This window comes from Neopelma chrysocephalum, unplaced genomic scaffold, assembly GCF_003984885.1.
Source record: "Neopelma chrysocephalum unplaced genomic scaffold, ASM398488v2 Primary Assembly neopelma1_23, whole genome shotgun sequence".
Taxonomy (NCBI): domain Eukaryota; kingdom Metazoa; phylum Chordata; class Aves; order Passeriformes; family Pipridae; genus Neopelma; species Neopelma chrysocephalum.
The window spans coordinates 10,759,622-10,831,710 of NW_020897691.1; the positions used below are offsets into that span (position 1 = coordinate 10,759,622).

The 72,089-nt window shown below is 40.8% G+C and overlaps 2 long non-coding RNA genes across 2 annotated transcripts; both read left to right on the forward strand.

Annotated features, from left to right (window-relative positions):
- The first annotated feature begins 8,585 nt into the window (after window positions 1–8,585).
- LOC113967403 lies at window positions 8,586–54,348 on the forward strand. Its single transcript, XR_003534160.1, has 3 exons — window positions 8,586–8,678; window positions 48,362–48,479; window positions 54,220–54,348. It is a non-coding gene; the product is annotated as an uncharacterized LOC113967403 (long non-coding RNA).
- On the forward strand, window positions 23,035–41,462 carry LOC113967398. Its single transcript, XR_003534159.1, has 3 exons — window positions 23,035–23,184; window positions 38,643–38,645; window positions 41,450–41,462. It is a non-coding gene; the product is annotated as an uncharacterized LOC113967398 (long non-coding RNA).
- Window positions 54,349–72,089: the final 17,741 nt, after the last annotated feature.

A 72,089-nucleotide genomic window follows, 5' to 3' on the forward strand; every position in this document is an offset into this window, starting at 1 on the left:
GTCTCCTCTTCCCAGAGCCACTGACAGGGTCTCACTCTTTCTGCACAGCCTCTCAAAGTCTGTTCTGAAGATAGCCAAGAAATATGCAGAACCTCCATTATTTCTGAGGACTCTGTATCTTTGTCAAATTTGGCTGAACTCTGGTAAGAGATATGAATTAGAAGAAGGAAGGCACAAACCTTGTGCTGTCCTATGCAGCCAACACTCATGATTCTATAGATCATAAGTTTTCATGAGTAAAAATGAAATTTTTTTTTGTTTGAAATGGCACTTGGTGTTTCAATTTTGCTTCAGATTTGTTGTGAAATTGAGCCAAAATATAGTGGAATGCCATGCAATAATAAGTTCTTTCCTTTTTTTTTTCCTGATAGGAACATTTTCTTCTGTCATAAAGCTCTGTCTGTTCTTCAAGAAACAGAGTCAAAGAAATGTTTCTCTCTCCTCTGAGCCCAAAGCAGATCTTTTGTTTGGCCTCTCCTGACCTGACCGGACCTGGCATAGGCTAGTGAGGAGCCCCAGCTCAGAGGCTTTTTGTTGGCACCAATGAAAAGTTTTTTATGGCTTATGCTGCAGAGACCAGGATGGCTCTCAGACCTAGTCTGTGAATTCAGATGGGATTGAAGTCTTTACTACCAGATGGCAAATAACATTGACTGAGATATACCAATTATCATTTGCTTTTTCCTGTCACTGAGAAAAACTTTCATCAGTAATTCAACCATACTTTGTAAGACATCTTTTCAGGAATGGCTTTCCTCCGTGGTGTAGACAAAACAAATATTCCCTCTCAGATGAATCCCTGTACCTGCTTCTCTACAAGTACATGCTCTCCTTACTCCCTCCCAGCATCAAAAGTTACTCCAACAAGATAGCAGAAAGTGATGGGCTTCACATGACAAACATTCAATGAGAAAACCAAAGCAAAGAGCAACTTGACTTCCTGATGCTATCACCCCTTGTAAGTAGTAAATTGTTACAGATACAAGATGATAAGGAAGTCCATCTAAGACATAACAGGCAGTCAAGTTTAAAGGTTTTCTGTCTTGCCAAAGATCCAAGAAGACTGGGCATCTGCTTCAGTGTGCATAGCAAAGACCTTTGTATGGACACAGATGTCAAGCAGGGGATCTTTGATACTAGCTGGAGGCAATACATCTGTCTGCTGACTTTTTCTAATTTTCTCTTTCGGTCAAACTCAGAAGTAGAGCAGCCTGGCTTGCCTGAAACACTTGGTACAGAAGCTTTTCCTGTTGAGGTTTCTGCCAAGAATGGACAGGAGACCAACCTGCCCCAGAGGGAGATTGCAAGTAGACTGGTGAGGAGAAGAGTGATGCCTCTGCCAAGTTGGCATGAGCTGCTGTGGGGAGGCTTTCTAAGGCAGCAGAGATGGTGATGGTAGGCAGCTATGTGTTCTTTGCTTTGGTAGATGTGGCTTGTCCTCATTCCTGGCACTTCACTCTCCTCAGTTTGAAAAAGGCTGCTAATTTTTTTTCCCTATTACACCAACAAATAACATCATAACTTAGGAAAGCAAATAAGCTAGTTTGGTCCTTCTCTATAATATCTTTTCCCTCAATATCAAAGATGGGCTAAATCATCTAAACACAATGAGGATTTTATATCAATATGTCTATATAGGTGTGGATAAATAAAGAAATGAACTTGTAGTACATGTACAGGAAAATCACTTCAGGGTAAGTCTCTTTCACTTAGACCATCAGTTTTTGGCACATGAAAGGAACAAGCAAGTATTACATGGGTACCATAAAACACAAGCAACCCTCTTAGCACAAGCACTTCCTTGCAAAGAGGAGATCGCTGTGGTGACCTCCCTTTGGTATGCTCTCTTGGGCTGAAGGGTGGCACTGGCCTGCTGTACCCCATGGATAAGAAGATCCCTTCCAGCCCACTGAGATGGGCACATCTGTGCTTCTGCCTTCCAAGGTTTGGAAAGCAGGCCATGACATCCCGGATGGATAGTTGCATGCAAAGGGTTGCAGTCAACACCTCACTGTCCACGTGGAGACCAGTGACAAGTGCTGCCCCTCAGGGGTTGGTACTGGGGCTGATAATCTTCAACATCATTGTCAGTGACACAGACAGTGGGATCGAGTGCGCCCTCAGCAAGTTTGCAGACAACACCAAGCTGTGTGGTGCAGTCTACATGCTGTAGGGAAGGGATGTGATCCAGAGGACCTTGACATGCTTGAGTCGTGGGCTAAAGCAAACCTCATGAAGTTTAACAAAGAGAAGTGTAAGGTCCTATACCTGGATCATGGCAATAACAGACACACCTACAGACTGGGGGAAGAAGTGATTGAAAGCAGCCCTGCAGAGAAGGAATTGGGGGTAATGTTTGATGAAAAATTCAACAAGAGTCAGCAGTGTGTGCTTGCAGCCAAGAAAGCCGAGCGAATCCTAGACTGCACCAAAAGGAGCCTCGCCAGCACGTCAAAGGAGGTTATTCTCCCTCTCTGCTCTTATGAGACCCCACCTGGAGTACTGCATACAGTTCTGGTGTCCCCAACAGAAAAAGGACATGAAGTAAGTCCAGAAGAGGGCAATGAAGTTGATAAGAGGACTGGAGCACCTCCCCTACAAAGACAGGCTGAGAAAGCATTACAGAATATTTTGAGGAGAAGGGACCCAAAAAGATCATTGAGTCCCACTCTTAAGTAAATGGTCTGTACATGGATCAAACCCACAAACTTGTCATCATGCTCTAACCAACTGAGTTAATCTCAGGGTTGGGGCTGTTCAGCCTGGAGAAGGTTGTGTGGAAACCTCATAGCAGATTTCCAGCATCTGAATGGGGCCTACAGGGAATTCTGCGCCAGGAACCGTAGTGATAGGACAAGGAGTAATGGGTGCAAATCGAAAGAGGGGAAATTTAAGTTAGTTATTAGGAAGAAATTCTTTACTGTGAGGATGGTTAGAGACTGGAACAGGTTACCCAGGGAGGCTGTGGATGCCCGAACCCTGGCAGTGTTCAAGGCCAGGTTGGATGGTGCCTTGAGCAACCTGGTCTAGTGCAACATGTCCCTGCCTGTGGCAAGGAGGGTTGAGACTAGATGATCTTTAAGGCCCCTTCCAACCCCTTAACGTTCTATGATTTTATGATCCAACACAGCCAGAAAACAGACAAATCAAGCCTGAGGATAACACAGAAAACACAAAAGCTCCAGATCCACAAAGTGAGTAGCCTTTGATGCTCTGGGTATGTAAGGCTAACCTGTGAGTTTTAAAAAAGACACTGAGTGATATTTGAAAAAAACACAACATCCAAGGGTATTATGATATACCAAATAAATGCATCACAGTATTGCCTGTAGCTATTGGTACCAGTAGATGAATACCAACTCTCCATTAAAAATGTTGTTTCACGTAAATCAGAATGTTTTGCAATTCAATTTTTTACTTTTTACAGGGAAAATTCAAAATGTAATGCTGGAGCATTTAATTTTGATAGGTTGTTTAAAGTATTGTAAATGACTGCTGTATATTATCTGTGTATATTATTAGGTATATTAAAGATGTACTATTACAACACTGAATGTCATATTAAACAAAAATGAAATGATTCAGAGGAAAACATTTTAAAATGACCCTTTACTAACTTTTTTTAAAGAATTGGCAATTGTAGAAAATGGTTATTTTAGGAATAGCTTTTATTCTAACTGGGAACTAGAATTATTGAAAAGTAGAATAGTCCGCAAGAAAAATTTAAGTTCCCAACTCTCTCTTTCCGCTGGTTTAAATTACTTATTTTGGACCCTGCTGAAACAATGCATGGCAAAGTCATTAGATAGCTCTAGGAATTTGTACAGGCTATAGAGTGATGCCTGCTCAGCTGGTGTTAAGAAAAAATTCAGGAGCCGTAAGCTGGGGTGAGATAAGAAAGGGTTTAATTATGCCAAGGCAAGAGATGTTACACGGCGCACGCCGGGCTGTGCCCGAGATGTTACATTTATAACAATATCCGGCCAATCCCAAGTGTGTCCACCCTCTAACTTTTGGCCTGGTCCACCCCCTGGCCCACTTCTCGGAATTGGGTCTGGGGTGCTTTTTGGGACCCCCTCTTCATCATCTTCATCATCTTCAGCGTACAGAGAGCAGGGTGACCCAGTTCCTTGACTCTGTCCTGCGGTTCAGGCCAAGATACAAGCGTTCTCCAAACAAGACAGGGTTGCCTTGACAAGAGACAAAACATTTTCTACTGGATATGGGGGTAGGGTGATAGGGGGGTATGGAATGTATAAACTAAAGGGTACTACGGGAGGAGGGAGAAAGGGGTTTGTTTCTAAAATCTACTTCTATTACCTATAAAACTTATAAGGTAGAAAAATAAGAAAATCATTATGGGCTTAAGGCATCAGAGTCAGTCACGGGTTGCTGGTTTAAATCCAGAGGGAACAAGGAATAGTTGATACATGACCTCAGGTGTTTGGTATGAGTTTACCTCCCTGGGTGTAGGTGACAGTAACAGAAATAGCATTAATTAGTCCACTTCAGCATCTTATCCAAAGTCTGACATGGCAAAGCAGGGAAGCCTACTGTGCTGCAGGCTGAGCTGAGTTTGCTCCATGGATAAAAATTTAGCTCCCTTATTCCAGGTCCAATCCAGGTTTTATTAGCACCATTGCTGTTACGCCAAAGGAAAAGCTAAGAGAGCTGCTTAATAACTAGCAAGAATAACAAAAAAGCATCAGACTAGATAATTGGTTAGAGATGGTACCCTGGGAAGACAGGGACAAAAGGCAGTGAGCTGTAGCCAGCACACAATCCAAGGTAACAAGCAATCAGCACTGGATTAGCAATCAAGGCAAGTTTAATAATGTAACTACAGTGTTCACAATGATTTAACCATGCTATCCAGAACACAAAGCTAATGGTGATATAGTGAATGAAGTCAGAAGAAGGTAATATACAACGAAAAAGTTTGTAAGTGCCAGCACACAAAAGAATCTCCATTGGAAAAGGCCAATGTTCAAAATTTTTGTTCTACTTGCTTGTTTCCCAAAGAACACAGAAGACAGGCATTTAGGTTTTAGTAGTTGTCATTTGCTAGCCATGAAGGGAAGCTGGGCTGTTTCAGAAGTTCCTAGTGACAGATGACTTACAGAGTGTGATAGATCAACATATTTTGCTGTCTTTGAAAACCAAACAACGAAGGGGTTTGCTATTTACAAGCCAGAAGTGAAGGAAAGGATCTGGACTACAGAGTACCCTCTCAAAATATACAAACCCCTCTCTGCATGCCCTGCCTGCAAAATCAGCATTTATCTATGTTAACATTATGTTATAACTCAACCTAATTCATGGAGGCTGCAAAAAGAAGTATAAAGTGAGAACATAGGAATGTTGTAGCTAAGAACAGGCTCTCAAAATTTATTTTATCACTTGCCTACACACCGAGTCGTACCACTCTACTGCTGTGATTAAAACGGTAGAACCTCTCTCTAAGGACTACACCCACTACTTTATCACTGAAGATGCTTGCCTGAATAAAATCCCTGATTGTCCTGTGTTGCATTCTCTCCCTCTGTGAAGTCAAATTCTTTTCTGGAAGTGACAATGTAAAATGGCTGCTGCTTTTACAACTGCTGTGCTTTGTGTACATATTCATAGGCAGAGCTTTTGCTGTAGTGACAAACAAATGGATTTTTACAATCCTTTACTCGCACTAGCATTGAGGAGTCCATAGAGTCAGGAAAAAATGAATAAGATTCAATTGTGCCTCACACGTCCTGACTGAACCACTACTGCAAACTCCAATTGCAGCAACAAATTCTGCTAATTGCGTTGTGCAAACTAGATACAGAGCCTGAGCTGAAGGAAAATTTAAACTCCCAAGGGAAACACATATTTATAATACATATTATGGACTGCCCTCAAATTCAAGTCACAGTGGCTCACCGAATCAATTCTGGCAGACTTTTGGAGCCCTGTGAATTCCTTCTGACCTGGAAACTATGGAGATCCTAAGTGCTCACCAGCTGCTGGGGATATTTTGGTTAGCTCTGGGCTAGCTCTAAGTGCACACTACGGAAATGGTTTCTGCTCCCGTTGACAGCATCTCTTTGAAAGAACTATATTTAAGAAGCCCAGTGGGGGCATTAAGGTAGTGGTGGGGGCGGAATTGTAATATTTAGGGTTTGTTCAGTTTATGTGCAAAATCTATGTCAAGCTGGATTTCCTTCCATGGATTTCCTGGATTTCCTTCCTTTCTGTTACAGTTCCTATATAAGTGGAACCTCTAAGCATTTCCTGCCTTGTGCCCTTACCTTTGAGCAGGCCAAGCCAAGCTTTAGGAAAAGCTGAATAATCATATTCTCAGCAAGAATAAATGCCTGGCTGAGCCCAATAGCTCAAGGTATGAAATTTGGTCACTGAGCATGCAGAGAGCTTCGTGCAACACATATGCAAGGAGCATCCTTGCCAGGCAGTATCTGTGCTCCCTTCCATGACTAGCAGGGTGGTCTAGGCCCCCAGCAGACAGACAGGGGTTCCTCCCTCCCGCTCACTGCTCAGCCTCTATTAGAGAGCTAAATTGTTGAAAAGTGAATTTATTTGGGTTTCTTTAACTGAAAAGAAAAGATAGCTATAGAAAAAGTGGGTTTGATTGCTTTATATCCTGTCTCCTTAAACTCCTATGTGCCCATACCATGTCTGCAGCAGCAACGCGCTAACAAACACTGCTCGGTCAGACTCTATTCCTCATGTCCTTTTCTTTGCACTTTCTGCTCATTAAGTGCAAGCTTCCCATGGATCCGCTTAGATGATTTTTGCTATTCCTGTTTGTCACATCCACTTCTTTCAGTACTTATCTTTGAAGAGAAGAAACTAGTCTTTGCTTGCTACTGAGAAAAAGAGATACAAAGAGGTACCTTCTATATCTCTCTCTGAGGACCTCATATTAGAGCCACCAGAGGAATTGGGGCTAAATTGCCATAAGCAAATACCTCGAGACATGAACTACATCCAGCCTCAATAAGTATTGATAGGCAAAGACAATAGAAGTCACTGAGGAAAACTGCAGAGCTAATGTTGGCAGGTGACTAGAAAGCCCTAGTCCCTTTGGATCAGGACACAGCCATGTACTGAAAAGATCAGTCTTTAGTTTATGGAGATCCCTTGATTGTTTCAGACAAATTAAACTACTCAGAAAGACTCGATACAGGTCATTTTTATTTTTGAAGATTATCTTCTGAAAGCAAGAGCCTTCTTTGCTGTCCTTTTGATACATTTGATTTTGTCATGCACATCCTTTCCTGACTGATTTTTCTAGAGTAGTGTTGCTCTAGAATATAAAACCTCCTCTGGATTGCAAGCACAGTACAGCAAGTCCACCTTGAGATGAATCTCCATGATAGAAGCAATGATGCCTTCAGTGATTGTATTGAAATTAATTTAAAATATATTTACTGATTTAGCAGGACTTTAATGAGCTTTGAAAAGTTTTCAAAACAATTTAGGATGCTTAGAAGAAACCTCCTATAAAAAGAAAATGTTACTTATATAAAACACAACAGGATACCATGGATGGAAGAGCCATTCAGACCATTTACTGTGGTGGTCAAAGTGGATTTCGGACTGAACAGTGTGTTGAGCAAGTTAAACTGCCTATTAGCCAGTGCAAGCTGTACCAGAGGCTGTTTTCAGATATGTTTAATGGGCAGGAATCCAGCATTACTTCATGTCTACTTCTATCCTTTGCCTGTCCCTGCAGTATGTAGTGGTATTTTCATATTGTATAAAGCCTATTTATTAGTGAAACTACTTTCTCTGGCAATGTTGCAGCTTCAAGACTTAGGCAAGGTAAAAGAAGAAACACCACCACCACCACCACCCCCCCAAAAAAAAAGATAGTTTTCCCCCATGTAAAGAAAAAGCAGTCTAGCAATTTAAAACATCTGTTTTAGAGGGAATGATACTACAGGTCTCCTTTTATTTCTTTTTCTCTTAGCTTCTAATTACTTTTCTCTTAACAGCTCCACATGACAAGATATGTCTCTTTCTAGCCCAGAGGGAATGACTGAAGCTCCTGTTTGACTATTCCAGTGCTTTTCTGACAGCTGTACTGCTAACTTTGCCTTCTCTTTTTGTTGTTGTTCTTATTTTTCCTTAGCTCTTGGGACTGGCTAATAGAAGATCTCTGCTCTGAAGCCTATCTATGACATGGCAGGACATTGTTTCTCTCTGGCAAATGAATTTTTGTTTATAACAGGTGAGGATGAGTTGGTGCAGACTACAGCAAGCTGTGGATAGTAGTAACTCCATCAGCTGTGAGGGTCTTTATCAGAGGGCTTTATTCAGTGATAAGTACAAAAACAGGACATGAACCTGATCTCTGGAAAGGAATTAAAGAAGACTTCTGAGCTTGTGACAGACTCCAGTGAAATCAAAGTGAATGTCCAAGTGTCCCATCATTGTCCTTTCCTGTTAGCTCATGAAGCATAGTGGGACAGCAGTCCTACTGAGAGCCTCTAGGGGCTACTGCAGTTCAATAAATCACAATAAATAAAGTGCAAAACCGCTTTTGAGTCTGAAATGGGCTGTGTTAATCTCTAGCGTACTATCTTAGACTTCAGAGGAGTTACATGCAATGGAATTTTGCCCACTGAGCCTTTGCAGACTGCTCTCGCATTACCATGAAGGATGAAGGATAAAGAATGGCAGTGAGTACAGACTATTCTCTTAGGACATAGTGTTTTGTCTTGTTTTCCTGGGGGAGAAATTAGTCTTTCAGTACTCTTTCTTGTTTTGTTCCCTGCTTTCTGATAATATTATAAAAGCAGCATCTTTATCTCATGCTGTGTTCTGCACAGAACACACCAAATTTGTGTACATAACAGTTATTTTGCTCTTTTCTAATGCCTTCATGAAATTTGCCTTTATTTGAGTTAATAAGAATCAATGTTTTACTAATTTGTTCTTAAAAGATACCATACACCCTTGATAATTCTCTCCCACCACATGGGGTTCAGTTCACTGTGAAGTGTTGCACGCATCGTACAAGGCACAGCAAGAAAGCGTGCATGAGAGAGAAGGGGCAAGCTTGAGAACAGCCTATTTGAGAAACTCGGAATTTAGGAGGAAATCTCAACAGGATATCAAAGCAAATTTCACTCCAAGAAGGTTTCACTGTGTCAATAGATGTAGCACAAAGGCTGCCTGTTGTTTCACAAACAATGAATCTTTTCCAGCCTATAAATAATGTAAAGACAAATCTCAGGATTTTTTAAAAATTCTGCTTGCTTGAGGCTACCTACCCAGCATGCCTCCTTGTTTACAACTTACACTACAAACATATATTGTGTTTGTTTTCAGACAAACATCAGCTTTCCCAACTCCTGCAATTAACCTCTAGTACACATTAGCAGCAGCCTTTTAAGCCGCTTTTACATCCAGTGGTGCTGGGCAGCATGGTGGTGGAGTGGTAGGCTCTTACACCACCAAGAACTGAGCTCCTCAGCAGAAGGTCTGTGGTGCAGCCCCTTTGCCATACAATGCTGATGAATTACTGCAATCAGCTGCCAGCCCTTTGGCAAGTACCTGCTCTTCAGGTAAACTCCCTTAAAGCCATTTATAAAGGTAAAATGAAACAGTGCATTGAGTAAAGGTGTTACCACACCTTACATAGATCTTAAATGGGGTCTACACAAAGGAATGGATTCATAACATTCAACTTTTTGTTCAAAGGTAGCAGGTCATCCTTAGTGTAAGAGGGCCTGGACTCCCAACATCTCCACAAGTGCAGGTGAATGCCCTTACTGCTCAAGCCCTCCCTGCATTTTGTTTGTCTCTCATATGCATCCTGTGCAGATGCAGTAAGCTCAGGGGAGAGACTTGGTACTTAGTCTAGCCAGTCTTACCAAGGTTAGGATGCCTTCCACAGCATGGAGACATATGCTTGGACTCTGGCAGGATGCAGAGGACACAGACCCCATGCCTGCCCCTTCCTAACCAGGAGGGTCTTGTAGGAAATCCAGGTGCTTGTTCCTTTTGTTTGGTGTCTGATCCTGTCCCTATGGTGTAATTTATGACAAGTGTCTGTTCACATGGTTTTTAGAATCTCATTAGACTGTAGATGCTTAGAAAGAGGTTTTTAGCGTAATCAGGAATCTGGAGTCCTGGGCATTTGCAGAGCTTACAGAAAGGAAAACAAAAGTCCACACTGATGGGGTGTGGGCAACAAGGGAGATTTGGATAGCAGCTCTGGAGTTAAGTATTTAAAATCCACTTTCTTTCAATTTCAGCCACTTTCACTCCTTATTGGAATGATCCTAAAACAAATTGTTTCAAAAAATGAAATTTGGGTCAGGGACAATTTAGTCTATGGCTCTGTCTACTACACTTTACATGAAACATTTATAATGATGAAAGGCTTCTGTATGGGACCTGAGTCTTGACTACTTCTAAATACCCTCAGAGTTTCCTCTTTGTTGTTAGCCCTTTGGTTTTCCTGGAGGCTATTTTCAAATGAACCAGAGATTTTTGAAACAAATGCAATTTATTTAAAAGCACATTTTGGGGTTCAAGAAGGGACAAATAGTTTATTCTAATACAATGTAACAGAGCAAGACTATAATGGAGTACGGTCCACACCAGAGAGCTGGATTCAGCTGGGATCAGTTGAGGAACAACTGCAAGCCATAACCATCCATCAGAGTTTCAATACTGTATGGAAAAAGGCATCCACCCAGATCTTCCCAGTTCTCTGAATCTTGACCAACAGGTGTTCATTCACACCATGACAGCAACACAATAAACTGCTCAGCCAAATTCTGTGACCAGACACAGAGGGAAAATTCCCCTCTCCTCTGCTTCTGGCTGATTCACTCAGGACAGAAGGGAAGTAGTTTCTTGGACAAACTATGACTGACCCATTGTGGCAGTTATACCCATTTAGGAGCTTTCAGCCTGGCAGTTGTATAATCATGATGTATACTTACAAAATATAAGCAAGAAAAAGCCTGAAGTTGCATGAATTTAAGAAAACAGCATGGGGGAGGGAAGGGTCACCAGGTCAGCTGTTGCTGTCAGTCCCCAAGAAGGTCAACTATTCTCAGGCTTTTGTTAGCTCTTAAAGGTATTCCAGGTGCACATCTAATCTCCAGGCCCTACATATCCAGGTGAGGTATTACTTCCTTACTGCCCAAGTCAGGTTTTGTGTTCTAAAAATGCTCTAAGAAATATCATTATAAATCCATAGCTGAAAGGGCCCATGCATCTTAAGTGCTCTTTCATTTTCCACCTCTGAATATTCTGCCAGCAGAGATTTAGAACATTGGCTCTGTAAATGCTTTCATGTCAAGACTAAAGGCAACACTTGTTTAATTCATTCTTTGACCCAACAGCAGCTTTATCTTAGGTTATCACTTGTTAAGCTCTCTAGAATGTTTTAAACATGAAGAGAGCTGCTGTGTATATATATCCAGTGTATTGTATTTTACTTGAACAAATTTGACAATAGTGATTCATAAACATCAAAACCATTCTGTGCCGCAAATTATGCTTTAGATTCATTCACAGGGTGTGTAACCCATTCTAGACAGAAAAAAAAGAAAATTTTTCTTCTATCCAATTTGTAGTTCTTTACTGTAGGTCAAAAGAGGTTGCAGATTTATATACACCTGCTTGTGTGTCTGCATTTTTATATATACTTGCGTGCATAAAGGAAAGTTTTGGTGTATGTATATAAATATACCTTCATATATAGTTTGAGTGCATATGTATTTATAAGTATAAATATGCACACACATGAGGACAACTGTAGCAATTATATACACTGCAGTGTAAATGGAGAACTGGATATATACATTAAATGCACTGCAACCTGATTAGAATAATAACTACGGTTTGCTGTACATCAAAAAAAATGTACACTACTCTGTGTAAACCCATGGGTTCTGACAGCACAGGATTTACCCCTCAGTTTTCAAAAAGCTACAACTGTATTTAAAATCAGAATCTAACAATGAACCCTCAGAACTGACACCTTTGATTTGCATCACATAATATGTTTCAGAAACTCAGAAGTGATATAGAGTAACAAGACTCTTGGTATCAGACTGTGTATTTACTTCCAACAGTGGTGCTTTCTACACCATAAGACAGATAACTTTCCACCCAAAGACCCCATTCTTGGATTGTAGTCTGATTCCTCCCTCCCTTAAAGTCATTACAAGATCTAAGTACTTGTCATCCTCTTATTGCCTCTTTAAAAAAACAAAATAAACACAACAACAACAACAAACAACAAACAAAAACAAACAAACAAAAAAAAAAGGCAAAAAAAGAGCAACAATTAGTTGGGAGCATAGAGTGGGCCACGAGCATCCAGCGATACATTCCCCAATGCAGATAATTAAGGGACCAAGGACCACAGTGCAGACAGAGCAGCTGAGCCCTGTACAGAGAAGTGGGTGCTATTTCAAATAGTTTAGTATCAACATCCATCTCATCTTCTGGTTACCCACACAAAAATATTTAATAAGTACATAATATACTGGAATGAAACTGCAAAGCTCAGCACCTGTGCAGGAAACAAACATACCACCCGCTCCTTGGTACTACCACCTACAAAAAGTACATGCTACAGTCCTTGGCATACTTATGACTCACAAGCCAGAGACAGGGAAGCCCTCAGCTGACAATGGCTGGTGGTGGTCGCGCTGTGTCACAGAAGCTCAAGTAACTCCTGTAATGCAGTGGCGATCAGCTAGGGCATAGGCAGTGATGGTAGCAGACCTCTGTCAGATGCCCCAGCCCTGAGTAATTTCTCAAGAAGATGTCAACAGGAGTAACATGTAGAAAACATCCTGAGTGGAAGGACAGCTAAAGTTAAAGCTCCATCAGGAGCGAGATGCTTTAGAAATGTGGGCAACAGCTAGACAAGGTTTAAATGATCTAATTTGTAACTGCAAATGATAATTGCCAGCAGGAAAGAGGATACTTAGAAGAGAGATTTCTTTCTGACACCTGCTTGTTTTGAAGTACTTTATGGTTTTAATAGTTTTCAGTTAGTACAGGCAGCAAAACCTATTAAAATATAGCATAGAATTGCAGAAAAAATGTGCCACATGCAGAATTAACTGGTTGTGGCTGGGGTACAGGATAAAAAGCAAGGTGAGAAGGAACAGTGTACTAAAGTGAGTTGGAACTAGCCCTGACTAATGCAACCAGCAGATGATACCTACAGTGTTACTCAGCTCCACTAGTCACAGATGTGGATGCCTGCTTAGCTGGTGCTAAGAAAAAAATCCAGGAGCCCGTTAATTAGGGTGAGATAAGGAAAGGGTTTAATCGTGCCAAGGCAATTGATGGTATACGACGTGCACGGGCTGTGCCTGAGATGTTACAATATATAACAATATCTGGCCAATCCCAAGTGTGTCCACCCTCTAACTTTTGCTCTGGTCCACCCCCTGGCCCACCTCCCGGAATTGGGTCTGGAGTGCTTTTTGAGACCCTCTCTTCATCATCCTTCATCATCTTCGGGGTACAGAGAGCAGAGTCACCCAGTTCTTTGACTCTGTCCTGCGGTTTAGGCCAAGATACAAGCATTCCCCAAACAAGACAGGGTTGCCTTGACAAGAGACAAAACATCTTCTACTGGATATGGGGATAGGGCTGATATGGGGAGTATGGAATGGGGTAAGAGGGTTAAGGAATGTATAAACTAAGGGGTGCTACGGGGAAGAGGGAGAAAGGGTTGCTTCTAAAATCTACTTCTATTACCTATAAAACTTATAAGGTAGAAAAATAAGAAAACTATTAGGGGTTTAAGGCATCAATGTCAAAAAGTTAGATTCTAGTCTAATCTAATTCCTCATGCTCCTAAGGCTGGTGGGGCACCACCACAAAAGGTAGCTCCAGAGGTTAATAAATCCCAACTATTTGGAAGACAGCTTAAAACAGCAATATCTGTCCTCTCAAAGGAGCAAAACCAAATACCATGGATGACACCTCCTTACTTTTTCCTACTTTTAGCTTACTTTCCAGCTGCAGTTAACATGAAATTAATGCCACTTATGATCCAGGCTGATGTTCACAAGAAAAGAACAGCACTCTAACACAATGGACATGCTGGAACAGCCAAAATCCTCTGTTTTTCATGTGTGGTTGGGGTAGAAAGAAAATAAATTTGTAAAATACTCCAACACCAGTTGGGAAGTGGGAAGTGGAAAGTGAAGACAATGGTAAGCATTTCTGCTAAATCTCTGGTTGTGTGCCATAAAAGTTAAAAAAGTTTTAGCTATTTTACCATAACCAAAATATCAAGCCCCCAACAAGTTGGACTGATGTCCCTGATGCACCAGTCACCATAAAAACCTTCAATTGCTTTAATTTTAGTTTTCTTTAGAGTTCAGAAGGGCTTCTATTTAAATTTGCTGCCATTACCCATAAAAAAGGAAAACCACAGCTCACACTGAACAACAAAACTATACTTCCTTCTTTTATTGAAAAAAAAGTGCACATATTTTTAGGAGTTATAAACAGTTAGAAAGCCCTGAGGCCAACTGAGGCTAATGATTTTCTATTCAGTGGTTGGAATTTTCTTAAATAAATGGATAAATAAATAATTCAGCTGTCAATCCTGTGCTTATTGTTGCACTAATGTCAAAGCCATTAAAAAGATAAGTATGTAACATAGTATGCTCCACTAGCACTGAGGCAATGACATCTTTTTAGAGTGTGAGTAGAAGAAATTATTGCAGACATACATTTTGAATATCTATTTGAAGCTATCATGTTTCAGTGAATAAAGTGTGTTTTATCCTTACTTAGTCTGCAATCAAGTCTAGCTCTATGGCTTAGCAGGCTAATGTTCTCACTGCTTTAACTTTCTTGCTTGGCAGGGGATCAGCCTCTCTTTGCTGCTCACATTGAGTAGGCAAACTTGCAGATTTCAGTCCTGCTGGCATTTTTCTCTGAAATAATGAGCTATAGTGTACCTTTTGGCCTGACAAAGAAATTGTGAGTCTGGGAGCATTTCCCTCAGACAGTGTAGGACCTCAGAGAGGGGCTGATGGTGAAGAAACTTCATCATCAATGTCATTATAAACAATGCAGCTCCTTAGCAAAATGCTTGAAACACATGCAGAGAACTAAATTAGCCATGGCAAGAACAACAACAAAACCCAGTCTATAACCACTTAGGAAAAAATACTCAGATGAAAGCAATAGGACTAAATAACTTGAACTTGAATGGAGTTATCTGGGGTTTTTTGTTTCCTTGCAGGTCATGTAGGAAGGAGAAACAGTGCTACACCTTTGATGTAGTTTTAATAAATACTCAAAGTCTCTTCAATTACTGCCTGAGTAATTACTGCGGATGCAAATAAAATGGGGAACAACAGAATGACTTTCTGTGCTTCCTCAGGGAAATGGACTTTGGAAATAGCAGCACTATATTGCACAAGAGGCAACTTCAAAAAGAGAGGAAAGGAGAAAGCTGCAAATAGTAGAAGTTGTAAGCCTCTCAAATACACTACATTGATAGCTGTGCATAGAAGAGTCTGCATTGACACTACAGCCTTCAGACACTGTGATTTGCCAATCACAGTTTTGGAAATTATACTTTCTTGCTCTTGGTACCCTGAAGGAAGTCTGTGCATTACCCTGCTGCCTGTTTCATTGAATCCTTCACAATGAAATAAACCTGGCCGTGAGAAACACTTAATGTTTTCAAGCCAAAACACAAGTTAAGAGACTTGTGTTTGTAGTGAGAATCTAATTCCAGTGATCATTTTGAGCACATCTTATGCTTCAATCCGCTGGTTGCCACGCTGCGACCAGCCTTTTTTAGACGCATACCATGATCCTCTTGCGATCCCCCACAGTACTTCAGCAACACCGCTTCTCTCAAGAAAGCAGGTAGGGCTTTGTGGTAGCTGTTTTTAAACCATTGCAGTTAATGAAAATATTTTGGACTGTGTTGGTGAAAAACACTGGAGGGTCTGTATGCTGTCTTGAATAAAGCTGAGACATATCACGGAGTCCATGGATTAGTCATATTGTTCTCTCATTGTCGAAGTCCAAGGCAGCATTTAATTTGTACTGGAGAAGAGATACATCTTGTTGTCTCACTCCATCTCTCAAGTTACCAGCTGGACAACCTTGTAATCTGTATGATGACGCAGCAGTAGGGTCCTACTCTCAGGTTTTTTTCATTCATTAGGTCAATGCTCCCATTGTAGTTATCACTTCACCTGACTCTGTGGTTGCAAGGATGGGGTATGCACCAGTGGACTCTATAACCTGCCAATTTTCTGAGAATTGGATCATTACACACTGTGTGAATCTGTCCTCTCAGTCTTAGAGAATCAAGTACCAATGACTCAACATCATGCAGATACACAGTCAACTCCTGTGATGTTGCTGTCCTCTGGTAAATCTAAAATGTGCTGGTCTTAGCAATAGTAGAACTTTCCTAAAACTTAAAAATGTAGACAATGTTTTAAATACTTCATACCTCAGTCAAGCTAGTTGAAAGACTGAGGAATAGTGAGGATGAGATGTAAACACTGAAAATTAGAACATGGGTGTGAAAGTGATCTTTCTGTGCTTCAGCTCCCTGTTCTGCATGTTATAATTTCTGTCAGCAGACAGTTGCTTGAGGGAGCCTGTATGGGAAATGCTGGGCTTCCTCTACTCCTGTTTCCATAGTTAGGGCAGTCTCTGCTACTGACTCTTGATATTCACATTTCTGTTTTGGAGAATGCAATCCACATCAGTCAAAGCTTGTGAGTGACAGGGAAATCTGCACAGGAAACAGGATCCTTCTGTTCTGCTACTGTCGGTTAAGAAAGACTCCCTTTCTGATTGTCATTCCAGTGGTCCACAGCTTTCTGAGTTTATTAAGGACTATATTTATTATCTCTTGCCGCCTTCTGTGACTCAGCAGCAAACAGGCTGAGATTTACAAACAAAAGTAAAATGACATCAGCAGTTGTCAAATAGAAAAAGACAAAGCTGACAAAGACATTTTGCTTTAATGCTTCTAAGCAGATACTGCAAGTAACAGAATACACACACACACACGTAGGAATATTCAAAATGGAATTTTAAAACAGTTGCCAGCATCCACATCCTGAAGAAAGAAAAGTCACTGCCTGCCTCAATAGCAACTTGTGTTTCAAGTTCGGCTGATCAAAGGTGAGCACCTGGTCAGTAGCTGTGGTCAGCTGCAGCAGCTGAGCCAGTGAACCCTTGCACTGGGACTGAGCCAACAGGTGTCAGCTGGTCAAGCGGCACCTACCCATGGCATCAGCCTGATAAAAGACCTCAGTAGGACTTGGGGATGGTGCATGCCCTTACAGCTATGCTAGGCACTTCTTTTCTGTTACAGGTAGTTTTTGCATGACCAGTACTGAGGTAAAAGGATTGGTTAAATGCAGGGTAGTCATGGATTTCGAACTGTGCTACTCTGTGTATGGTCAGCTCCCATCAGTGACCGAGTCATCCATGCATAAACTTTCCCACCAATGCTAAGCTAGAGCGAAACCATATGCCAGGCTCTTCTGGAGCAGCAGTAGAAGCGCTGCTGAATGTCATGCCCTGGGAATCACTTGGCACGGTGAAAACAATCCAGTAAATTCCTTGCCAGTGTCTGATAATTTTCTTTATCCTTCTCCAGTTTTCTATGTCACTCAGAGAATCAAGAGGCTAATTCATCTCATAGATCTGCTTTCTGCTATAATCAGGTATCCTGTTTGGCATTTCCTTATCTGATCAGCTCACCAATTATTTCTCCTTGTACAGAAGAATGAATAACTGAGGACCACTCCGATGAGAATTGATTGGAGTTTGTTCCTCAAACAGAGCCCAAATCAAATTTTTGATGATGTTACCAATGGATGCTACCCAGCTTTAAAAGACAGGTGCTCACATATTTCTGTCCTTTCCTTCCCACCACAGCTCTAACCAGAAAGGAAAAGGGCCTGAAACATAGTCAAAAAGATTTTTTGCTACGGGCTTATATTTCTTTACCTCTGCTTCTCTTTCTGCCTCTCCTAGATTCCCTTATCAAGAGTCTCTTGATCTTTTGGTTCTGAAAGTCATCGCACCAACTTTCAAACATATCCAATCATTCATAACTTCTCCCTCTGAGAAAGATGTCGAACTTCTTTTGCATGTTTATCTCTGATCCTCTTTACAGATACATTTAAGACCTTCCCTACATTAACATCCCTACTCTTCACCGTGCTTCAGATGATTCATTTTTCTTTTCAAAACTAAATGCCAATATTTTTTTGATCTCAGGAGTGAAACTGACCTTTTGCCTCTGTTTTTTTTAATAGCTGTGAGGAAGCATTGTTACTTTTGAAGCCTCATGGTATTTTCTGCTTGAACAGAAGTTTAAGCATAGCCGAAACATGTATTTTTCACCTTAGATAATATGCCAGTTCTCTAAGAGTGAGAGGCTCAACAGGTAAATGGCCAAGGATTTTACTGAAATCAACCATCTAAGTTAGACCAGCTGAGACTCTGGTTGGAGATATCAAAAGGAATCCTCTCTAGACAGCAAGTACAGTCAGCAATTGACTTTAAGTTACTTTTCCTGTCAATACGTACTTTTGCCTTGAGGATGTCAAAGACTGTTTTTCTGAATCTCCTTTGTACTTTTTTGTGGTGGTCTTTGTGTTATTTGGGTATAAATTCACCTTCACGCAATATATTCACTTCTCTTGTACCTTGGCTTTTAGACTGGGTGCTGAGCTGATCTCTCTGTGAAAGCTGTTTGACACATCCTGTGACTGTCACTGAACAAGACCAAGTAGCCTCTTTTTCTGCACATTGGTTTCTCATACTTCAGTGACTGTCCTGTTCATTTTTGGAGGGCCTTGTAGCTCCGCTTCATTTCCTACACAAACCAACTGCTGCAGTTGAGTAGGCTGAAAGCACTCATGTCCATTTTTCTTCCACACTGCCCTTTCTTCATGCTTTTTTCCTCCCTATACCTTCAACAATGACTGAGTTAGGTGGTAGAAAATTTCAAGACCCAAAAAAACCACAAAGTGGTGACTCCTTGATTTCATTGCATTTTCCATAATGATCAGTATTCTTCTCTTGTGTGGGTGGGAAGGTATGCATCAGCACTGCTTCCTGGCCAGAATGTTGCTGGGAAATGAAGTTTGGTAGAGAGGCAAAGCCCACAACAAAGAATGGGAACGGGAGGGACTTGAGGTCTCTGGAATGTTGTGATGGCTCTCCAGAACTGAAGTATTTCATGCAGTTTCTTGGTTTGCCTGCTCGGGTTTTCAATGAAAAATTGAAGTGTTCTGCAGAAAGCAGAATGATTTCATGAATAATTCACTGCAACTGAAAGCTCGACTCTCTGTTGCAAAACAGTTTGATGTAAAACTTTTCAGTTGCTTCTAATTAGGATGACTGTAGAGCTCTCTCTGTACTGTCCTGGGGCTCAAAAGGCAACACAGCTGTTGTCCTGCATCTTCAGTGGCAATAAATGTTTGATCAGCTTGTGTGCTTAAGATATAGGCTTGAGAGGAGGGAAACAAGGCGTAGATTACTGAAAGTCCCCTTGGATTCTCCTCAGAAATTACATGACGGCATTCTTTAGGCCAGGGGTAAGGCTTATTTTTTTACTTGCTTGTTTTTTCATTGGATTTTTGCATTGCACAAAGCCTTATGTTTGTTCATTCATTTGTTTGAAAAATTTCGGCCTTGTTTCTTATTCTGCCGTTGCACTGGGTATGTTGCCTGTTTGTTGCAACCGGTATTTTTCGCTGAGATGGATTAAAGTATTCAAATACCTTTACACTGATGTGCTTCTAAGCAAAATTCTGTAATTATTACTGAGGATATGTACTGTAAGAAATAATTATCCCATTTTCGGTGTAAGAGAAAACTGAGGCTGCCAATTGCTGCATGGCCAACCTCAGCAAAAAGGTCACCACAAGTCACCAAAGCTGGTTTGGGAAGTTTTAACAGCACATACATTAGTCTCTCCCTCAGCAGAATATGTGCTTTTCAATCCTCAGGAGTTCCAGAGTCAATGGGCACCTTATCCCTGACCATCTTCTCATTTTTCTGCCTGACTACTGGAATATGGGCAGCATTTGGTGGAGGTGGCGCATAAACCCCGTGGCTGATTTCATCATTCTGTCAAAGGGAGGAAAATAATCAAAGAGCTGCAGCAAGAAAACAAATGGCCAAATAGTTGTTGAAGCAGGAGGTTCCAACTCACTGGAGCTCAGCTTATTACAGGCCATATGCCTGAGTGGCTCCTCTCACCAAGTGCTGCACCCAGATATGGAAACAAGTGTGAAAGTGCCTGTGGTTCATCAGGCCTGATTTACTATAACCATATGCAACTACTGAGAGACTGAAAATAAGAACCTGAAGAGGCTATGAGGCCAAGAGGAGAAAGAATCCTTGACAAAATAAAACATTATTATATAAATTCCCAAATATTTATGTAAAGATGTTAACAGGCAATAATAATTTGCTTTCCAAGCTAACAGCAGATGCTCTTGTTTTAGCACCTAGGCTATGTTCATTAATAATGATGGATATATTAATATAAGTAGGGAAATAAACTGAAATACTCTTGCACTTTATTTTTAAATATCATGGGTTTAAATTAGTAGTTTCTCTTGACAGATATCATTAGCTCATGTCCTTTTCAGTATGCCCAATGTTTGCAGGGCTTGCTGTGTAAATGAGGGACTAAGCACATGACTCAGCTCCTGAATGATGGATGTGTTACAGAGACTGAATGACAGAACTACCAGAATAAGGAGAACAGAAAGGGTGGAAGAAGTCTGTTTTTAAGCTGCCATTTCAGCTATCTTTACTTGGCAGAGCTTGTTCCCAAGAGTGTTAAAGGCTTAGGCCCCAGCCAACCGTTTCATTTGGGTGTAAGGAAATTTTAATCATCTGGCATAGGTAAGTGACCATCAGCAACAGAGTTTGCTCTACAGCTGCTGTATTCCCCATTCTCTCTGCAGAGTGATCATTTTCTTGTAGGTCTTAGTTGCTTGGTGACTTATTCTGGAAGACTTTTTCCTGCCAAAGTGGGTTTGCTAACTTGGAAAAAGTATTCTTATTCAAAACAATGAGACAACCACTTTTAGTTATTCTGGAGGAGGTACTCCACTCTAACTTCATACCATGACCTTGATTCAAAAGGATTTCTCTAAAGAAGATGATGCTTCATCTCTCATCACCCCTTCTGTATTTTTGTGGCCAGTTGCACAGCTCTGTGTGGCCTTTTTCTCCTCTAGACTGGGATTGTGTCACCTGTCTAGTAGCTCTTTGCACACATAATTCTCACTGCTCTCATAATTCACTACAGCTACATCAATCCACCCACATTTTGTAAAAAGGATGATGACAAGCTCTATTTAATTTCATTTCATTTATACTCCCCCTCTATGCGAAAGACTCCTGTTCTACCTTTGAAACCTTTCACCTTTATTCTCCACTTCTGTGGCTTTTGCCTCCCCTTTTATATTGCCTACCTGAAGGCTTTTTTCCTGGCTTGCGTGTCTTGCTTAACTTTCCCAGCAGCACATCAAGTAAGGATGCCCTTCATAACTACAATGAGCTGTGCTGACAGCATTGGTCTGTCTCTGTTTTAGTTTGAAATGCTGTTACATGAAATGCTAGGAAGGTGTCTAGACATGGTGCAGAGTAGGCATCACATGCACACTTAGCAGACATTACTAATCCTTCAACGCCAGTTGCTGTCCTCATCTGTGTTAGTTCAGAGAAAAAAAAAGGTTATGTGACAATGTTTTCACCTGCACAGGATGGTTTTAATAGCTTTTCTTCTTGTGTAACAATAAGCAGAACTACATACGGAAAGTTGGTTTCTTAGAAATCAAAAAAATTGTCTTACCAGTCTTCATAAAATTTGCCATTCTTTGCTTCTGTATTGCATAAAAGTCCATTAATTATCTCACTGTCTCTGAACATGGCTCCAAAGAAGAAGGTGACCACCTTTTTCAATAAAATTGCAGATTTATAATTTTCCAGCTCAGTGAATTGCTAGTATTTAAATATATTGAAAGGCCAGTGTCAGACTGCCCTGCCTCCCTGTGCTGCTGCTGGAAGGGTGCCTGAGGAGAGAAAGAAAAGGAGTAGAGAAGAAAAAACAGGGCAGACAGCTATGATGGTGGGAAAAGCCTGCAAAAACAGAAGGGATTAGAGTGCCCAGAGGGGCCTAAGGCTCAGAGCTGGCCCTTGGTGTCTCCTCAACCCTCCTCTTGCTCCCAGGTGGGAGCAATGAACACCACTAGGTCACCAGACAGGGTAAGACTGGTTTCTTTAGAGAGGTACAGCCCATCACTTTGGCTGTTAGATGAGGCCCAAGCTGCCTTTTGCCTCTTGCCCGCTGACTTAACCAGGGAATATCAGGAGAACAGGACATGAACTCTGCACCATGCCTCAAATCCGAGTACGCTTGACACAGTGTGGTGGGGAAAAAAGGTGTTTTTCACCCTGGAGTTAAAAAATGATAACCCTCAAGGGGATGGTGTCACTTGATGTTGATCCAATCAGCACCCCTGCAAAATTTAAACATATTGCACCAGACCAGAAAAGAAGCATGATGAGATAGTTGGAGAAGAAGTGGCCATGTTTTAGGCCGTGAGGGGAGAAGGGGCAGGAGCCCTGCTGGGGGCCACGGTCCCCCAGCCCCCTGGATGGGGTTGCAGAAACTCAGAAACAGTGTTAAACTGGACCGAGGTGTGTGACTGAAAAGCTGGGAGTTTTTCTCCACTGGGAGTTTTTCTCCACTGTGAGTGGGCAGCAGGAGCGGTGGCAGAGACAGCACTGAGCAGAGAACTGTGGCCAAAGGCCAAAAGAGATAAGAGGGAAGCAGCAAAGGCGGCATGCAGCAACACGGAGGGATATCCTGCAAGGAGAGAAAGAGCCAGCAATAGAGCAGAGAATGCTCAATAAAGACAGTTTTGGGGTAAGAACTGAATCAGCTCCCCCCAAAACCCCTTTGAGACCCGATCCTAGGAGGAGGGGGCGGACTCCTACTTGAGGGAAGTCTTGGAATGCAGCAGCACCGGAGAAAGAGGAGCTGAGAAGCTCAAGACGTCCTGGAAGCTGGATCGGGACGGCCGGACGGAATGCAGGGGAAGTGGCCTTGCTCCCCCGCTGCTGCTGCCAGGCTGGCAGCTGAGACAGAGCACAGGAGCTCTGGTAGAAAGCTTGGGTCATAGACTGAACTGAAAGCTGCCCTAAACGTTCTGACTCGGGGGAACTCGACCCCTCGAGGAAGGGACCTTCATGGGGGTCTTACACTCCCTGATATGACATGGTGAGGCGAACTTTTGTCCCGGCAATTGCAGTCCACAGGACAGAGACCTTTGATTGGAGCCGAAGGGCTAAGAGGGGTGAGAGGAGACCCCCTTGTGTGTAATGGAGAGATCCAGCTACAACTCCAGTTACGACTGCTGCATTGAAGAAGAGAGACACTGCTGCCCTGAACGTGGAAAGGATCTTTCCTTCTTCCCTTCTGGACTTTTATTAGAGGGAAAAGAGATTTGATCGAATGTAAATATTGCTTTATCATAGGAGAGATAGTTAGGATTGTGTATATAATGTATTATAATATTTATTTGTGTAATAATTGTAATATAATTCCCTTCCCCCCATATTGAGTCGTGTTGTGTCTGGAAAACCCCTCTCACACTGGGGTGAGTTGTGGCAGGGGGGCTTGGACTTGGAAATCGGATTTTGGGGGGGTCTCAAACCACGACACACAACCATGCAAAGAGGCAGGATAATTCATACTTTCTGTCAGCTGTCCTTGGTTGAGAAGGGGAAAGATGAGTCCATGCAGGATATTCCTGCTGTTGTCTGCATTTGAAAGTTGGTTTTACCCATCTGCAAAACTGTACATTCTTCTCACGATGAGGAAGGCGGGAAGAAAAAAAGAGTGGGAAACAAGATATAGTGGCTGAAAAAAAGAAAATTAATGTTGATCTAAATGAAAAATATCAGAAGGTAGAAGGGTGGGGGGTAGCAACAAAGGCAGAGCTGGGGCTTACATTTTTGTGCCTGTAGCTTGTGATCCTGACATACAGCTAAGCAACATCTTGTGGCTGCCTTAGCTGAGTAGGACAAACAGCCTTTCTTACAGACACAAAATAATAAAGTATCCAACTCTTCTCACTGTTCATAGTAACATGCATGCTCCTCAGGGCATCAGGATGGTGTTGGTTTGGACACTGCTGGTGGAGGGAGCAGCATGGCAATCTTCTGCTAACAGATCAGCTGAGTCCCAGGACACTAATTTAGGGATGAGAAAAGATTTGGGGTATGTGGATCATCTGCTGAGAACAGTGCCAGCTTGTGCCTGGTTTTAGATATGGATGGACCATACTAGGATCGTCTCTACTGCCTGACTGTGCTGCGAGGTGTGGCAGGGTTGTGCCCAGCACAACTCCCTGCCAAAAAGTCGCTCTAACCATTTTGTTGTAAGGGCTGCGGAGACAGCAGAGAGTCCCAAAGGCCTTTAAATATTGGATCCCTCATTTTCTTTGGCTCTCTGTTTTCAAAACTAAGGTGGTGTGATAACAGCCAGGAGGCTTTTAAGTCTCTCTTCCTTTGTAGGAAATTTTACTGGAAACTCACCCTGGCTTCCAGGTTGCACACATTGAATTCTTCTGTGTGTGAGGCTTAAAGATGAGACATCCATTTCCCTGGGGTGAAGCTTCCAGGAGCCTCTGAGGGAAGTCCTACTGCTGAAATAACATCCTACCCTTTCCCCTCTTCCCATCATGGTCCTTCTTTATCCTAACACGCCACACTGCTTACACAGAAGTCCATTCATGCCTGTGCCCTGTGGTACTGGATGAAGATTGATTTTTGGTACTTGGGAGACCTGGATGCTAGTCTCCCTTGGGGTGCAAGCTTTCTATAAGAGTTTGGCGTGTAGGATGGAAATGATGTCACCTCACCACAGGGCGACCTTAAGGTATATCTGAGACTGTCACGTCTGTTGTCCCTTCAGAAGGTGGAAATGAAGACAAATTAATATGTCAAAAGCACAGTTAATCAGACTTACTTTATTGCTCTCTTAGGATGAGATATCCCTCAGAGGGAACTGTTTCTTTCTGGCCATCTCAGAGTGGTCATGTTCATAGCTACCTTTAGCCAAATAAATTGTACCTGCAGCCACACCTGTCTTTTAATTTACCCTTTATAATCTGAGGTGGCACAGTCATTATTCTTTTGAAGAGATGTTGTGAAACTTAAATCCAGTAATGTTTGTGTGTCATCTACATGTGGAGGTGAGAACAGCCTATGGGAATGCCTATCAAACCATGAACATGATGTGCTGCCCTCCTGAAGGCTGTCAGAGAGGAGTTCCTCTGGCTGTGGCACCTCTGTTCAACACCACGTTCATGAGGAACCAAGCAAGTCACCTCCATGGCCTCATCTTCTTCCTGAATTGTTAGTAGCATGTGTAGGTCATGAAGTAGAAGGTTTGTTGCAGGAAAGGCAACACTGAAACGTCAGCCTTTCCAGATGCTGAAGTTCCTCAAGAGAAGTCACAGCCATACATTGGCAGAAAGTAAAGATACTGTGAAATTATTGTCAAGGGAGACAATGAAAGGCAGCTTGATGTAAAATTTCTTTTTGTTTCCTTTTTATTGAAATTGCTTCACTTTGATTACATTTAGCTCTATCACATACGCATCAAAAAAAAAGCCAAGATTCCTGCAAAACTATATGTATTTTCAGTTTGTGTTTTAAGAGAGGTTTTAATTCTACCAAAAAGCAATGCGTTTACTGAAACTATTTTTTAAAAAATATTTATTTTCGCAATATGCAGAAGTTGCACTGAAATACTTTCTTCTTTCACATGACACTTTAAGAAATAAGTTTTGCTACTTGCTTTAGCAGAATCGGAAGTTCATCTAAATTACTGTATGTCTGTTTAAACATTATGTTTTGCTCTAAAATCTTGTTCACAAAAGTCATTTTCTGGCTATATTTTTCATTATTAAGATTCTAGTCTTACTTTTTCCTGATTTTTGAAATATTTATTCTGTCACATTTCCCTGTTCCTACATTCTTGGACTAAATATGGCAATAAATAGTTGTTTACAAGGCACAAAAATGTATCACAATAATTAAGGCAAGACTGAGGCTCTCCTGATGTTTGCTTATATTGCTGTGGAAGAGTATGCACAGTTATTATGAAAACTCACCTTCAGAAAAAGACAACTGTTTGAAACTTGCACATAGAAAACAAATTTGTTTCTTCAATACGTTCTAGTATCTTTGCCACAAACACTAATGAGTATGCTCTCCTGGATTGCTCATGTGGATTTGAAAGAATGCTTTCCCTCTCTTGTTCTCTCACGGGTGCACGCACATACATGTGCACACATGCACACACATTCACATGTGCAGAAAGTGCAAGTGCACAGAAATTCCAACAGGCATTTTAGTATGTGTCAGGCTTCATAATTCAAAGTTATTTTAGGACTTTGACTGACTTTCTATGGCATATAGAGAATATGAAGTACAATAAAGCATGCTAAAGACTAGAGACCAGGTAACAGTACATCAGCAGCTAATTGTACATCACACAGCTGCAAATGAAACACAGCTAGAGACCAAGAGACATGAACAGATTCTATTATATAGGACTATTGTGATGATCTGAGAACAAAGATAGAAATTCAGATCAAAAAAAACAACCAACAAAACAAACAAACAAAAAAAAAACCAACCCAACCCAAAATTTCCAAAACAACAAAACAAACAGCTGAAAGTCCTGTGGAGTTTCTAACAATTTTGTAGTTGAAAGAGTCTTCTTATAATTCTTTTCCATGACAGAGCTGTGTCTCACTCAGGTTGGACATAACGGCCCCTTGCCGCTTTCACAATCCAGATGAGCAACAGTGATGTTTACCTCCTGTAGGATTCTCCACTTTTTTTCATAACTACTGTGCATTGGAAGAGTGAGAGGTGAAAGGATCCTGAGTCTTGGAACTGGTGCAGAGCAGGGTAGTGGACACAAAGAGGCTCTTCGTGCTTTATCTGTCCTCACAGCATTAAAACAACAGTTTTGTCATATTTTGCTGTACATATGAGGTGTTCTTGCCAGGCAGCAGGAGAAGCAATGGAACTCGCGTCCTTTGGGCTACACACGTCCCAGTGCTCCAGGGCAGCCTTCATTCTTCTTTCAGAGGTGGTTGTGACTGCCCTAAGAAACACTCTTTCCAATTTCCCACAGTCTGCAGGAGCCACTTCTCAAACCTTTGGACATTTGAGCACCATTCAAATGTCCAAATGGGATTCCATCTTGCTCAGTTAAAGAGGGTTTCTTTCATTAACTTATGTGTAAGGCCCTGGTGTAATATGATTTCTTGTGGAGTGAGATGTATGTGCCCTTAGGTAAAGGGAAGAATATCACTAGGCAACAATGTCAGTACACAAAGTAATTAAAGTAAGACCGATTTCCTCACAAGTGCAGATTGCCCTACTCTGTGCTTGCATAGCAGAGTGGGCCAAGTTTTCTCATGTGGGAGGACAGTAGAGAGGATCTTCAAAGGATTTTCAGATAAACCTGCGTGACTTCCTGAGGATGACTAATATTGAAGATGGATGGTTGTTAGAGAAAGATACAATTGCTTTTCCATTTTTTTTAAACATACAATTTACAGTAGTGCTATTTTTTAGGTTGTTGGCTGGTTTGGGTTTTTTTTGTCCTTGTTGGCGAAGGTTACTTGTTACAAACACGTCTATTAAGCCATTTCCAGGCCCCAATCTCCCTTGCACGTACGGCAAAACATTCTGAGTTTTCAAACTGGAAAAATATTTAGCATCCTAAAATGGTCTCTGTGTTGCTTTGAAGAATTCATTCAGCTGTTGGCCTGAAGCCTTACTGAGATATGTGTACTGCTTCTGGTATATTGTATATTACAGTGCCTGTTCAGAAATACAAACACCTTATAGATAAAGAATATCAAAGGGATAAATAACCTTTCTGTTTGAAAGATTACTTTTCTATTGAAAATATTTTTGACCCCACTAGAAACAGAAAGTAGACTAATTGAAAAAAACTACTTTTAAAAAAAATCAAAATTTGCAGCATAAAATATAACCCATTTTTGTTTTGTCTTCTAAGCTGTTGACACACTGCACAGCCCTTTTTCACAATGCAACCTCATGCAGTCTCAGACCACAGACTTTCCTGGTTCAGACTCTGCAACCACACTTTGAACAAAAAGTATGCTTCCCTATGTGTGCTGTTTAGCTTCCATAGTGGCTGAGCACTCAGGTTCCCCACCAGGATGAAGTCATGCTGGTTTTCTGCAAACACTGCTCCAAAGCCTACAGGCTGTTGCTTTTCTGGTGGGAGACTATTCATACAGTGAGATGTTATTTAAGGTGACTATGGATGGCAGAAGCAAGTCCCAGTCAGTGAGCCATAACAGCCCACAAGCTGATGTATCATTGTATACAGAGAAACATGTGCTGAGAGTTCCTCAAAATGCTTTGGAGTAGTTGATACTACCTTCAAAATATGTTTAGGGCAACCAAGATTTGAATTTGCCTCCTATTTGGTGAGGAAGCAGCTGCTGGTTTCAGAGTCAGTGGACGGCAGTAAAGGGGTTCCCCCAGGAATCAAATTTATCACTCATTTGTACTTATATAATAAATACAACATAATTATTATATATAAAAATATATATTAAGTAACATAAGGAAGTAAATTACATTTCCAAGCTCCTGTGGATATAATTTTACAGGAATTCAGAGGACGTGAACAAAAAAATGTGATCCTGGTTTCTTTGTTTCATTTTTTCACCAATACAAGTGCGGCACTGTGCAAACAGCTCTCAGATGGCTACAAGTTAAATTTTGTGTCTCTCTGGAGCAAGGCAATTTCATTGCAGTTGAGTCTTGTGCAAACAGGGTGGCTGTGAAAATCTGCAGTCATTGGTGTTAGTCATAGAAGTTATAACGTATTACTGGAAGACTGAACAGAGGCAGATTGCTGATGTCTTTGGGTAATGCTCTTTCCTCTTCATATTTATTGTAATATCAGACAAGGTTTTATCGTTGTCACATAGACATTTGCTAATAACAAGCAAAAGTCTCTGTGAGAGATTCAGGGTGTAGGTAATTTGGATATCTCTTTTCAATTTTATTTTTGTTGGATCTCACAAAGTATAAAATATTTCCTTGTAATTGTTAACACACATCCTTCTAGCATACTGATTATTATCTCTTCTCCATTTTACCACACTGAACTTTTACTTTTTTTTTTTGCACTACTTGGCAGAGTTTTATATTTCTATTCTTCCACCAGAGAGGTTACAGCTATGCTTCTATTTCTCTCTTTATTTTTTTTCATGCTGCTGAGCAGAGCTGGGAATTTGGATGAATTCTTACTGCATTTGCAGGAAGAAGAGTTGACTGAGCCCAGCACAACTGATCTGTAAAGCTTGAAGGGGCCTTCTCCACTGGAAGGGATGATACCTTTGGGCGCATGGTGTGACTCTTGGGGATGGTCCTGTGCAGGGCTTCAGGTTGGACTTGGTGATCCTTGTGGGTCCCTCCATTCTTGGCATGTTCTGTGATTCTATGATTCTGTGATTCTGTGATTCTGTCATCAGAATGTTCATGCACTCCCACTCTCACAGAAAGGAAAACTGATCAAAATAGATCATGATAATCTTGTAGAAAGTTCAGATGTTTCATGCCCTGGACAAAGGCAGTGAGGTAGAGCTGTGCCAAGTCAAGAAACCTGAAGTTTTTTACAAGACATCTTACCTTAACATACCAGCACTCCTGCTTCCATTTTGGCCTGGTAGATAATTGAGGTGGGGCTGGGAAAGTCATCTGACATCAGTATAAGGAAAATGTTAAGCTCTCTCAGTTTCCAGCACATGATTTTTAAGACATTTTAATCCCCTCCCTTTCAAGTGTGGATTTAGTGGGGAGTTCAAGGGGTCATTAAGACTTCCTCAGTTCCTCCATCATTAACACAGGCCAACTCATCAAGGATTGGTGTTGGTTATTATGATTTCATTAACATTAATACCTGTGTTTGTTTTTTTTTTTTCTTTCACCCAAGTTTTCATGATCCTTTTTCTTTATTGGTATTTGAAGTTTAGGAATGGTCTTTCATTTAAATACAATCAGTTCAAAGCACCAATAAAAGACTTTTTCCAGTGCTTGTGAAGTTCTAGGGGGAAGAAAGGAGGCTTGCCCACAATTGTCTTGCTTCCTATTCCAAGGACCAGAGCCACAATGGAACTGTTTCACCCTTCTGCACCAAGGGCTGTACATCACTCTGTGGGCAGTAGAGAGGGGCAAGGTCATGATTAGTCAGCCTCTTCATGCAGATTGATGGAACAGATGAAACTAAAATGGGATAACTGGCACTATATCAAATGCAGTAAAGCAAGGATACTTCCTCTACCTGCTCTAGGGGCAGGCTGATGCTCTGACGGCATAGCCCTTTCTGAAAATCACTCAAGGATGCACAGTTTTATACAGCCAAATACCCCTTTGAGTGTAAACAACATAATTTAGTTAGTATCATTTTACGGTTATGTATGCAAAAGCAGAAGGATATGACATCACCATGTGCACCAAGGTGAGTGGTATGATTAACACACCTGATGGATGAAATGCCATCCAGAGAAATCTGGACAGGATAGAGAAGTGTGCCTATGGGAATGTCATTAGTTGTAAAAAGACCAAGTATAAGGTGCTGCACCTAGATTGGGGCAACCTCAAGGATAAGTACAGGCTGGGGGATGAGCAGATCAAAAACAGCCCTGCCGAGAAGGACTTGGGATGCTGGTGGATGCGAGGCTGGACATGACCCAACAATATGCACTCACAGCCCAGAAAGCCAAACATATCCTGGGCTGCACCAAAAGCAGCATGGCCAGCAGTTCGATTCTGCCCCTCTGCTCTGCTCTGGAGAGACCCCACCGGGAATGCTGCATCCACTCTGGGGTCCCCAGCACAGGACGGACATCGACCTGTTGGGAGTGAGTACAGAGGAGGGCCACCAAGTTGATAAGGGGGGTGGGGCGCTTCTCCTATGAGGAAAGGGGAAGAGAATTGGGGTTGTTCAGCCTGGAGAAAATTTCAGAGGGACCTATTTGCAGGCTTCTAGTATCTGAAGAGAGCCTACAAGACTGATGGAGAGGAACTTTTTACAAGGGTGTATAGTGACAGGAGAAGGGGGAATGGCTTCATATTGAAAGAGAGTAGGTTTAGATCAGGTATTAGGTAGAAATTCTTTACTGTGATGGTGGTGAGGCACTGGAACAGGCTGCTCAGAGAAGTTGTGGATGCTCCATCCCTGGAAGTATTCAAGGCCACATCAGATGGAGCTCTGAGCAACCTGGTCCAGAGAAAGATGTCCGTGCCTAAGGCAGGGAGGTTGGAACTAGATTGTTGTTAAGGTTCCTTCCAACCCAAACCGTTCTGTGATTCTATGCTTCCATGCTTCTGTGATTCTATGACATGTTTAGCAAGGGGCACAAAATAAGCTAGCAAGAAGTTTTCTGTGTGTCTGTCCTTTTCTGTTTTTTTAATGGTAAGCTTGTTTGCCTTCCTAGATGGAAGAAATGAGTTTCAGAGGCTACCTGCGCATATTGGATCTCTTGCTCTCTGGAAATAGAAAAAAAACAAACGCAAAACACAACCCAGCTACAAAGAACAGATGAAGTCAAAAAGAAAGTGACTCTGGTTAAGTATTTTAACACAATAGAAACTTGATGACCACATGATGTGTAGTGAATGAAGTGATATGGAAGGAAATGGAACATCACCACAACATTAATTACTTAATGACACAAAGCTGGTGATATAAAAACTGCTGTAGGTAGTCAAAGCTGAGTATAGTCAGCCTGGTGTAGCACTCTGAACTCCAAATATCTATTTGAAATTTTGCTAATATTAGATTCTTTTTTTTCCTCCTTTCTTGAGACTGTCTGGTTTCTTTTTAATTCTTATTTTTCGCTTCCTTCGAAGTGTCTTGTTTTTCCCCAGTTCAAACCTCCTGGGACAGACTAAGCTGGAAAAACTTCAATTTGCTGCTATTTTACCTGTTTTACTTAGCTTCATAAAGTTGCTTTAGAGACAGTCACTTTCTGGTGTGTAAGAACAAGATGTCCTAAGGCACCTAGTAGAATAGTAAACCCAGGCTTTGATCAATTGCCAGAAATGGGAATGGGAAGAGGAAAAAAGGGTGAGATTTTTTAAAATATATATATATACAAATTTATACAGGAGTAAACAGAAGTTAAAGATACCAGAGCTCAAAGAAAATAGGTCAGATGAAACCTACTAGAGTCTTCCTCTAGAGGATAGGAGTTCCTCCCCTCCGACTCAGCCACGGAAACTAGCTACCAGCCTTGTTTTGTGAACACATAGGCTAAAGCTTTCTATGTGATCATTATTTTCACCCAAAACTAGGGTTACCAGAAATTCTATGTAGCTGCAGGCTGTTGCCACATGATCTCATTTTCACAGCTTTCTCAGTGAGAGCTCGGATCTTCTATTCCCCAAATGCTCAGCTTGGAGAAAAAGATGAGCAGGTCCCTGGCAATTTGCTGAGCTGTTCTGGTCACAATTTGCAGGAAGTTCATCACCTGCTGACATATACCTGTCGTTCATCTCATACTGAAATCCCTCACTGAAGTCCTTTCTTCATGAAAAGGGGATTGGAGACAAGAACACACCTGCTTTTTCCCTTCTATTTTAAATGTGACCTCTTGTCTCCTTCTCAAGTTTATTTATATACACTGGCACACGGGAAAAGTCATTGGCTATGTTAAATACTGTGCTTTGAATTAGTGGTTTGTGTAGTGTCCAAATAACCTGAATAAAGTACATTACAAAAAGGCTGGAAATTGACATTACATCTATGTTGATGCGCATTTTGGTTGCCAAGAAAAGAGCAGTTTGGCTGAAGAATCCAACAAAATCTGCTTAGTGGGTCTTCCTTGGCGAGAGCCCACAAAGCAGATTGCTTTCATGCAGTACTCCCTTAATCACCGTAAAGAGGTTTCAGAGAGATTAATAATAACTAGTGCAGTTGTTACACCCACGCACAGTGACTCAGACACATGGTCCCGGGAGAGCCTTTACCTGTGTGGGCCTCACAGACACACGCCAATATTTAGTCCAATAAAGCTGTCTTTCTAGCAGCATGAATGATAATCTTGGAGGTAGATGATGACAGGGCCTGTCAAACAAGCCCCTATACTGAGACACGGCCCAATATATAACAGCATCTCACTAGAGCCACATTAAAGGCTGCAGTAGAGTTGCTCATGCTCCCTCTCATTCCGTCTCAAATATCAGCAACATTGATTAAAACAAATTAATACTTAGTCCCAGTGTCATGCTGTGTTGCACCAAGAGAAGACTCTAAAAGTAATGAGAGTGCATTTGGTTTAAATGAATTTTTGGCCAGTCTTTCTGAGTGCAGGGCCGAGGCAGCTGGCTGTTAGTCAGATGCGAGGCAGGCAGGAGGTGATCAGACAGTGCTGTGGCAGTGGGGGCGGTGGAGGAGTTTTGAGCTGCTGCTGCTGCTGCTCATGCTAAATGTGTGGATAGCCTTGGCGCTACTGACCCTGTGCTGGCCAGAGTAGATACCCATCCATGGTTTTGTCTCTTTTGGAGCTGTTATTTAGCTTAAATTTTGTGGGGCTTATGTTATCTTGTCCCCTATTTCTGACCTTAAATAGCAGCAACTGTCATTTAATTAACCTCCCTGGGAAGGGGGAGTGCTCAGGAATACACTGGCAAAAGTGTTTAGTCAGATACAGATTAGCAGAAAATAAAAATTCAGTGGCTGCTACAGAGCAAGTTGCATCTAGCAGTCAGAGTTAACTAATTAGGGATTGCCTCCGGCTTGTAGCTCATTTGATGGCAAAGCTCCTATTGGCTTCAATGGTGCAATGGATTGTGGAAGCATTGGATTAACATGCAAGGCAGAAGTGAGTCAGCTATAACATTATCTATGGAAATAAAGACCTTCCAACAAGAGAACTAGAGCTAAATTGAGGACAATTAGGAACTATTTGAGCTCTTATTCCTACCTGCAGTATGGCAGGAGGTCAGGCTCTGAACTAATTTTGCGGTCAAAAAGAAGTAAGGCAAGAAGCCACTTTGGAGAAGAAGAGAAAAGGCAGATTCTATTTGGCTTCCCTGATCTCCTCCTGTGACACAGTGAGCTACTTTGTGGATAAGGGAAAGACTTGTGGCTGTTGTTTATCTGGACTGTAGAAAGCCATAGACACCATTCCCCACAGCTTTCTCCTGGAGAAGCTGGCTGCTCATGGCTTAGATTGTGTACTCTTCTCTGGGTAAAAAGCTGTCTGAACAGCTGAGCCCAGGGAATGGTGGTGAATGGAGTTAAACCCCGATGGCATCCAGTCAGTGGTGGTGTTCCCAGCGCTCAGTATTGGTGCAAGTCCTATTTAATATTTTTATCAATGATCTGGATGAGGGGATGTATTTGTGCTTAATTAGATGCTACCATCTTGATCTGTCATTGGTTCAGCCACCTGTGAGAATCTATTCTTTTCCCACCAAGTTATAAGAAAACAAGCACTGATAAACTAGAACTTTGTCCTTGAAGGGAGCATCTTTTATAAACTATAATTAATTGGTACCTCACTATTGGTTGATGGCCCTCCAAGGGCATTTGAAGTGGAAAGTAAAGAGGAGGAGGATGAACTAAGCCCCCAGACTCATTTAGGAAAGACCCCCTGAGGTGCAGCATGCAGGTGCGGGGACATTCCAAAGTACCCACGCATGTGCAGAAAAGATGCCACTTGCATAACGAGATGAGGGACCAAAGGCCTCTAGCTGGGCGGTGCTGACCACACCTGCCCAGGTAGACATGACCAATTAATTGTATAAAAAGCAGAAAGCTCATGCTGGGAGTGAAACACAAGCTTCACATCAAAGGACAACGTTGCCTTTGGCCTGCCATCTTGTGAGCCTGCTAACTCTCCGAGGATGCAGGTTCTGCTATGGGTAATTCTAGGCATTCTGGGGTCAGTAAGATAACTTCATAAGCAACATCTGAGTGAGAGGGGGAGTCGTACTGAGGGCTTATTTCCCTCCCCTTTCTTCTCTCTCAGGTTCTCGTTTTTTTGGCCACCTCTTGGTAATAAATATTGGTTTTCTTGAGCTTTCAATCAAAGTCTCTTCCTGTACAGAAAGAGCACAGAATTTAGTTGCGTGGGGCAGTACAGTGTTCGCTGGCTTACCTAAAGGGTTTTTTTTGCAAGTTGTATCTCTAACCCCTTCACCCTCAGCCCAAATCAGACAGAAATGACAGCAGGAATATGGGCAGGGGCAAATTCACAACAAAGTGTGTAGTACTATGTGAAACTGAAAAAAAAAGGATTGGTTTTCTTGTTTTAAGAGAGGAAGTCAAATAGGAATTTAACTTGAACAGTTGTTTGAAGTTTTTGTCCTTTTTGTAACTTGCAGAAAAGCACAAAGACCTTCAATAGTCAGAAAACTTTTCAGACCGGAAATCACATCATTAAACTTGTGCTGTCCGTATCAAAGCTGCATTAGTTCACTCCCACAATTTGTGCCATGAAATAGAATGCTTCTTCAAATTCACAGTGTTCAATACTGTCACTGTCTGCACTGTACGCAGTTAATGAGTTAATTTACAGAGTGGCTTGATGAAAGTAGTGTTTCAATAGCCAGTCTCCTAAATGGATGTATACAGCCTAAAATAAATTCTCAACTCACATATTATATTAAATTCCAGGATATTTTCCAGAAAAGTAGCATGTAATATATATGACAAAGTGTGTGAGTGTCTGCATTTAGGAAATGTGGGTGTGGAAAGATACAGCTAGTATTTTTTTCAAATCTCTATATATTTATTGAAATTGGCAGCTTCAACTACTTAGGTGCAAGCTGCCTATGTTTTAAAATTCTGTTTCTTGTGTGTCTTGTTCGTTTTGCATATTCTGTCAGAATCTACATTGCAGAGGGTGCCAAAGAGCCTCTCTGTCACAAATGGCGAGATGTGGTACTGTGTACAGAAGCCTCTTTTCAGTGATCAACCTTAACATGAAGTTTCTTTTTTTCAGTTGTCAAGACTGTCCAACTTGACAAGAAGATTTGTAAAATAAAAAACAGAAATAAGTGGCTTGGCCTATAGGCTTGTTTTAATACACTAGAAAGGAAGAGCAAGTAAACCAGTCAAATGGTTAGAAAGATGAAGAGAATGGGAGAAAGGGAGAAGAGACTACTGGGATCAACAGTTTGCCGAAGGAAGCATTGATGTTCTGAGATCAGCACTCAGTTACAAGAAAAGAGATAATGATAGACCTACACCAAAACCACATAAAGTCAGAGAAAACTCACAGAGAGTGTGGGTTGTCCAGTGCACCATGTGGAACAGCTTTGATAAGGTGGTTTAATGGTAACACAAATATATAACAAGTTTAGCTTAGAAGTCACTGTTGAAAATTATGAAAAAGTAGTGTCACTAATATGGTGATGGGGGGCTCATTTTTCTCCCTGCATTCATTTATACCATCTCTTTGTTTTCAGTGAAAACCTCTTGGGTAAACACTAGGAAGAATAATTTTGAAATGCCTACCATACTGGGACATGGATACTTAATAGATTTATAGTTACCAGTAGAATTGAATAACTAAATTTTAAGCAATAAAAATTTAAATAGTTTACTTGGACATGTAGGTAATTTATTTCCTGTCTACAAATCTCCTTGAAGACTCCTACCTTATTCTTCATTTTTACTTACTCTGAGGATAATTTCCAAAAACTGTGGGTGGTGAGCAGCTTTTTGTAGCTTTTTCTGTACCTCTACTGAATAATTATGTCTCTGTGAAAGTGTTCGGTTCAAATTTCAGGGATTTCAAATCTGCTATCAGTAAATACTTAAAATATTGACTGTTTTGAAGCACGGTCTTGCCAGGAAATATTTCTGCCAGAATATTTATAGGAAGCAAAAATAAAATGGACACAAAAACTGTCAATAAAAAACTCTGAAGAAATCTTTGCCAGTTCTTTTCCAAAAGCTGCAGTAGTTCATTATCTTCTTGCACCAATTGGTGCAGAATCCCTATTCTAGTTGTTAATTTGAGGACATTAACCAAAGCCATGTTCTTTGCAAATCACTGTAGTGCTTAATTTCTCTTCTTGAAATTTATCTTTGTGCAAAGGAAGGCACAGAGGGAAAATTCCACTTGGTCTGCTCTCTGCCACACCTTGCAGACAATTTTAGTATCAAATCTTTCATGTGCTCCCCTGTCCTTTCCCCTCCACTAGAGGAGGGTGAAGCCCCCATATATGGCATTATCATTGGGGATGACCTTATAATGAATGCAATAATGTAAGTAAAATGGCCTTTTCAACACCTGTTGTGCCAACTGAAAAACCTCCTCCCCTTGGTGGCCTGTTGGTACTGCAGTTCCTCTACTCACTGCAGGCATGGTGAGATGGGATAGCTACATGGCATATCTGGTTACCATTGACTGATAAGAGCCTCAGGACCCCTGTAACAATAAAATCTATGAGTGGAACTGTTACTGACTGTGTGAGGGGAACCTCCCACGAACATAGTGGAAATGAGAGGGGCAGCGTATCCACACTCTGACTGGCCTGCCTTTTCTATAACCAAAAATAAATGTACATACATGTTCTGCTGTCACTTTCAGACTGCTTTTCTGTCTTTGAGAGTTTATGGTGTGTGTCCCTTTGTAGCAAATACTGTACTGGGAATTAATACTTAAGAGAGTCTACACAGTGTTGGAGGTCAGAGATACTCTTCTGTTTATCCCTGTGCAGTAAGGCAGGATTTAAATGCTCATTCTGAGAGTCTCACTTCCATCCTCCCCTGACCCACCCTAGAGCTAGCTGTGACTAATTAAAAGAGAATAAATATGTCAGTGCTGACCCCAGGGATAATACAGAGACAGGTCCTAATTTCCAGTTTTCAGACATTGAACTCTGTTGAAATGGTAGCAGTGTTACAGCACCTAACAGTCCTATTAACTCTATACAGCCAGTATATAAAATCTGATGAATGAATGACCTTGACTGTACTTCCCCTCAGTCCCTAGATATAACCTCACATACCCTAGTTGGGATAGGTGCCATTGACACCTCAAACAAATGCTGTTTGCTGCGCCATAGTTTTCCGTAGCATCACAGCACGTCTGCTGCTCTGTGTTCCCTTGACATGACCAGTCCTTCAGTCTTCTGGAGGGAATCACCACACAGTCCTGCTAGTCCTTAATTATCAAATTTGTATGTATTCCTGAATCAGAAACTTGTACCAATGAAACTGTGAGGACAGCATCAAGTTTGGTCTGTGAGAAGACACTGTATCAGAATTTGTCATGTTAGCAAGCCCTGTGGTTTAGCAATCAAGAGTTAAAGCACCAAACGGGCTGGTGATTCACATCAGCTAGCCTGGCAGAGTATACAACCCAGTGAACAAGACTGCCAAGCTGAGGGAGCACAGAACTAGTAAACCTGCCTTCAAAAATATCACAAGGTGTGAACTTCAGCCTTGTCAGTCTGTACGACTGTGCAATACTACAATGAATAAATAATTATGTTAGAAATTAAATACAGTTCTCAGCTTGCCTAAGATGGTGTTAGCCTGTGTCTGAAGTCCACCTGAGGGGACAGTAAGCCACAGGATGGTAAACTGAGCAATTTGTAACAACTTGTGCTGCTACCACACTCAGTCATCCTAAGCAGGTCAACAATTCAGAGTATGTTCAGAGACGAGATTAAGACAGAAAAATAGCTAAGAAGTGCGTCTTTCTCTTCGTTATGATTTCCCCCCTGACAGGGAATATGACATACATCTTGTAGAGCATAAAGTGCAGGGAAAATGGCATGGGCCCCCCCATGTTCTTCAATGTGTATTTACACACATTTGTTCATTTGCCACTTGTCTACCTCTTCTGATCTAAGAGGCTTATCTCCTGGCTTCAGCTGCTTTGCCTCAGTTACTTTTTATAACCTACACAGATTGCTTGTTTTAAGAAGAGGATGAGGCTATTTCTACACTGTGACTACATTTGAGAAGTTACTTGAGACCCCAGTGCATGTGAGGGCTTAACCTGGGCTTTTTAGTTGTGAAAGTCTAGAAGAAAAGGAGGGAACTCAGAAATTCTTAGTTAGCTAAATAAACAATCTACTCCTGTTAGCTACCGTCAAGCCTTCTTAAGGGGGTAAGAAAACTAGCAAAAGTGCTATATAAAAAGTAATTGGTTTTAAATCCCTGGAGATTAGCCAGTTGCCAAACATCACTATGGCAAATTTTCTTTGTTATCTAAAGCACAGAATCTAAAGAGACTGACAAGCCCACTGAGCTGCAAAGGACTGTGCTAAACTACATTGATCCGGATGGGCTGAGTCTATAAGTTCAGTCCACTGGGCACTACTCTCACTGCTGCACAAAGCACTCTTTTCGTCCTCCTCTCATTGATGCTATAGTAAAAAGGGGCTTGTGTGTTGTGATTTTCAGGCAAAATTTCTCTGCCAGTTCTGACATGAGATATTAAAGCACCATAGCTGTCTGCAAAATTCAGCACATCTGTAGCTTCTGTATCTGTTTCTGGTCCATGTACTGCTTTTCAAAAAAGAAAACCAAAAAAACCCCAAAAAACAAAACCAAATCCAGCAGGATCAGAACATAATGAAACTCAAATCTTTTGTTTCTTGTGATATAATGATAATTTGCTTGTAAGCGTAATGTTGTCAACATGTGACTTTAGCAATGTCTAAAGCACCTTAAGGAAATCAGCTTCCTTCTACCTATAGAAACATGCATGTATTGAAATTTTGTTGCACTTTATAAGCATAAATCATAGTAAAAAATAAACTGATAAGGAACACATTTGTTAGCTACTTTTAGGCTTTTATTCTTTCCAGTCTAATAGTCTGCTAATGACTAACCAGTCTGATAACTTTTAGGGATAGAGTTTGCTATTTTGGGCTATTCCCCTAGATGAAAGTTATTTCTATAGCAGCCATTCTTAGAAGCATTTATGGAAGAAAGGGAGAGACTGAAGCACCAGTAGAGAAGTGACTCATCACAGCACTACTAATTGTCAACCAAAAAAAGTCTGCCTTGCAGATTAGGGAATCAGCAGTAGAAAAATAACCCCTGTGTATTTGAGAACCAAACACTACTCACAGTCTTTCAGTATTAAAACTATGTGGGATGGATGCACAGCCAACAACCAGTAACAGACAGACATCTGAAACTACTCCTTTCTAGGTCCATATCTCTCCACGTCATTTACCTCCCAACCCAATTTCCCATTGCTTTTGCCTCACTCTTTATCATCCCTGCAACATCGGCTCGCCTTTGATTTTTTTTCCTCTTCTGTTGTTCCACAGTTTGAAACATGTTAAGTAAAATGCAGCTAAAGGGTCTGGTAGCAGCCTGCAAAAATTTCAATTTCTAGGTCTCTGGCTAGGATCCAGGCAGGTCAGTGGCAACTGAAATTTGTTACCACCCCATGTCTGCTTGATGACCTCAGTGACATCAATTGCTGGACTTGGCCAGAGCAGCAATCTTAGCAGAGAACCACCCACTCTCTGTGCTGGAATCAGGCTATCCTCTCCCCTGCAGAGTCAAGGCTGTGGCAGGGCTGTCTCCAAGAGGCCACAGAAATAGACATCTTCATCTTCCTCATCCCTTTAAATATGTTAAAATTACTCATCATTCTTATTTTCTAGTCAATTTAAAGGTAGCATGAGAACTAAGGCTGTACAGAGCTAGGGCTGTGCTGTCATGTTTAAATACTCTGCAAGTGACTTAACAATAAGCATTACTCTACGAGTAAGTAAATAAACTAACTAAATAAGTATCGGTGTAAAGCTCAGAGCTTATTGAGCTGATGTGTGTTTTCCTGCTCTCCAGGAAAGTGAAGAAAAAGTCTCCATGCCTCATGCTGCAGCTCGATTATAGCTTGCTTGCTTGCTTGCCTGCTTCCTTCCTTCCTTCTCCCCTCCCTCCTTCCCTCCATCCCTCTCTGAGGACTACTTATGAATATTTTTTTAGTGTAAAAGCAAACCTCACACCCCCTCAGAGAACTTATGGTAGCATTAGAAAATGAAATTTTCCATTTCAGAGAACAATACTGTCAGATTTCCATTAATATTTTACACTTCTCAGTGCTCATGACAAATCTTGCTATATTCTCTAGTTTGGAGGAGGACCATGGAAATCTCTAGCTTTTTTTTTCCCCTCTCCCGCAAAGAAAACCCAGCTGTCAATATGAGACTTTGACCTTTTTTCCCTTCACTTTCTTGATATCAGAGAAGAACATGAAAATATGATCTCTGTAGGTAAAAACAATCAAAGGGAAAGCAAATTTAAAAATAAGCCTTTATTTAAGGGGACAAAAGGAACTAGCAATGGTTGAAACTTCATCAGGGATGTTTGGAGCCTGCTTCAACATTTTGCAATGCTTGGGAATGGCAATAAAACTTTATATCAGATTAACCAGGATTTAAAGGTCTTTCTATTTAAACACACAAATCACAATTAAGCTGAATTTTATTCCCAGAATAATGTCATCTAAGTCATCTTGGTTAAATCTTTCCTATTCACTGTCTTTGGATGTCAACTTTTTATAATAATTAAATTAATTTACTTACAAATAGTTCCTGTAAAGGACTGAGTCACAAACATTCAAACTCAGAATACAAATCTGAACTTCCAGTCCTGGGAAACTTTTCTCATTGCTTTCTAGCCTTAAAGAAGGGTGATGACATTTATCGGTTCATATCACTGAGGGAAACTCTTCCTGGCCTGGGTGTGGGAGCTGATGTAGTGGCTAGAAGCAAGAGACATCACAGTCCCTGCTCTGGGTGATGCTCTGATGAATAGTGTTCCAGCAGCTTTGAGTCACAGAAACAGATTCAGGGCTCAGGCCCCATCTCATACCCCTCGACAACAGGTCCAATGTGAGGAGGGTGAGACGATTCACAAAAGGAAGGAACATCTCATGCCACCAATTAAAATCCAGGATAAATAATTTCCTGCAGACTTTCATCAGACTGACAGGCCAAACTGAGCAGATCCATTCCTTTGCTATGATGGCTCTTCATTCACCAAGGTTCCTGCAGTAGAGGCACACTTTCAAACTGCAGGCATTTAATACAGGCACCCAGGTCCTTTGCATATTTCTTGGGGAACAGTTCGTAGTGCATAAGTAAGGAACATCTGTCTTTCCCTTGAGTAAATGAAGCTCTGTAGCATGAACACAGACATGGTGGGTCAGACCAAAGAGCCAGCTAAGTCACCACTCTGCCTTTGATGTAGGCAACAGCAGATGCCTAGGGAATAGCAGAAGAGCATTAATATCTAAACATTAATATCTAAATTTTCTTCCTCAGTTACTTTTTAACCCTCGACCAGTAGTGATACATCACACAGACTTCCTAATGTGTCCATGGTTTGTATGAATTTAGAGATGCCATTAATTTTCCTGTCTCTCTTTGAACCCAGGTAAATATTCATTGTCTACAATATCTAAGGGCAGGATTTACAAAGTTTAACTATGTGACTACTATCATGAGAGATCGCTGTGAAACTGCAGGTATATATGTATGAGCAAACTTGAGAGGCACGAGTGACCTTGGAAATCAGAGCACAGTGCAAGCACAGCAACCTTTTCCTACCTCTGAGATGCACTCACATCCTTTTGCCTCAGCATGGGAGGCATGCTGAGAGCAATGTAAAACGTATCTGAAGTAGAAGTGTTGAAGGTCCCAAGCTGATGAAGTACATAGGTCAGATGCCATATACAGTGCATGAAGTTTTTGGAGGATATTTCTTGTCATGTTTATCATCATTAGGCAGAACTAATTTCCATGAATCAAGCCTAAGCAGAGTTACATGGGGTCTAAGTGATGAAGAGATTGGGTTGGTGGTACTATTCAATCACTAACAACTTACTGGACAACTTGGCAGCTTTCCAAAGATTATATTCTTCTTCTCTCTTCAGATTGTAAATACATACATGAAAATATTCTCAAATGTGGACATTAGTAAGCTCAATTTGAGGTCACATCTGCCCCATGATCAACTTTTTTATCAATTGGTTTTATTGCACAACAAACCTGAACTCAGCTTGCCATGAAATGTCAGCAACAATTTCTGTTGGTTGCTGCACCTTGTGCTGTGACTGGAGTCATTGCAGTATGCATGGCTTCAACATGAAGGGGACTCATGTTAGCTGCTGCAAAATCATATAATCACAGAATTGTTTAAGCTGAAAAAGATCTTTAAGATCATCGAGTGCAAGGATTACACAGTCACTACTGAGTCTACCACTAAATCACTTTTTGCAGATAATGTGAAGAATAATGAGCTTGTAGAAAACATGATACCCAATTACAGGTTATAGAAAAGCTTTAGTAACCCTTTGAACCTTGTCAGGACAAGTATTCACTGCAGTTACTCTAGTTTTAAAAAAGTGTCACTCATAATAATATGTTTCTAGTTATGCTTCTGTTAAAACATATTATCCAGTAATGGATTTCAGAGATCCTTAAGGCAGGACACATTGAAGCTACTAAAAAAATTTGCAGTTGGAAGAGGACTTCAGTGGGCTATGAAAAGACATACAGTCCAGAAGAAACAGAGTTTGGATTCATGAGAACATAACCCAAATGAGCTGTAGACTGGACTGTCTTGAGCCATGAGCAGGGTATGCAGCTGCTTAGGGTGGCAGACTGCTGGGACTTTGCCTATGTCAGTAAGTTTTGTTTCTGTCAAAGGCTCCTGTTGCAGAACTACTGATAGCCAGGTTGGTTTCTCATGCTGAGGAAGAGGTTGGACTATGGGCTATGACAATGGCACAGCAACTCTTGGCAGAGTCACTCTGCCAAGCTATGGCATATTATGTCTCTAGCTTCTAGGTAATATAAAATGAGGCAGGCTCTTTCCCTGAGTCCTTACCCCTCTTCGCAGAATCACAGACTTGTTGAGGTTGAAAAGGACCTGTGGAGATCATGCAGTCCAAGCTTCTTGCTCAAGCAGGGCCACCTAGAGCCAGTTAGTGAGGACTGTGTCCAGATGGCTTTTGAGTATCTCCACGGAGGGATACTCCACAATCTCCCTAGGCAACCTATTCCAGTGTTTGCAGTAAAACAAAGTGTTTCCTGATGTTCAGACAGAGACTCCGGTGTTTCAGTTTCTGCCCATTGCCACTTCTCTTCCACACCAGAAATTGTCCAGGCCTGGTCTGGTCTTGGCCCTTCAATTGTGAAGTGCCTATTTCACAGCTGTCTGTATGGACCTGAGCTGACTTGGTAGCCCATTTTCAGAAGCTAGTTCCAGCCTTTCAGTTTCTTCAGGACTGTGAACTTGAACTGCATAATAAAAATAAAAATTGAATACGGTGCATACAAATTCAGCTGACTGTGATCAGATCCAGACAAATATCACTGTCTTCTTTCTTCATCTAGCTAGCTTGTTTCTGACAGAACTCCTCTAGAATATAAAGGGCGAGTAAAAGCCATCTGACTAATATTCAGTCTACAAATTAAGTTGGTTTTACCCTATTTTTCAAGCCCTCATTTATATCTGATTAGCTAATGTCACCCAAGGGCCAGACCATTTGTTTAACACTAACTGCTTCCGAAACATTTCTGTTAGTATCATCTAGAAAAACTGATGCAGCTCTATAAAGAAACAAAGGGTTATTAGAATTTACAGAGCTGTGTAACAAAATTTAATGCTAGGATTGATACTTGCCCTGTAGCTTATGGAAAAGAAAATTCTTTTTTTTTTCTGCATCAACAGCTTAAGAAAAGCTCATTTCTAATAATGTTCAAATATGTAGAAATACAGATGGGATTTTCTTACCCTTTCCTTTACAAAATTCATTAAAAGATCAAAAAGATTTGTTTAGACTTGATCTTTGTCCCATAAATTCCAAGGATCCATAATAAGCAAATAATTCACAGTAATTAACTGTGATTTTACAATACCAGTGCACATAATAAACATAATAATACCAAAGTGTGATTTGCTCCTTAAATCTGTCTGTAGAAACCGCAACACCTTCCTCCAGATATTTAAGAATTAATTCAGAAAGCTATATGTTAAAAAGAGCTCATAGTTTTTTGTATCAGACTCACTGAACAGCAGGCCCAACACTCTTTTATTTTCTATCCTGCCTTTAGGTACTTTCAACTGATTTGCTCAAGACTTGAGGCAGAGTAAAACCCCATGTATCTGGACAGAATCCCAAGGAAGAGGCTACGTGGGTGCACTGCGCCAGGACAAGGCCAAAAATATCTTGGTTTGGTATCCTGGTCTTAAGCCAACATCATCTCTGCCCCATCTCGGGTGCGAGGCTGCTCCTTCTTTTTTCAGGGTACAGACCCATTTCTCCTTGCAGGTCTCTGTGGGGAGGTTGAGTCAACATTCACAGTTGAGTTGCCTTCCCTGGCCTGTACCACGAGCTCAAACAGTTCAAGTGGGTAGGGCACCTGGCCTATGGGGAAATAGCTTACCAGAAGAAGTATAAGTTTGTAACAGTCCCAGCCAATGAAGAAGCCAGCACTTGGCCCAATCAAGGCAGTTAAAGCACGCAATTGTATTTAAAAGTAACTTTTGGAGTTATTGACATTCAGAGGAATACATCAGTATTTTCTGCCTATCAGTTTAGATAACAAGTTCAAACTCACCAATGCCTTTTTTCAGATACTATAGGAAAGTTTGATAGCATCTCAGCTAATTATTTGAGATCATTAGAATAGCTGTAATGAAGGAAGGCATAATAACCTCAGAAATAATTGGATTTTGCAGCAGGCTGTGACAAGCTGTCCAACACATATTCATATGGTCCACTCTGCTTTTACAAGCTAAAACCACAGATTGCAATTTATTATTGCTTCTTGAGGTTGAAATTAGAAAACGTATTAATGTTGGAAGGAAAATATATTAGCAGAAACACTTGCTGGAGCTGAGAGTTCTGCCTTTTGGCTGAGATCAATAACCTGAAAGCCTAAGGCTGATCTTCATCAGAATATGGAATGAATGCCTAGGAGAATGGATAATAAGTGCTGTCCAGAGATTTCATTCCCTTCCTATGTGAAAAACGTAGACACGAGGTCCCACAAAATTATAGGCTTCATTTAGATAAACTTGAATTTGTTTTTATTTAACTAGTAATAAAAACTTTGGAGCACTAAAAGCTGAAAAATGTGGCTGCAGCTTTCAGCAGTAGGCATAACGTGACTTGTCCCCACTGAATGAGAGAGTTGTTGAAGGGACTTTTTTCCCTGTTTGTACAGCACCTAACACAAATTCCACAGAGGACAGTAGCTGGTTCTCTGGTGTGCCAATTAAGTAACCACAACTCACAGTGATATCTGACACATTAAGACTCCATGACAACCAGCAAAGGTCATATGGCCATGTGGATTCTTCAGTTTGGAAACTAGTTCTGGATGAGTAGGTATATATTTTGACTCCCTTGCAAAGGAGAGAGAATCAGTCATTACCTACTGGCTTTCTTGCTGGGAGATCCTAGAGGATGAACTCAAGAAATTGCTCCTCTTCCTTGAGGACTGTGTCCTGCTAAACTCAGAGCCATCACATATGCCAAGGGAAGTGGATGTGTGTGACCTGTGATACCTCCAGAAGGCAACTTGTCTGTTAGGAAGTTCACACCCATGTGCATTGTTAAGACTTGCCATGTATTCATTTGGATGCATCTGTAGGAACAGCAAAAGAAAACAGATCCAGACTGAACAGTGTCTACATATATGTCTGAACAAAAGGACTTAGATTGGATTTCTGATGCTGACCCAACTACAGCCACAGCTTTCTGTCAGCTAGATACTGTCTTTCATAATGTGCTCTGTATTACATATATGTGTACCTCACTCTGAAATGGCACACAAGGAAGAGAAGGTGCACCTGAGGGATCTGCATTATTTATGACCTTCTTTAAAATTGAAGGGACTTGTTAGACGTGCACATTCAGTAACAGACCATTGAAGCCAACAGTTTCTCCTTCAGTCATTTCCAAATGCTGGAGTCTGTATAACATTTCTTCTGTACAGACTTTGCCACAGCTCCTAATAAATAGAATTACAGCAACTGTAAATGCATCGGGAAAATGGAGAGGCATTCTTGATATGATGAGAAAACCTTGCAGAGGGCATTCAGATACCATACTCAATTTATTACCTATGACTTGTTTATGCTTTGTCATGTAATATATCCAAGGAGATCATGTTTTAGTAATTCAAATGAAATAAAGACTACATGTACAACCTGACTTACCCATGCTCTTAGAGCACTCAGTGAGTCAAAATTAGCAAGTGACAAAATGAGCAATATAGGATGGCTCAGAGGAATAGGTAACAGGTAACCTCCTCGGAGGAGCAGGCCACTCAGGATTCAAAGTGATATACAAGTGCTTGATACTGTTTGTACAGACTGCAAATAAAGATGATGTGCAATTCGCAGTGGGCACATATGAATGAGGGGAGAAAAACAAACTGCACTTGATTTAAGCACGTAGGCAGATCTGTTAGCTGAGCTTGCAGAGAGCAGTCCTGATGATCTTATTATAACCACAGAGAACAAGTCCTTTCTTTGTGTACATAGTTAGCTACTGGGACACACATTCCCTCCATGGTACCTTGACATAAAAGGGGTCCTGAGGAAGAAGTTTTGTGAAAGGATGACAGATGACTACAGAGCTCATCTTGATCTGAATTGCTGAGTTCATGGTGACTTAAGGCTGACATCTAATGACTGGTCACATTAATAGAAGCGCCCTGAAAATATCTGTACAGCCTGTGCAAATGCAGTGCCCAGCATCGCTTCCTGCTGGCATGTCCCCAGTGAGCCACCACAGCCAAGACCCAGGAGCAAAACATGCCTTCACTGTCCATAAACCGGGATCACTTCATGCCGTCTGTCCCAGTCAGCATTGAGGCAGAGCAGACAATAAGGAAGAAGTTACATTTCTTGTAACATATTAGGGGTCAAAACCTTCAAGCTGAGAAGCTTTAGCAAGCACCTGATTTAATTAAAAGGATATCTATCTATATATACAGAGAGAGTGAAATAAAATGAAATGGTGAAGAAATTCTTTCCAAGCAGAAACCCAGGTCAAGATTTAGGACTCTGAGAGTAAAGAGATGATTTCAGCCCTCTCTCTTCAATCACATGGAATTACAGTAGCTTGAACTAAAAAAAAAAAAAAAAAAAAAAAGCCAAAACAAGAGAGAGAGAAAAAACACTTCTAAAACTCAGTGTTTATCTGGAAACAAAACTATTGTTTCAATGAATAATTTATTTGCTTACCAACAGGAGGACTGTGAGCTGACTGGTGCATAAGAGACCTCAGCCCCTACAAAGCCCTGCCAGTTGTGGATGCTCCCATCTTTTCAGGATCCAACCTAATTCTCTCACCATCTTGTATATTTAGGTATGTGAGACTTTCTAGGTTTTTTTCATCATCTCAGTAACAAGTTGTAATGATTTATAAAAGAACAATATCACTGCCTACAAAACAACTAGTGAGTTAAAGCCAGTGATCCACAGACAGTACCAGGTTGTGCTATTTCAGTGTTATTTCACTGAAACATTGTCAGTGGAGCCCAGTAAATGCAAACCTTAACAAATATGACAAAAATAGAAAGAAATTTAGATCCTCCTGAAAACGACACAGCTACATGAGAAATTAATAAGTGCATTTGCTTGGAAGTGACTTTATTTTTATTTCAATACAAATACAGGGGACACAGAAAACGCATTACTAAGCTTCAAGTTGTATTTCTTTTATATATAAGTGCTGGATTTTAGATCAAACATAATTGTTTCTGGTTTGTTTTTTTAAAAATACTTGAGTGCTTTTTAGTGGAAATAAGCTAACACTGATATTTTCCATAGTAGAGATGACTAGCACTGCTAAGTGGATAACAAATGCTTTGCTCTGTATTAGAACCCTAAGTAGCAGCTAATTTACAGGCTTTCAGAAGAAGTAGGGCAAAAAAAATAGAGCAAAGTTAATACTTTTTTTTTTGCCACAGTGCAATTTTAATTTTTCTGCTCATCTGGGATTTTGCTCTGCTTTGAATCAGAGCTGTACAAATCAACGTGAACTGTTTTATAACTTTTTAATTGTTCTGTCTTCCTATACACACGCATAACAGAGGAAAAGAAATGGAGTGATCAGTGGTTAATTACATTACAATTACTCTTACATGTTATATGATTTAAACTTTTACAATTATACTGATACTTATCAGGAAATTCATGTGCACTTACCTAATAATTTTTCATGTAAAAAATTATCGTTAACTTCTAGTACACTACAAGGCAATCATTAAAATTTGGAGAAAATGTAATTTCCTTTAATTAATATGAAGTCAACAATCGACAGGTACTGGAGACTACCTATATGAAAAGGTCTTGCTATCTTTAGGTCTGGATTTGTAACAATATGAAAACAAATAATTCTTGGGACTGAAGGAAATAAATGTCTATTGATATGAGAAGGTATCAATGTCTATTGATTTTGATGTGTTAATAGCTGATTGATATAAACTCCTTTAGATATATATCAAAATTGATAGGTCCCAATACCTATCTACACCAAAAGGGCTCACTATCTGCAGGTCTTGATTGCTATCAGTATCAAAAAGTTTCTTGACACCAAAGTGTTTGAATCCCTATTGAGATTGAAAGGTATTGATACCTATGAATATCAAAATGTCTTGTTATCTATAGATCTCAATGCTTACTCAGATCAAAAACACTATCTAGATCAGTAGAGGCAGACACCTACAGAACTCAAAAGAGAACCATATCTATTAATTGGCATTGATGTCCACCCATAGGTGTTGAAACTGATGAGTGACAAATGATACTGAAAGGTCTTCCCACCAGATGTTGATACTAACAAAATCAAAATCAGCTTCTGGGCAATACCTATAGAAATTAATGTCTATTGATAGGCATATGAATTGATAGGCATTGATGGCCACAAATATTAAAAGGTCTCACTACTGGTATGTCATGGTGTCTAGCCACAACAAGAAATTTCTTGAGACTGATAGATGTAGATGTCTACTGAGAACAAAAGGTCTACCACTCAGTATTGATACTGATGCTTACAGATAGGTCTTGAAATTGATAGACATTGGTGCCTGAGAATATCAAAAGATCTCACTATCTATAGTTCTTGATGTCTACTGGTATGAAAATTGGTCTTTAGACCAATAGGAATAGTCATCTATTGAGATTAGAAGTTATCTCTGTTCTGTTCTGTATCTATCCATCAACAGCTGTAACTATCTGTGCCTAAAAAATAGGTGTCTGCATTCATAGGCATTGACACCTATGGATATCCAAACGTCTTGCTATTGATAGGTCTTGGTGCCTACCAATATAAAAATCAGTCTCAAGAGGTGATTGGAAACAGCCAGCATGGCTTTACTAAGGGCAAATCATGCCTGACAAATTTTGATGACCTTCTATGACAGGGCTACAGCATTGGTGGATAGGGGCAGAGCAGCTGACATCATCTACCTGGACTTATGCAAAGAGTTTGACACTGTCCTGCATGACATCCTTGTCTCCAAACTGGAGAGACATGGATTTGATGGATGGACCTCTCAGTGGATAAAGAACTGCCTGGATGGATACACACAAAGAGTTGTGGTCAATGGCTCATTGTCCACGTGGAGACCAGTGGTGTCCCTCAGGGGTCAGTACTGGGGCTGATACTGTTCAACATCTTTGTCGGTGACATGGACAGTGGGATCAAGGGCACCCTCAGCAATTTCACTGACAACACCAAGCTGTGTGGTGCAGTCGACATGCTGGGACATCATCCCAAGAGACTTTGACGCACTTGAGAGGTGGGCTGATGAAAACCTCATTGAGTTCAACAAAGCGAAGTGTGTGGTCTTACACCTGGGTTGCAGCAATCCCAGGCACACCTACAGGCTGGGCACAGAATTGACTGAGAGCAACCCTGCAGAAAAGGAATTGGGGGTGATGGTTGATGAAAAACTCACCATGAGCTGGCGGTGTGTGCTCACAGCCCAGAAAGCCAATGGAATCCTGGGCTGCATCAAAAGGGGTGTGGCCAGCAGGTCGAGGAAAGTGATTCTCCCCCTCTAATCTGATCTTGTGAGACCCACCTGGAGTACTGGGTACAGTTCTAGTGCCCCCAGCATAAAAAGGACATGGAACTGTTGGAGCAAGTCTAGAGGAGGGCCACAAAATTGCTAAGAGGATGGGAGCACCTTCTTTACAAAGACAGGCTGAAAAAGTTTGGGGCTGTTCAGCCTGGAAAAGAGAATGTTGCATAAAGACCTCAAAGCAATCTTCCTGTATATGAGGGGGGCCTACAGGGAAACCAGAGAGTCAGGAACTGTAGTGATAGGACAAGGAGTAATGGGTACAAACTGAAGGAGAGGAAATTAAGGCTAGATATTAGGAAGAAATTCTTTACTTTTGAGGGTGGTGAGACACTGGAACAGGTTGCCCAGGGAGCTTATGGATACCCCAATCCTGGCAGAGTTCAAGGCCTAATTGGACAAGGCCTTGAGTAACCTGGTCTAGTGGGAGGTGTCCCAGCCCATGACAGGAGGGGTTGGGACTAGATGACCTTTTAGATCCCTTCTAACCCTTAACATTCTATGATTCTGTGACCTATGGGTATAGAAGCCTATCAAGTTTGAAAGGTATTGGTGCCTATCAAGAGGTATCGAAATTGTTCAGCATCAGTATCTGTGAATTTCAGGCGTTAGTTCTCTATTGGTCTTGAATTCTACTGATATCAAAGGATTTCTTAAGGCCAATAGAATAGATGCTTCTCGAGACAGAAGGGTATCAAGTGCCTATCTGCAATAAAAGCAGATTCACTGAAATGTATGGGTTCTACTAAAATTAAATTCACTGTAAGTAAATGTGACTTGGTAACATCTTTTTTTGAAATATCAGCTGATGGTGATTTGAAGATGACTCTAAAGGGCAAATCTAGATTTATTGCATGTGTTTGTATAGTTCCTATAAGCAATATAGGCTTTGTGGTGGACCGAAGAGGTTTTTGACAACTGCCCTGAGAAGACCTGAATTTGTACATACTGCAGTCAAATGTGAGTTTATCTACTCCGCCTATTTGTTCTTATTTAGAAATTTACATGTAATGGTGCATCTTCTTTCCTCTCAAGTCTCTCCTCTTTTAGTTTAAAACTGTTTCCCCTTGTCCTATCACTGTCTGCCCATGTAAAACATCAATTTCCCTCTTTTTTATTAGCCCCTTTTAAGTACTAGAAGGCTGAAATGAGGGCTCCCTGGAGCCTTCTCTTCTCCAGGATGATGGGTTCTCTCAGCCTGTCTTCATAGAGAAGGTGCTCCATCCCTCTGGTCATCTTTGTCGCCCTTCCCTGGACACACTCTAGCAGATCCGCACTTTTCTTGTGCCAAGGACCCCAGAGCTGCACACAGTACTCCATGTGGGATCTCCCAAGGGCAGAGTAGGAGAATCACCTCCCTCAACCTGCTGGCCACACCTCTTTTGATGCAGGCCAGGATGCAGTTGGCCATCTGGGCTGTTAGCATACACTGTTGGCTCATGTCCAGCTTTTCATCCACCAGAACACCCAAGTACTTCTCTGCAGGGCTGCTTTCAATGAGTTCTTCTCCCAGCCTGTAATTAAGCCTGGGGTTACCCCAATCCAGGTGCAGCACCTTGCATTTGGAATTGTTGAACTTCACGAGGTTCTCATGAGCCCACTTCTCAAGTTTTGTGCTCCTATTCCAGACTTAGGGAGTTGCAGGGGAATAAGGAAAGGTAAACTGAATCTTTAAAATAAACACACATAACAGATCATGGCTCTGCAATGAAAACATCAACCATAAGAACAAATTTTCAAAGGGAGTAGCAGACATATTTCTTTTTAATGTTTCTATCATACATCATTTTCATGGGTCAATCAAGAAAAATGTGAACAAAGAAATCTCTTTCCCTCTTTGGAGTCAAAACAGTAAGAGACAGCAAATGAGAAAAGAAAGAATTAGAGGTTTCTTCAAAGTAAATGGTACCAGATAAGATTGAAAAATAAAGTTGTGCAATATAACATATTTGAAAGAAATGTTCTCTTAAGAATGAACATAATATTCAAGAACCATATTTTCATTCTTCTCCACTACTATGACAACAAAAAAGTTTGGAGGATAGACTGATGATTCAAGACAAACAGTAATATAAAGCTTAAAAGGTAAAGATATAAAAGGTTCTTTTTATTTTTTTTTATATGTCTGCTGTATGGAGTCAGCTTTTTCAGAAAGAAACCCATATAAATAACCCAGAAAACATTATTGCTGTTAAAGCAAGTTTTGTTCTAGTGTTTAAAAAAATTAGGGGAGAATTCCAATAAATCCTCTAAATAATGTCAGTTTGTTTTATTGTTTCATCTTTTTTCCTAGCTAAAATTGTTCATGGATAAATACTGGCTTTGCTAGTTTATTCTTTTTGTAAATCTTGAAAGAACGTGCGTCAGTTGCCTGTAAACCCCTTCCTTTTGGTTAAAGATTGATAAATATATTTTCTAAACTGCAGATGACAAAAAAAAAAATTAAATCAGAGGATTAATGCCTTACTCTTGATCCACAATGTACCCGAGGAAGAAAATTGCCTCAACTGAATGTCAATGACAAAACTCCATTAACCTCAATGGCCTCAGATTTCAGTCCTTGTTCCTTGCCTTTTTGCTGATATGAAAATTCAAATATCTCTATCTTCTGATACCAGGCCAAGCTCAGAAAATCTTGACTTTGTCAACATCAAATAAGAAATGGGAACAATCATTTTTGCTAACTAAGCAAGCATTTAGAAGTGGAATCAATGTTTTCAGACATTTTTCATAGCACTTGCCTTTCATTCTTAGCTAAAAGCGGTTTTTTTCTTTCACTCTCAATATTTTTGTCTCCTGTGCAACAGGGCTGCAAATCCATACTGAGCCTTAGCTCTCAAGGTTATTTTCTTAGATCTGGTCAAGCTCAGCAGTGACTGAACACCATCACCATTTGACAGCTTCTTAGGGTCTGTATGAAACACCTGATTGGTTCAGTACAGTCCTGGGTAGATGCTGTCTACATAACAAAAAGTGTGACCAAAAATGACATTAATTAACTGCTCTGTGAGTTTCCAGGTGGCCAAGGACTGAGTAAGCTGCAGATGACAGAATTACTCTGGCACCTCTGGGGTAGCCCCTTTGGTCAGAAATGTGGGCCGTTGGTGAATCTGGTGTGAAAGAAACCTTGCAGTGAACTAACACAAATCGGTGAAGGACATTATTGTACAAGGATGCCAGCCCAGCACCTTACACCTCCACTAGAAATACAGCGAGTTGCACAAAAAGAAACAGAGGTAAATAATTTCTCCTCATTTTTCCAGCAGTTTGGCAAGGCATTATTTTTGTTTACAATATAGCCAGTGGGCGTGATCTCTGAACTCTCAGCCCCAGGGGTAAACTAAGTGCAAAACTCATTTTAGAAAGTAGCATGTTAAACTAAGAAATTTAATTTTTAAATCTTTCCCCTGAGCTCTGGAGCAGCTTTCCTGGGGCCAGCTCAGACTCAGTGTGATAGACGGCTGCACAGCTGCCTGGCAAAAAATTGCAAGCCCTCCCACTTTCATGTGGGCAAATCAGGAAAGGCACTGCAGACCAACCTGAAAGATGCTGACAACACTTCTATAAATATGTAACTGACTTTTCTCAATTTTCTTTGTCATCTCAAACAACTGCTGAATGATTTTTCAAGTAAATTTCACACTATTCTTCAGACAACTCATTCAGCTCATTTGACCATATATTCATCCCTTTCTAACAGATGTGTCAGAGATGAACAACTCAATACGAACAGCAAAACAAATACACAGAATAAAATTCTGAAGGTAAGGAAAACTAAAAGAAGTAATTTAATATCTTTCCTTGATCCCACTGCAAATCCAGAGGAAAGTGGACAGTCCTATCTTCAGATGATGGTTGAAAGAGGGATTCTCATGGCAGAGTGAGTTCTTAATTTCTGAAGTTTGCCATTCACCTACCTGGGCACACCACTGAAGATATCACTACCTGTTAATTTCATCAGCATTCCACTTCTGTGATTCATCTAAATTTCATAATGTAATAAACCCTCCCTACACATATTAGCACTGCTAGATTAGAATGTTTTACATATACATTTGTTATCTTGGGGACAGAATTAGTATTTTCTAGTCAATGCAATTTATATGAATGCAAGATAACTTTCAGTGGGAAATGCTCACACTGAATGTATCTGAAGGTAATAATAGCTATAAACTTTACTTATTTGTTATCTCCTGGAGATAGATTACACTTTCTATTAATAAGAATAATCCTCAGTACTGGGATTGTGCTTCAAAATAATACATTTGATAAACGTTACCCAGGTGTCAATTTTCTTTGTCACTGTAAGCAGGTAGTTCTGCACTGATGCCATAACACTGCAATCGATCAAATCTCTGCTCTGCATGTTTCATCCCTGCATAGAGGTGACTGCTGGGTATCCTTCATTTACCACCTCCAAGGAACAGGAGCCCCTTGCTTAGCCTAAAAATGTCTGCTGCAGCTGGGATTAATGTTTGCCATGCCCAGTGGACACAATGATCATCACAGCTTGCATCATGTTGTTTATATTATATTTTAAAAACAAAAACCCCACACAAACAAACAAACAAACAAAACATCAACCACAAAAAATATAACTTTATACCAAACAAACAAGAAAACTTTTATAGAAAGAAAAAGCCTGAATAAAACTCAGGACTCTTTTTCCTTCATGGAGTTTCTACCACTTCTTTCCTTCTGTCTGTGCTGTTCCTGAACTCCTCTACTGGTTGCCTGTTTGGATCTTCTCCCACACTTATCTTGGAGCTGCAACTGGTACCAGTTCTGTTAGGGAGGAGGCCAATGCTTTCCAGTCACTTGGATGCCATGCCTCCTCATCATGACCTAAGGCCCTCTCTGCCATGCCAGGATATGAAGTGCCTCTCCTGCATCTTGTACTTAAACAGAATCCTGTCAGCTTCATTGACTTACATCTCATCATAGTCATTTTGAACCAAAAGCCCCACTGGAGACTCTTAAAACATGCAAATGGTTCTGTCAGTCCCATAGGGTTCAAGTATTACAGCCAGATAATCATCATGGGCAAGTCAGTGGATGTTGGTCTGAATCCCAAGGGATCCCCACTGATGAGCAGGGATCAAAGGGAGCTCCCTGGGCCACCTGGGCAGAACCAACACCCTCAGAGTTCCACTAAGTAACAATAAAGTGTTTCAACTGTGGTCACAAATCCTGTGCAACTACAGCCATTGTCTTTTACCTCTGGCTGTGGAACATGGGACAGGGAGAGGAAGGGATCACACACTACTTTTAAGAGACCTGTAAAATCCAGTTAAGGAAGACTAAGCCCATCACTTACCTGTGGGAACTTTCTTAAAGTGCTCACAAACTTACAAAAGTACCAGTACTGCTGGATTGTCTCTCTCTGGGATAAAAGTCCATAATTTTATTTATTTGTAATGGTCATTGTGTTACAATGGCTCTGTGAACAAAGGTAAGGGGGTCAAGGTGTACCTCTCCTGTGGGTGATGGCTCCTGTGATTAGAGCCTCTGAGTATGTGACTACTGCTCTTTTTGCTTTGAAGATCTTGATGCTATTTTTTCTTCCTATTTTTTAGCTATTTTATTACTATCTTCCAAAGGAAGAAAAAACCACAAATTTTCCAGGCACTTAGACATCTTTAGATGTTACAGTTCAATAGCAGTTTACTGCCATTTTGGTAAATTGTGCACAGCAGCAAGCCACAATTAAATGAAATCTTCATTCTTAATGTCTATATGTCTCTAAGATAAGAGTGCAGTTTTACTCTCCTTAGAATACTTTATATCTTTATTAAATGCACATGTCATTACAACATAAAATGACTGGCTCCTCAAGCAGTCTCTGAAAGATGGCTACATTTATTTTGCTCTCTGCCTCAGATGACAACCAGAAATGCCTAGAGCAAGATTCTGTTCCTGGTAAATATTGGGCAAACTGTGAGCTTTCTCCCTTTACAGATGTATCCCATGAACTGGCACTTGGCTTGCAGATTGGGGATGGGGAGGGTGGGGAAGTAATAAAGAATACACAAACAAAACCAAAAAACCCAATCAACAAAACTTCACCAGTACTCTCCTCATCCCACAGCCTGAAAAATCCACTTGCTTCAAGCTGTATCCATAAATGCAGTGAAATACTCCATGCTTAAATTTCCAGCTTATTTCTAGTCCGTCAGAGTCAGCAGTCATTTCAAAGAGATAGAGACACTTGATGGGAAAGAACTGATCCTCCATCTCATGGTAGAACGACCATTTTGATCACGTTGGAGAAGCTGGGACAAAAAGACCGTGCAAGTGGTGCTTGTCAGTTTGCCAGCCCTGTCTTGTGTGAACAGGGAGCACTGTAGAAAAAATCTACCCCAGCCTCTGTTCCCAGATTCTGTCTTTTGTGTGTGCCTGTCTGGGCAGTAGTTCAAGCATCAGCACATACTGGCGGACCTCCAGCTGAAGCTGGATGCTGCACTTTCCTTCCTGCATGGATAGGCATCCGTCCAGGAGTCTGCCTTTAGCACTCAGGTGTGAAGAAGAGCCCAGCTGAGTGCAGGGCAGCTGAGTGCAGACCAGCAATGCCTTTTTACCATGGGTATCTACCACTGGGGCATGCAGGGGAGGATACAATGAGAAGCATGGGCCTGAGATTTGCCTCTCCAATGCAATTCTTACTTCACAGCAGCTCAAGAGTTGTCACTTCTTTTCCCTTGATGCTTTCCTGAAAGACTTCATGAGCTATTTGTGCCCAGGAAAGGGCAAAATGCAAATAGGCTCCATATGTATTTCCACCTTTTTTTTGGGGGGGGGACAGGACTAATATTCCTATACTGCTTAAAAAAAAAAAAGAACCACAAACCCTCCAACAAAATAACCAAAAAAGCATGCACACACACACACACAAAATAAATCCAAGAAGAATTTAATTGGTTCCATAGGAAAATAACAGAGTAGATAGCCAGTCTTACCAGACCCTGAGTACTCTCTGCAAAGTGCAGAGCACCACCAGCTGCAGAGGGCAGCCCCACAGTGAGAAGTGGTGACTGGTGTATTTAACACCTCCAAAGGAAAAGTCCATCCCAAACAGGCAACGCTGCGGTAAGCTCGGTGCTTTGGAGGAGCTCAAGAGTTAGAGCTGAGCAAGACAACACACCACCAGTGTTTCAACACTGACAGTTTGGTATAATCTAATTAAAACTGTGATGAGCAACTACTGGGCTGTGGGGTGTTCAGCAAAGTAAAGAGCTCCTGACAAAAAGGTATAATTTTCACACAAACCAGAAAAATGAACAGTTGTCTTCCAGATAGCTCTAGCTGACTATAGGGAACACCAAAGTGAGCAGCCTATTTATTATATTACATCTGACATTATGAGATCCTGTGTAATGTAATTATCCATAAAAGTCCCAACAGTCTGCCAATTGTTCCTCACAGGTATACTTGTTTTTAAGACAGCTTTTCTAGACATCCATTACTTGCAGCCTCCTGCTTGCCTTTATCTGTTCTCTAAACATTATTTTGCCATGAGTAACTGAATGAAAAAATTTTGAAACCACACATAATGTCTTAGTTTAAAAATATAGATGTATTTTTATAATTATTATGGCTTTTTAATTTAATTCTCTGTTTATGCATTTGATGTATACATAGCCTATCATCCTCATCATTATGCTGGAATGGAAAAGTTTATTTGTGGGCTGTAGGCCTTTACTCTGGACCCAGGGAGACTGAGGGCCTGGGCTTTACTCCACTGACCTCTGTAACTTTACTGACGAGTATAAGGAGCTGTGCTTTTGCAAGGAAAGAGGAATCTTGCCCCACAAGATTTGGCAATACACCCCTTTAGGGTTCAAACTCTCTGATTTATAGAACAGGATCATTGCTCTTAGAAAATTAATAACAGCAACAGACTGGGACAGTAAAGACTCAAAATGGCCCCCATTTAAAGAGGTTTTGGATGGTGAGAATGTTTTGAAATTTATGAGTAACACATTGTTGGTTTATGTTATTTCAGACTGGCTTTTTGCTCCTTTTTATGAAATGCAGATTTTAATAAAGACCAGGAAAAGTAGAAATAAATAAGAAAGATCTTTAACAAAAAATACTGAATGGTGTATGCCCTCTCACCTGTATATATATCAAGTGCATTGCTGTGGATTTCCTATGGAAACTATTTCTGAGGTGCTGGCAAATTCTCCATGTTTCCTTGAGTCTATTATTAATATCCAGCCATGGAAATATATCATAAACTCACTGAAGAAGGGATGGTTGACTGCTTTTGTGGACAGCTGTAATTATGCTCTAAGCTTTAGGATTTTAAAAGGTTGCCGCAGTAATGAGGAAAAGGTCCTACATACACACATGCAATGAAATTGGTTACGTACCTGATGAAGCAGATTTGCTTGGTTTGGGTTTCTTCAGAAACATAAGGTATAACTAGACTATGGAATACTTAGTTGTTTGAATTATATTATATACTACAAATTAGAGTCTACCTACACCATAATGCTGATGGTAACTGAAATTAATTTCTATAGACTAATTTCCAGGATCTACAGTCTTGATTCAGCTCTCCTGTTCGAGAAATTAATAGTGAAATATTGATTTGGAATTCCAGCCTTTTTATGATTGACAGATAAATTCCTTGAAATGATCATTCTGCCATGCTGTTTAAGCTCAGGTGGCTTTATCCTGTGACAATTTACACCATCTGAAACCTGTCAGCCATGTTAATTGACCTGCACTGTAAGCCATGGATTGGTCCTGTTGAAAGGAGGAAGGGTGTAGATGAGGGAGAGCTTTTGGTTTGCATTCATAAATAGATTTGGATAAAACTTAGGACCTAAGTTGTGTGTGGCTCAGTGTAAATGTGAAATTCTTCAAACCTCAGCTCAGCTAACTATACATGCTACGAGAGGTTTCTCCTATCTTTACAACAAAGTCACTCTAGCCCCCAATATACAGTTATGAGCAAGTTTGCCTTAATTTTGACAGTTTGTGCAATTTCACATGCAGGCAGGAGAGCGCTTCCGTCTGTCAGTCTTGTATGCATGGTCCAAAGTCAGGAAACACCCAAGAATGAAAGTACACCTGGCTCAGGATGTTCTGGTGGTCAGAGCACTTTTGTCAGGAGAAAGGCACCATCATTAACTCCTCTATCTCATTTCTGACTTCTCTCAACAGTCCTACTCCCCCCTCAATATGCTGCCTCTTTTGGATCTAATTCTTGGACAAGAAAATCTTCATGTCTCATAAGAAACCTATACATTTAAATTGGAGTTGTGAATCATTTGGGGCTACAAGAAACCTAAAAGTATTCCAAAATTCCATTATATTGCATCAGTAAAGATTCCATACTGTCAACGGTAAAAAATTCTTTCAGATTTTCCTCATTGGAAGTTCCAATTTCCTAACTGTAGAATTACAGAAGTTTGTGCTGAGTGGAAAAAATTTCTAAACAAGAGTGATTTTAACTAAGTATGTTTTCAAAAGGTATTATGAAAATATTTTAATTAATCTATTTTGAAAGATCAATGTAAGCATGGAAAGTGGGGTATTCACACATAACATCAGGTAACAATGAGCCTTAGTCTCTCCCTTGTAGGTGCAACTTTCCCAGCTAGAGTTTTATTGTCCCTCTGACACTCCTTACAACATTTTCCATCTAATTCTAGAGACAAACTTGGAAACACAAGATCACAAGAAGAAGAAAGGATTCACTTTCCAAGGGAAGACAATAGCTCTGGAAAACTAATCAGGTTGTTTGCTTGGCAGCAGAATGGGAAGGAATCCCATGCAGCAGCATGAGAAAACACAAACCTAAACATATTTGATCTTGTGCCTCTGCAGCCGGGTTACTGTGGCACTATAAGGTGATACAATCAAGAAAGTTATTCAGTTATTGATGAGCATCCTGGTTTAGAAAAAATGAAAATATTACCTTTGTCCTGCTAATGTACAATGCTGATCCATCATTATTTGAACTCCAGTGAATCAACTGCTTGCCCAAGTGCAGTCATTAGGTGGTGAAGTTTCAAATCCATTTGGATTTGATTGCGATCACTGGTACTTAAAGTGGCCCTTATGAGACCCACTGGATATACATTACGTGCTTGTACTCATCCAGCTGCCCCACATCCTAAACTGAATGAACTTTCCAGAGGCATAGGCCTTGGAACAGCGAGTTTAACAGGGAGCAGTAGTCACAGAATGATAGAATCATTCCGGATGGAAGGAACCTTAAAGATCATCTAGTTCCAACTCCCCTGCCATGGGCAGGAACACTTCCACTACACCAGGTTTCTCAATGCCCCGTCCAATCTGACCTAGTCAATCTCCTTTGAATTCACTCTTTGCTTTCCAATTATGTTTCTTCTTATTAAAGATATATAGAGAGGATTCAAATGCTTTTTGCTGCACATAGTTTCATGCCCTTGTAAACCACACCTGCTACCTGTGCTGTGCTTTCGTGCTGTAGGAGGACATTGGATAAGATTACTTTCTCAAAACAGTATTGGCACCAGCAAACCTCCCCTTTTGACTGAAAGAAAGCACACCAAAACAAAAAGATATGGAGGGGGGAAGTCTGCCAGCAGCAACTATGGGACCTAAAGCATACTATCTCATAACATATATGTTTCTCTTGGGCTGTTCTGTGCTAATCCTTACAAGTATTCTATAAATGAGATGATAACTAAACATAAGCAAATCTTAAGAATAGCTCAGGTGTTTCAGAATTTCATTCTATTTTTAATTAGATTTTAGTTTTATCCAAACTCCATGCCAAAAAGCAGCCAATACCAGGCTTCAGGCAGCCTTGAAGAACACTTAAAAAAAGAAGAACATGAAAGATACAAGCCAAAAATTGATCTGAAAGGCAACATTTCATTCACCTCCTTTATCCCCAAGCATTTCAGAGGCTATTCTGCCCAGTGCATAGGAAACAATAAACTCACTTAAGAACTCAGCTGCTAGGCAACTGCCTTCCCCTAGCCAAATCACTCCATGGTTTTCCTGTCCCACTCTTTTCCAGCCTCACCATTACAGGCTCACAACCTTCTGGGACTGGAACTGCCTATTTTCATGTACCTACCCTCTGCCCATAGGTTCATTCCTAATTGTGTCTCAGCCCTTATTTCCTTTAAGACTTCTTGTTTTCTGATGGCAATGGAAGACACGAGCCAATGTAAGACCAGAGGAAACATGAGATCAAAGATGGAACCAGTAGAAGCTAACACCATAGAGCCATAAACTTATGGGAAATAATTTTTTCTAGCTTTTTGTAATTTGTTATGTAAAAAACAAGACCATAGGGAATAGGATTTCCAGGAGGAAACAGGAAAATAAGAACAGCCATTCTAGGAGACACACAGGTGATGATTAGCAACTTGGGGTTGCTAATCCGATAGATGACAGAGAGAAAGAAATTAGCAGGTAAGAAGAAATCTATTTGCAGATAATCTAGCTAGTTTGGGAAATTATGAATCTGAATTCTTTTAAAGATCAACTCTTTTGAGCAACCCATATGTTTTATTTCCCCAGGCTTTCTATTTTCCAGGGTCTGCCAGGGGATGCTTCTTTGTTCACTTGACTTGTGTTCTGAGAAATTCCCCATGTTAAAAGTCCCCAAAGTTTAAAATTAACCACAAGAGAGCTCACAGACTTGAAGATGGATGAAGCTGAAAAAAGAGGCATAGCCACAGAGAGAAAAATATTTCACTAAAGGCTGTTAACAGGGGAGTATGCTGTCACTGCGAATATCTGCCTGTATAACAGCAACGTTCAGCAAGGGATCCATATCTGGTGTCCCTTACGCTTTGCAGGTAAACTGTCTGAAAAACCAACTGGGAGGAGTAAACTCTATCTTCTCCTGCCAAGGCCAGGAGATGCTTTTTTAATATCTAGTATTCTTCCTGGAATATTTATGAGAAGTTTGGAAAGATTGATTTGGCCACTGAGGATAGATATGTGAGCATCTGCTGTAATGGCAGTAAGAAGAATTAGACTCATCAGGAATAGTAATTCATAATGATAGTGGCAGTGTTTGCTCTTTGAATATAAAGAATCTACTAGACCCTTCCATCTCAGAATAACTAACACTTCTACATGCAAGAAAAGCCTTTCTTTCCACAGCAAGAGCTGCTGCCAGGAAAGGGCCCAAATGTGTGCACTCCTGTGCACAGGAGTGAGTGGATGATCATTAACCGACGCGTCTCCTTTGCTTATCACCTTTGCTGAACAAAAGAACATGCCATCTGTCTGCAAAGATACACGAGAAACTGTTACTCTATGAAACAGCATAGATGAAAAAACCTGACATGCAGGTCTGGCAAAAGTCAACACCATTTGCTGCAGTACTGACCCTATCTGGATTTTGGGTTCCCAAGGAAAGAGGAGAGGTGAAGCAGGCAAGGTGGATATCTTCTCTTCTCCATCTGGGACCCAAGGAAAGGAAGCCTGAACTTGGTTTATTTTTATGTATCCCATAAGGAAAAAGTAGATGCTGTTCAAAATGCTGTCCTTCTGTTCTTTTTGAAGGATGTCCAGAAAGTCAACCTAACATCCTAAGCAAGGGTGAGTCACATTTATGCAGCAATCACTCAGTGAACCCTTGCCCCCTCCACCTCTGCCTCTTAGATGAACCAGCAGTACACGTATTTTTTTAATGAGGATTCTCCATGCTTTCTGTTAACAGACCTTTACATTTTTCAGGAATAAGGGAAGTCCTAAGGAAAGGTAGAATAGAACTTAATAGAAATAAATCCAACATTGTATTCTTAAAATTAGAACTTAAACTGATATTCAAAATGCTGAACCAGAGATGTAATTCTCCATAAAATTACTGATGAGCTTGAATAAAACTGTGGAAAAGATTTCCTTTTTAACTGCAGAGAAACTTGCTGTAATGGATGCAATGCTGTACACTAGGTCCCCGGAGGTAGTTAGTTGAACCCTCCCTCCTCTTTTAGTCTGCATATTCTCTGGCTAAGCCCATGCAATGCAGCTGAAAGAACAGCTCCTGAAGTACCATCGTGCTCTAAAAATGAATCTCTACATGGTCATGCACACTGACATAGCCAGAGCAGCATGCTTGTGACAAGTGTTGTATACAGGGTGTTTAGAATATGGCTGAAAAAGATTAGCAGCAAGCAGGTGTTTGCTTAAAATGAGATAGACATGGGAAACAAATAAAAATGGAAGAGTCTTCAAAGACCATTGAAAAATCTCCTCGTTCTAAGGAAACTGCCCACATTAGCAGTTTAAAAAAAAATCCATGCTTATTTTGGTCAACACAACTTTCTTCTGTTGTGTAGTAGTTTCCTTCTCAAATAGCTGGCTGCTGCCTGCAGAGCATAGTCCTACTCACTGAGAGCAAAGCTGACAAAATCTGCATCTCAGCTTGGCACGTTCAGCATATCACGGAGTTTATACTGTATATTTATACTGTATGTTTGGTGAGTCAAGCATCCATGCTGCCAAGCTTCCGTGTGTAAATGCAGGCATACCCACACTGGCACAGAAGAGGTTCCCAGATTTATTTATTGGAAAAACATGTTTATTAAACAACTATGCTTCAAAATACAACTGCCTTTTTCTTTCCTCTCCTTTTTCCCCATGGCCTCCTAGGATTTCTCTGGCATCGAAAATTCCCCTGCAATTACAGCCAACAACTGAAACTCAGCCTGAAGTCCAGATATAACCTTCACACCTCTATGGAGCAATCACTCAGAATTTCAGGGGTTTAAGGAATTTCAAAAATTGACTTCAAAGAACTAAATCTTACAGAAGTATGTCTCGTTCACCACCTGACCCATAGGGACTGTACTGTCTATTTTAATGCTCATAAAACAGGCACAAGGGCTGAAGCATCTTTGACACATAAATCTCAGGTGCTGGAAGTTCATTCCTGTTCTGCTGCCTCTTACAGTTATTTCAGGCAATGTGCCACTCCCATCGTTTCTGGAAATGTAATGGAACACTTCCCCCAAAAGCCCAGAAGATTACTATTACACAAACTTTGGAAGTTAAACTCCTTTTGTTGATTCTTGAACCTTTTCTTAAAGTTCAAGTTCCACTTTCCTTGCCAGTCAGTCAGAAATCATATTAAAAAATCAAAAAAAAAAAAAAAACAACCACAAAACCCCACAAAAGTAGGTTTTAGATATAGGGGTACAATAAGAGACTGCATGTACAGCTGGTGTATATTCAGTATAAGCTAAATTGTCACGGGCACTGAAAAGGGTATGCTCACAGTGTGATCATGTGCCCCATCTGCAGAAAATGAAATAGACAGTCTGGTTCCCCCTGCTCCCAAGCAAGAAATAGCCAAGGGCAGTTGCTGAAGCCCCTCACCACTCCTCTTCTGAGAGACCAGGCTGAACATCTGCCAAGCCACAATGTTTCTGTGCTCGTAGTAAGCTACATGAAAATGTGTATGAAAAATCCTTCCCTCTTCTATTGCCATATACAAGAAGTTGATTAACATAAAACAGTGAAGAAATATGGATCTGGCCTTTTATTTATTGGCTGTTTCAGAGCATGAGCTCTGGTACCAATCCCTGTCACAACTCCATTGACTTCAGCAGACTCCTCCAGAGGTTATGCTGTGCCACTGAGAGTTGAAATAAGGCAAGATATGCAGTCCTATTTCTTTCCAGACCATAAAATCAGCCTGAAAGGTTTTCTTTCCTGTCTTCATTTTATCCAAGATCTATCAGGAATATTGAGTTCTATCTTTGTTTTTGCCGAAGGATTGCTGAATTGGAAAAAACACTTTCTTTAATTACAGGGATAAGAGGACTTAATCTCTAATAGATAGATAGTATTTCCCAGTTAGTTTCCACATAATTTAATTTAGTGGGTGCTAACCAAAGAAAACTCAGCATGTTTAGGATGTTTCAAAAAAAACACCCCTACATTCACATTTGCTTAAATTTAGTCTTCATGATACGTTTTATTCCAGTGCTTGTTCCATAGTCAACACTGCCATATCAAGCTCCTTCCAGAAGTGTATTTAACAACACAATTAACATTTCCACATGCTGTTTGGATTTTTACCTAATTCAGGACAGGTGTATATGGGAGAATGTCTTATTTTCTCCTTTATTTGTTTTAAAAATATATCTCTGTCTGAGAGACAGGCAGATAAAAGAGGAACATTTTGCACTAGGTAAATGTGTGCAGACTCAGATGTGGTGGAGTAAATGAGCACAGTTTTGAAGCCTATCCTTAAACACTGTCTAAAAACGGATTTTCTGCTGGATGCTTCTTATTCCTTGAACTTCTTCTTCCAAACTAGCATTAGTTAACAAAGATGTGTTACACTTCATAAATCAAACCCAGAGATAATCCAACCACAATAGCATGACATTGCTATGGGTGATGTTTTATGGCCCTTTGCAGCACGGAGTGAGAAGTAATTCAGAAATACTTCTCCAAACACATTTGACAGGAGTTATACATTAAGGGTAGATATTTTCTGGTCAGGAAGAGCTTTATGACCCCCCGAGTCATACAGGTTGAGTTTCAATTTGGTAAACCAACACAGTTTTTATAATGGTTGCCTGTCTCATGATTACCATCTTGCAGAAGCAAACAACCAAATAGTAAATGAAAAACATAATGCAACTCCACTGATGATCATGCTGAAATCTGAATTAGGTGTCATGGTATGTGTCTACTGACACCTACATCAGAGTGGTAATGGGGAGGGGAGAAAAGGCTGTCTCTGGTTTAGATTCCCGAGGCTAAGTGCAATACAAATATACCCTGAAGTCAACAGACCTTCATGTGTTATGCATCTGTGCTGAATTTGCTTCCCAATATCCTGTTTCCTAAATTTGATATGGGCAAATGGTGGAAGAGAGCTCTCTGGAAGCAGCATGTTCTCCCCCTGAGAGGAATGCCCTTATGTCTCTCAGACATGAACTGTCTGGCTGACTAATAAGCAGTGTTGTTGGGCTCAGGAGAGAGTTTGGATTTGCTTCTCTTGCCTGCAGAACGGGACTTTACTAGGGCAGGGGTGTTAAACTGGGACTGTCAGAGATGTTTAGAGCAGGTGGTGAAAGTAAACAGAAGTGGGAAGGCAACAAAAGAGGATACTGTGTTCCCTGAGGTGGCAACCTGTTGCTCATGGTGAGCTTGTCTGGCATGGCAGTGTGGATGCCAATGCCTGGAGCTGCAGAGAGGTCCTCTGTCTTCTTGGCCTTCACGGCCTGCTAGGTTTACCGATGTGATGTGGCCTCTCCAGATCCTTCAAAAGACCACATGACTCCTGGCAGAGAACCTGGCACAAAGTCTTGTTCTCTGAAAAGATTTCTTTCTTTCCCTGGATAAGGAAAATCCTTCTGCTCCTAAAGGAGACAAAAGCCCATTCAGTTCAGAGCTGGGGCTGTTTGCATGGCTTCCAGCAAGCACACTGTGCTTCAGTACTGCTGATAAATATCTTAAATGGGAGCACATTGTTTTTAGAGGGCAAATGGATATTTTACATAAATGCTACTTACATGTGAGTGTCAATCAAGAAAGACGTTCTAAACAAATTCTACCACAATACCATTTTTTCCTTCCTTTCCCCAGCCCAGCATTTATATATACAAAGGGCATGAAAGACAGTGCTGTCATTTGGGTTATATTATCACCTACTTTTATCACTGACTGTGCATTTGCTTTAACTCTACATATAATCAGTGTTTGGGACTCGTTAAGTTACAGATTTTTAAGACTGGGAGTTTTCTGACTTTACTTGACTCAAGGATAGTGGAGAATCCAAAGTAATACGTCCACCTCAGTGGGAGATCCTAAAGAGTGGTAACACGGGTAGTTCTGCAGCAGGATCCATCCCTGCTTTTCCTATAGAGAAATAGGAAGCAAGTGAGGCAGCTCTGGGGCTGTGGGTGAAGCCTACCAGTCCTCCCCATTCTACAATGTTGTATGAGGATGGGACTGACACTCATTCTTTGGAAAATCTCAGGTGTGACAAAAGCTGAGGAGAGGGGACTAAAAGACCTCTAGGATAAAACCTAAGAGGTTCTTGTAAGTAAAATGTAGAACTGGGATTTTTGGGGTATGTGTTAACAATAGCAGGTTAAGAAAAAAATGCCCCAGTTTAAATTCATTTTTACTGAGGCTACTTGAAGCCTGCAGGTAAAGATGAAGAATCCTGTGAACTGAGCCCAGTGGGACCACTCTAGAAAGAGTCTGTGAAACTAACACAAGATTTCACAAGGCTATACTTGAAAACTCTGCTTCCACAAAGTCTTCACTCAGACAGTATTTACAAGGGTATTTCTAGCAAACTGCCTGCAGACCTCAGTGTATGACAAATGCTACAAAATAAGAAAAATTAATTTCTTGGCTCCTTCTCAGGATGCTGTAAAGGTATTTGAAAAAATTTAATAGTCATATTAACTTGATATGCTTCAGAACATTAACTCAGAAAACTTCTTTATGAAATAGATTCACAATATTTATAATAACCCTTATGCTATGCTTCTTCTTGCCACCTATGTGAAGGAGATGCCATACAATGTTGTCTGATATTATTTGCTTAGCTGTAGAAATTTTGGCATGGAATTGTGTAGAAAATGAGAAGAATCAGATGTGTGCTGCTGATATATTTTCTCTTCCCACAGCTTCAAGTGGTTATAGCTCCTGTGTTGCACTCCAGTAACTTCATTACAGTAGGTGAATGCTTTCCTTTGTATTAGGATGTGTTTGTAAAATATTCCTTGGAATTAAAGAAACTGGATGTATTTCTAATTGAACATTTAGTATAGCTGTCTGGCACATTGGTGACAGATTCATTTAACGTATACAACTTAATTGGGCAAACCATTTGCCAAACCACAACTGGCAGCAGCAAGCACCAGGTTCTGCATCTAGATGACCACTTTTAACATCATATTGAGACACCATCCAAAACCAGACAGAAACCAAATCAAACTGCCAGAATAGTTAGTGAGCAATATATTCCCTGCTCACAAGCAGTGAATCAAACAGGCTTATTCAAACAATACATTATTTGGGAAAGAAAAAAAAGAAAGAGAAACAAAACAGCATAGGGAAACAATCTACGATAGGTCCCTTTGCTCTCTGCTCAGATCCCTTCTAATCAAAGTAGATGAAAAATAGTTCAGATTGTCCTTCATATAGCATGTTGTTGCTTATTGTATTTTCACAACCAGACCCATCACTTATTGACCTGCAGAGATACCAAATCATCCAAATTTAGACCTTTTCAGAAAAATCCCAAGTGGCTGTGGAGGGGCCGACTCCTCTCCTGATAGCCTGCTCTGCTATGGTTTCCATTTCTCACCGCCTCCACCCTACACCTATTTATGTTTCTTGACATGGTTTTCTCACCACCAAAATTCAACATTTTGGATTATGTGAGAGATCTGAGAGTCCATCGGTTCCAAAAAACAAGTTCCAGGTCAAGGACAGTCTGATAACTGTTAGAGCTGTACTGCCAAAAGTCACTATTTCCAGCAGAAAACTCTAGTAATAATGGCCCATCTTCGCGAACGAAGATTTGGGGAAAGGTCTTTTACCTTTCCAGCCTGCGCAATGGATTTTTTAGGTGAGACACAGCCTGCGCTGAACTGAGCCCACCCTTTAATCCTAAGGTTCATCTGCCGGGGCCAAGCAAGCTTGGACAATGGCAGTGAGGTCCTCAGGACGTAGGTTTGTTTAGAGTGTCCTTCTCATAGATGGATGGCCACACAGGGCTAACGACCTCCATCAGGCCAGGAGACCGGGATTTGAACCCGTGGTCGCAGCAGTGAAAGTCCTGCACGCTAACCACTAGGCCACCAGGGGTCTCGAAAACTCTAGTACCTCCATGCAATTGGAAGTCAGGTCCCCAATAGGCTCATTATGGCTTTTTTAAAGGGGAATATGACTACACTTATAACAGCAGCTCATCTGATTGAAGAGTAGAGTCTCAGCTTGCAAGATTGCAAAAGTGGGAGTGGAAGGAAGGGAAGCATTTTCCAGTGCTCCCTTAAGAAAGCTGAGAAACAATTATTATTAAATGGACCATGGATGCTTATGTGTGATGTGGACTGCGGATGAGAGTTTTAGAACTTGTAACAACCTTTGCTGAGCACTCAGAGCAGTGGTAGGTTTCAAGGTCCATTCTTTTGGACTGTAATTCAAACTTGGATGAAAACTCTTTTTTCATCTCAAAACTGGAGACGTGCCATATCTTTTGAATTCCTCATACCAATAACTGAGCTACAATTGAAATGGACAAGACGAGACTTGAAATGGGAACAAACTCCTTCCCAAAGAGGTCAGCTATGGCAGTAATGGTTCTGGGGCAGGCAGAGCTGATACTTGGGTGTACTTTCCCTATGAATGGGTACTTTCAAATAAAACTCCTTTCCTTAAGAAATTCCCAGACCTCTCTACTTAGACATGTAGATGCCAAACACAGCAGGAGGTACTAAGTCATTTAAGATGCACTGCCTTCAAAAGTTTTGATGGTGCCTATGTGGGACGGAGCTGTTAGGAAAAGATTTTGTCTGGGAAGGAAATTAATACCACACAAAACAAGAATAAAGGATTTTGTTCTCAAAATGCTATTTTTCTCCTTAAACCAGAAGAAAACTCACCCAAAGAACAAGGCATTTAGACATTTTAGAATTTATTAGGTGTAAGGAAATAATCTTGCCAAAACTTGCTTTTCTCTGTTGATAGCTTGAGCAAGGGCAGATTCAGAGAAATGTAGCAGGAAGTACTGAAGGAACAAGAAAGATTTAAGAACAGTGAGGTGCTTCAGTCTTCTAACGCTGAGCTAATTCAACGGCCCATCAAACATCCTGGCACAAACATACAGCTCTCTGCCACATAATCCAGACAGCATACTGAAGCAAAACAAAATATTTCAATTAATGTACCACTAATGATAACAAGAAGATCTTGACTTGTCTAGATTTACCCTTTAGCAAATTATAGGCATAAATAAATAATGACTGACATTCATAGTCTTAATAAAATTAGTTATGTTCTGTATGGGGTGATGAGATCTTTCCTTTCACAGTATTTTCCTCCTCCACCTTTATCAATTTACTAGCTCCATCATGTTTTCTCCATGACCCTCAAATGCTCTATGTTGTTTTGATGCTGGTGTAGATGATGAATCACATCCAAAAACACCTTTGGCACCCCAGCTTAGTTTTCACCTTTTTAGGGCTGTTTTCAGGTATCGTAGCCATGTCCCACAGATGGCATGTCCCAGCCTTGCTCAGTCTTTAGTCCTCTTTGGGCTACCCATGGACTAGGCAGAGGTTCTGGTAGTAGGGACAATTCTTTCATCAGTCGAAATTTCCATTGAGGTGTTCCCCAGGTCCTATCCCAGATATACATCTTTCTTCCCCATGTAAGGCTTGTGGTTGACCCAGTCTTTTCAAGGGACTGAGATGCGTTTCAGAGTGCTGTGCACTTCAGTGCACCCTGTATGCTTCAGAATGTATTCAAAATGCCAACATCAGCATGATGCACAACCAATTACTCCCTATAGAGTTAGCCTATTTTATCCATCAGACAAAGAGATATAACTGTCATCTACTAAAGACATGTTCCACAAGGTATAATCCTAAATTTAAAGCACTCCAATGAGATCTGTGTAAGCAAAATTTGTTGATGCTCTTTAGTTATGTCCAAAGCTAGATATATAGGTGACCTGGCCTATTATTTCTCTTCCACTCTCCAGGGAACTAATTGTGCTTATCTTGATAAAGGCAACATTGAACCTTACTTGGACAGGGAGCCAGCACAATAGCAATGTCACTATCAGCCATGTGATTTTTCAGACTTTCACATTTTCTATGTTCTTCCTTTGCTAAGGAAAAAATGACCTTGCACCCTATTCCCTTGTCTTCATTAAAGTAGGTTCA